The 65,432-nt window shown below is 43.6% G+C and overlaps 1 protein-coding gene and 2 long non-coding RNA genes across 3 annotated transcripts; 1 reads left to right on the forward strand and 2 right to left on the reverse strand.

Moving 5' to 3' along the window:
• Positions 1 to 4,089: 4,089 nt before the first annotated feature.
• Positions 4,090 to 5,168, reverse strand: LOC122696850. The gene is made up of 3 exons (XR_006341863.1): positions 5,055 to 5,168; positions 4,788 to 4,900; positions 4,090 to 4,149 (listed from the first exon to the last, which is right to left on the reverse strand). It is a non-coding gene; the product is annotated as an uncharacterized LOC122696850 (long non-coding RNA).
• Positions 5,169 to 32,598: 27,430 nt separating this feature from the next.
• Positions 32,599 to 38,054, forward strand: PIM1 (Pim-1 proto-oncogene, serine/threonine kinase). Its single transcript, XM_043907338.1, has 6 exons — positions 32,599 to 33,102; positions 33,219 to 33,325; positions 33,436 to 33,486; positions 33,585 to 33,951; positions 35,525 to 35,701; positions 36,483 to 38,054. The coding sequence occupies exons 1-6, from the start codon at positions 33,021 to 33,023 to the stop codon at positions 36,638 to 36,640; spliced, it is 942 nt and encodes a 313-aa protein (XP_043763273.1). The 5' UTR covers positions 32,599 to 33,020; the 3' UTR covers positions 36,641 to 38,054.
• A 6,925-nt stretch (positions 38,055 to 44,979) lies between these two features.
• LOC122697733 lies at positions 44,980 to 58,973 on the reverse strand. Its single transcript, XR_006342160.1, has 3 exons — positions 58,829 to 58,973; positions 56,232 to 56,236; positions 44,980 to 45,037 (listed from the first exon to the last, which is right to left on the reverse strand). It is a non-coding gene; the product is annotated as an uncharacterized LOC122697733 (long non-coding RNA).
• Between the last annotated feature and the right edge of the window lie 6,459 nt (positions 58,974 to 65,432).

The following is a 65,432-nucleotide window of genomic DNA, read 5'->3' on the forward strand; positions in this document are numbered from 1 at the left end:
GGGCTTCCCTTCCAGCAGGCTTCCCGCCAGCCACCCGGGGCCAGCCCCGGGGAAGCCAAGCCGAGGGCTGTTTGCATTTCCAGGGCACGCACAGAGGCAGTGCTAACCCCACTCGCTGCTTCTGCACTTCTCAGACGTTAACCACTTCGTCCTCCCAGCCCTCTCCTGCCACAAGGTTTCTCTGTAGACAGTTTACCTGGTAACCTCAATACAATGCTGTCCCGAGGGTCTTTCCCCGGGATCACTGAAGGGGTAAAACCAAATTGCACAGAGGTTCTTTCGGTATTTCAGCAACTAAATTCAGTGGTCAAAGAGCAAAGACTCAAAGTCCCACGGTGACAACCTTGGTTCCACTGCTTCTTGGCAGTGTGATATTTGCAAGTTATTTAACCTCCTGGAGCCAGCTTCCTGACCTGGAAGATGAGGATGGTAAGAATAATTACCTCGTGGTATTTGAGGATTCAGTATGAAGCATGGTTACAGACCCTGGAGTGTAGTGAGTGCTCAATAAATGTCAGCTTGGAACCAACACTCACAGCTTTAACTGGACACATTACTTAATTTCCTCATTTGTCCAATGGGGATAGGCTGATGTGTGATTGACAGGGTCGCTGTGAGGATTCAGTGAGAACGAATAGAAACCAATTAACACAGCACCTAGCATGGGACAAATAAACGGTGACTGCTGGGACTATTGTCTCCATCAATCAAACTGTGATCTATAGGGAAGGTTCAGCCTGTTCATTAATACAACACCTTCTCGGAGCCTGACACAGTCCTTGCTTCCCAACAACTCATACTCCAGGGTTAAAAGACAAGACATATGAAAAACATGTATGTGATCAAAACATGGACAAAACATTTTTATAAAAATGAGTTTTTCCCTCTTTGGAAGACCATTTTTAATTCCAGCCAAAGTTTCAAAAATAATAATAATGATAATTCCGGCCAAAGTTTCTAGGGAGAAGAGAGAGACGAAAAGGAGAAGTTACCATGGGTTAGAGAGAGGGATTAACTGGGTGATGGCAAGGAGACAGCCGACGGAAAATGAAGTGACAGGAGGAGGAGGCTGAAATAACGGAGTAATAGGATAGCAGTGGATTTCTCTAGAGTTGGGAGGGGCCACAGTCTACCTCAACTGTAAGGAACAGATCTGGAAAGACAATGGTAACCCCGGCCATGGCCTGCTCAGCGAGGCTCACTGTCCCCACCCCCCAGATCCCAGCCGGTGCTCTCGTGGGTCTCCTTCTGGGGCATCCTCAATGCCCCCCAGACTCCTGCATCAATGATTGACTGAAGGCTGTCCCCTAGACCCGTCGGCTGTTGACCCTGCCTCTCCCTCTGCCTTGGCAGCCTGAATCCTCACCTCTCCTGACACAGGGAAGTTCTAGAAGAACTGTAATAATAAAGGCAAACATGGGCTTTGCTTCTGGGCTCCTCTCTCAATGTCCCAAACAGGTGCACTCAAACAGGAAACGCCTCCTTCCCCGCTTTTACCCCTCCTCAGCCTCTTCCCACCAGTTTTTCCTCTTTCCCTTAAGACAAATGTGTTCAAGGCTGTTGGTTTTCTCTCTCCATGGGACATTAATATTTAAATGACAATATCTGAGGAGAGCCAACATAAATATATCCTGTCAACATTTTTTTTCCCTTTATTGTGTAACAAAGCTTTATTCCTTTTTTAAAAAAAAAAAATTATTTTTTTTTTGACTGTGCTTGCTGGGGGGTTCTTTGCTGCCTGCGAACTTTCTCTAGTTGTAGCAAGCAGGGACTACTCTCTTGTTGCAGACCCTGGGCTCTAGGGCACACGAACTTCCGTAGCTGTGGCTCGGGGGCTTAGTTGCTCGGCAGTATGTGGGATCTTTCTGGATTAGGGGTGGAACTCATGTCCCCTGCACAGGTGGATTCGTAACCACTGGACCTCCAGGGAAGTCCGTGTAAACACTTCTTGGATCTATAATCGATTACCAGGCACTGGGAGTTCCCTGGCAGACCAGTGGTTAGGACCAGTGGTTAGACCAGTGGTTAGGTATACTTCCACCACAGGGGGCACGGTTCGATCCTGGTCCGGGAAATGAGATCCTGCGTGCTATGCAGCACAACCCACCCCCCCCACACACACAAAAAAGAAAAATTACCTGACACTATTCTAGGTTCTTCTGCTTCACAACTACCTCATTACTGTGGGTTGAGGCATCAGCTTTGCAGAAGCTTCTGATGAGAAACCTGGAAGAATCACAGTGCATGAGCCTCCCCACCCTCCTGCCCTTCACATCCAGGCAATGACCAAGTGCTGTGAGGTCATGTGTCTCCCGTATCCAGCGGGCACGTCACCTTAGGCCTTCCTTGTCTATCACCCTATCTGTTCACGGACGCCCCTGCCTCCAGCCTTTCCTTCTATTCTGCACGGCCTCCTCACCTTCCTCAGAAGCCCTCCTCGTCACCTTAACCCCCCTCAGCTCCAAACCCTCCGGTGATTTCCCCCCAAATTTCATTCCAGGGCTTCCTAACCCTGCCTCCGCTCTCTGGAGTGGAGAGAGTCCCAGAGCCCTGCCTTACCCATGACAGGGGTTTCAGGGAGGGACAGAGAAGGGTGATGTCAGGGTACCAGTCTAACCAGAGGGGCTGTGTACACAGGAGGGCTGGTGCAATGTGGCTGGGGCGAAAATCTGAATCATAGTCAATGAGGGCAGCCAAATTCCTATCTGGGAAATCAGAGCAGCCTGAAGGGTGAGGCCACGCTGTAAACAGAATGACTAATGAGGTCAGAAGCTGGTGGGGACCAGAGTCATGTCTAGATGCAGTTCAAGGAAACGGAAACGGCAGGGCACTGAAACTGCCAAGTGAATTATAAGAAGATACTGGAGACCTGCTGCGTTGTGCTACGCGGGGATGGGAGGGGTGGGGCAGCCCTTGAACCCTCCCTTCCTTCTGGCTTTGCTCTTTGACTTTTCACGTGTGGAAGGCCCTGTCTTCCCTGCTGCTGGGTCTCACACCCTTCACATGCCACCAGCACTGCCGAAGGACTTGTCCTAGGTTGCAAGCTGATGGTTGTAAAAAAAAAAAGCTCCCACCTAATAGGGGATGTGCTCCAGAGGCAAGCGTCAACTCCTGCTCATTAAGTGGCAGACGGCTTCACGTCTCTGTGCGTCAGATTCCTCATTTGTAAAGTAAGGATAATAATAACACTTTATAATAGCGTTATATAATAATAACACTACTATGAGGATTAGCCGAGCAAATGTTTATAAAACGCTTACAACAGTGCTTGGCACATAGTAAATGCTGCAGAAGTGTTCATTAAATAAAAATAAGGTGCCCAGATGGTAAATAAGGCCAGTACTCAAAGTCAGTTCTAATTTTAACATTCAAGCCCTTAGATCCTCCACCACTAAGGTCAACAGCAGGTTACGATGGACTAAGCTGACTATAGGACTTTCGGAAAATTAATTCTCATTTCAACTAACAATAGAAAAACACGCTGCTGGCTATTGCACTTGGGCACAAAGGAAATATCTCTTGAGTGACTACCCTTACCTGTTCTTAGGAAACCACTAAGAAATCCAGAAGGACCAGTTCAAGTAATAGCACCCATCCCCGATTTAATACACCTTGCAAAAATAAAAAAAAAGTTAGACTTAAAAAATGACTGTGGACATCAGAAAGGAACAGCATGGATTAGGGAAGCTCAGTCACGGCTGCAGCTCATGTTGGAGAGATAGCTGAGAGCAGATAATGCAAAGAAAAAGAAATAGTTTATATTTCTTTTTTTATAAAGTAGCTGAGGGCAGGGTGTTTGGAAAGGAGAGGGAAAATGTGAGTGTATGGTTTGTAAAATGATATTTTTAAGGTGCATTCAGTGTAGTTATAGTTGAAGTGAAGTGAACTCAGTCGTGTCCAACTCTTTGCGACCCCATGGGCTACATACAGTCAATGGAATTCTCCAGGCCAGAATACTGGAGTCAGTGGCTTCTCCCTTCTCCCTCTCCCAACCCAAAGCCGCATTCAAAGAAGAGTGCAAAAGTCCACTCCAGCCATCTATCAACCAGAACTCTTTATTAACTGAGCCTCACAGGAGACTACAGTATTGGCGCTAACAGATGTTTGAAAATGATGACCCCGATAGACTGAAAAATCCCAAACAGCTTTCTGAAACAAGAGAAAAAAAGATTAAATGAAGCTTGGTATGGTTTGTGACAAGCACATTTTATCGTATTCTAATTTTTCCAAAACAAGCAATATTTCTGTCATCTGTGTATGCGGTGATTTATATGCCATCTAATAACTTTCTACCCATCATCCTGTTAGAACAACACATTGCCTGTTAATGGTATCGGGGTTTTAAGAAGCATTCCTTTCTCTGAACGCACTTTCTTTCTGTGTTTCCACCCCCTACACTTTATGCCCATCTCTACCACATCAGGATTTTGTTTTCGGTTCAGACTTGACCCGTTGGTCATCTACTATTTTTACTCTTCCCTAAAAAAATGAAGGGTGTCTCTGGCCTGAGGAACCACTTACCCTCACTTGAATAACTTTCATACTCAGGGTGGAGGTTCTGAGGTGGGTGCTCTCTCATAACAGACAAGAAAGGACAGCGCCTGGGTGGAATTTTTAAAAATAGACTCCTCTCTTGGGAGGTAGGGTCCTCGGAGAGTGCAGCCACGACAGCTGAGTGGTGTGGAACACGTGGCTTGATACAAACAGAAACAGTCCTGGCGGGACCGCCCCGGGGACTCCCCAACAGAGAACTCAGAAGGTGCCCGCAGGTCGCCTGATTCCCTCACCTGCTTTTTCTAATTACCATCCCATTCCTTTCGCTCCCCTTCGCAGCCCGCAGCTCAAGGCTCTGCATACCACAGGGGTCAGACACAAATAAAATCCATACATGGACTCCATCCTGGGGTCACAGAATCTGGTTAACTGCTCAGACTGAAGATGGCCCCGGCTCCCACCTCCCTTTCCCCACCACAAAAATCTCTGCTTGTAAACACCAGTCACTTAGTAACACCCTCAACCCGTTGCCTCTCGGCTATTATTCATCACCGACTAACCTTAAACCAACTTCTCTCTTCACAGGCCTCCCCCTAGAAGAGAGGAAATTCCACAGCTCTGATGTGATGTGAAATATGATCTGCACGCCCAGCACTCTTTCTTTCTCACTCTCCCCGGCCAGTTCCCAAACTGGGTTTCCCTGGTCCCTCTCCCGAGCGGCCTTCTCAGGTCCCCCTCTCCCCCCCTCCCCCGCTTTCCCTCTCCATTTTACACGCCGTAACCTGATAGGCTGAAAACTCAGCTTCTTTCATCTTCCATTTCCCACATCCTGAAAGTCTGTGGAGAAGGAGCCCACCCAGATAAAGGAATTCCAAGTATGTGCATCCCCCTCCCCCTTTAACTCCATTCACAAAGCAGATTACTAATGGCCGGGAGGCTCCAGGGAGGCCCTACCCCCCTCCCCACTCTCGGCCTCCAAAGAGTTTTCTCAGTCCATGTCCTCAACTCCTCGCAGGCACAAAAACCCAAGTCCACAGGCCCAGAACCCCAAATTAACTTTTCCCTGGACTCTGCCCCTAAGGAAAGCTTTCAGACTTCACTCTGAGGGGAGCTGTGAAGGCTAGGAGATTCTGTCTACCACTATTCTGTGCCCTCTTAGGCATTTCTAGATAAGAGGGCTCAGGCAAAATGTGTCATTGGATCAGGGGGAAAAGATAAAAATGTAACATGTGATGTTTCAAGGAGACCAGTGTGTGTCTTTGGGAAAGATCCCAGAGCGTTCTGACCCAGAGACATTCCTTTCTGACAGAAACCGTTCGGAGGCCAGAAGAAAAGATGCTTTATTTGGGGAATTCCCTGGCAGTCCACTGGTTAGGACTTGAGAACTCTGCTTCCCCTGCAAAGGGCTGGGGCTCCAATTTGATCTCGAGTCCTGGTCAGGGGAACTAGGATCGTGCATGCCAAGCAGTTTGATCAAAAAAACCCACAAATCTTTATTTGAGGTGATAGGCAAAGAATTGGGTGGATGGTAGGTGGGTATGTCTGTGGAGGGAGGTGGTTCTGGTAATATTTTTGCTAATAAATTTCTTGAGTTGAAATATCCTATTGTAGCTACTCACTACCTGGAAATTAGCAATTACAAATCATGTCCCCCGGGCCAATTATTTAGTTGACTCCTCCAGAGTTCTATCACTGATAGGGAAAAGAGGGTGGGGCAGCTTCTTTGACTTCAACCTCAAAGGTTAGGAAATTCCCGCAAGCATCCCCTTTCATTAAGGGTAGTAAACTCGCTTCTTATCCATCCTTTAGGGAGGGTGTAAAAGCTCTTTTGAATCTGTACCAGCTCTGGGATAATCAGTTCCCTAAGTTTACTAATCAACGTGTGAAACATGATTTCCTATATTAGGGAGTATATTTAACAGTTTATTAATTCATACCATCTTTGCAATTTGCAGGAGAGTTAGCTAACTTGCTCAATGCACTAGCATTAGACCAAAACTATGCTAATGGCTGGGTCCATTGTGAGGACATTGAGTCATGTATTCAATAGATCTCACGCTTGCCCAGGAAGTCTCCTGGAATCCCAAGAAGACCTGGTAGGTACAATGAGGATGGTAAGAAATAACAGACTGTGGCAGAACGGCCACATGGTAGCTCCTCAGACCATCCCTATGGTGCTGAGGAGAAATCTGTACCATAGCTCAGATCCAGGACTGGCTCATGTTGGTAGTCTGCATGTAAGAGCAGCCTGCTCCCCATATCCAACAGGTAGCAGGCTCCTACATGGGCTCAGCCTTCCAAGACAACAACAACACAAAAAGATGCACTGACAGTTTCCTTGTCCATAAAATACTAATCCTTGCTGATCAAGGGCTTCCCTAGTGGCTAAGACAGTAAAGAATCTGCCTACCATGTAAGAGACCCAAGTTTGATTCTTGGGTTGGGAAGATCCCCTGGAGAAGGGAATAACAACCCACTCCAGTACTCTTGCCTGGAGAATCCCATGGACAGAGGAGCCTGGTGGGCTACAGTCTGGGGGTCGCAAAGAGTCAGACACGAATGAGTGACGAACACTTTCTCTTGCTGATCAAAGTGTGGTCCTTACCTGGAAGCTAGTTAGAAATGTAGGATTCCAGGCCCCATCCTTGAAACCCGCTGCATTTGAACAGAATCCCCAGGTGATCTCTGTGCACATTACAAGTTGAGATGCTTTGGCCTAGACTCAGGATCTCTAAGGTCCTCTTTCTAGTTCTGAAATTGTCTGATCCCATCAAGTGTTTCCCAAGGAAGATTTTCTTCTCTGATAAATGATTTCCCTTCTTGTTTACGTCTCCCCTCCAGGCACTTACTGCCTCCTCTGCCAAGAAACTCGAGTTTCAGTTGTTCAGTGGCTCAGTCGTGTCTGAATCTTTGAGACCCCATGGATGCAGCACGCCAGGCCTCCCTGTCCTTCACTATCTCTTGGAGTTTGCTTGAACTCATGAGATTTGCTTGAGGAGCTTTTTTAAAATGCAGATTCCTGAACCCCCGTGAAATCAAGAAATGCTCTGAGTAGGACTGCAGTGGAGCCAGAAGTTCTGTATTTCAGCCAGCTTTCTCCCAGTAGTTCTACAGTTAATGGTCCCCAGATATTTAAATATTTAAAATTTTCATTATGGAAACTTTTAAACATGTAAACAATAGACTGAATAGTAATAATGCCCAGCAAGTTTCAATACCAGCCTCAACAAAGATCAACTCCAGGTTGACCTTGTTTCATTCAGTTTATGTTTGAAAAACTTTGGCATCTAATTGCCCCCCTCTTCTCCGTTCCCTTGCTTAGCTGCTTCCAGTCTTTTAAGGCTCCGTTTATTCTTCTTAAGGGCAAGTCTTAAGGGCAAGACTTGTGTCATATTGTATTTGAATCTCCAGTACCTAACACCGGGCCTGGTACATGCAGGCACTCAGTAAATGCTTACAGTGATACATGAAAAAGAATTTTAAAGTGAAACATAAGCTGGACGGTTTAAACTGGAGATTATCTGATCTCTCATTTTTTCAATTCTTCTCCCATGATTCCTTTTTCAGTTAGAGAAATGACGGCATCCAAATGCATCCTACCAAGTGAAAGAATCAGGAAAAAGTTTCCACAAGTCCTGGTTCACCTCACATTCCTTCTGGTCTCAACACTTTATTTATTATTATTATTAATAATTTATTTTTTTTGGTCTCAACACTTTAAAAAAGATTGTGTGTGTGTGTGTGTGTGTGTTAAGAGAGAAAGTAGGGAAATACCTCTGGGGAATGAGGAGATTGTCTCACGGCCTTTATTTTACTCTTTAACCTAGTAATAAATCTCTTAAAGCTCCTGTGGTATTCAGAAGATCCTGGACACGGGGAGGTCTTCCCACAGTTGTGAAAGGAATTCGTTTTACTAAGTGGACAGAGCGTCCATATCCAAAGGCAGAGTCCTTGTTTTCACCTATTTGCTAATTATAAAGGCTAGAGCTGAGAACTCAAAGGGGTGAGCTGAAGACCAGGAGGGAGAGTTTGGCAGGACCAAACTGAGGCGAGAACTCTGCAGTTCCCCAAACTCAGCACAACAATCAGGGGATGAAGCGGTAATTAGGCCTGATTATCATGCAAGGCAGCCCGGGTTAAATTGGAATGTAGCCGGAGAGACGAAAGGCTGGATGGAGAGTTTGCTATGCTGGAGACAGGCTTTGATGTCTGCGGAGAAGGTTGTGTTTCATTCAGCCATCCAACCAACCAAAAAAATGTTGCAGGAGCAACATGAAACCTTCTAAAATGCAGCAGACGGCAAGCTGGAGAGGAGAGTGAGTGGCTGGGTGCGAGTTCTTGCATAGTGTGTGTGTGTGTCTGTGTGTCTGTGTCTGTGTATGTGTACTTACATGCCACTTTTCTCAGATTTATCTCTACAGCTTCTTGAATCTGTCAGAAGACAGGAAAAAGCGAGAAGGAGCATACAGTCCGACTGTTAACTCAGTTGCCCTTGGCTTTGCAAGTTCTTAGGACTAGGGGAGAATATATCAGGCTGTCACAGGACAGCCTTGCTACCTGCTGTGGGGAAAAAGCAAAGGAAATAGAGGTAAATTACTCTCTGCATCCTAGAGAGACCTAGAACTATGCTAAGAGATGCAGACGGAGTCATCTGAGGCTGCCAGCTACCACAGCTTTTATACCAACTGATGTAGGAAAAAGAAGAAAATGAGGCAAGAAAGTAGGTTAATCTCCCAGAGAAACACAAAATAGGTAGCAAGTTGGATTTTTACACCTTTCACTCTTTAATGGCGTCAAACCCAGAGCTGTGAAGCACAAGGAATTCCTTCTGTGTCCTTACCTCACCTCACCTTTTAGAGGTGTTCCCTGTTCTAAGACATTGTTTTTGTATCCCAGCTAACTTGTTTCAGTGAGGTGGCATCCCCAAACCAACCAACAACTTTCATTTCATGCAAGGGACTTTCGATGTAACTTGGTACTGGGAGCCGATCACTTTAGTACTAAATCACTGGCAGGCAAACAGGTTTGTAGGCAGATGACATCATGTTATTGTTTAACTTACTCACAGGGTGCTCACCATAGGAAGTCAGATGTGCAGTCTTAGTTCTGCATTAAGAAAATCCATGAAAATACAAAAATCTTACCTGGGAAATGAAATGCAATTTCTATCTCACAGAGATTACCAAAATAAGACCCACAATACCATCCAGACACATGGTTCAGTATGTCTTTTCAAAAGGGATAAAGTAACTTGTTGATCAAGTTGTCTCAAAGGGATTAATAAGGCTTTTTTTTTTTTTTTTTTTTTTTTACCATATCCAACACATCACTTCTTGGGTTTCTGTCAAGCTTTTCCTCTATATTTGTAATGGACCATCCACAGACTGCTATTTTTGCTGTGATTTCTTCTGTTACTCCAGTCTACTCTTAAGACCTGTATAAAATAATAATGACATGAAAAAAAAAAAGCCCATGAAATAACTACAGATGCAAACTTCCCATATTGTATCTATCTCTACTGATATTGGTACTATACTTCAGGAATTGTATAAGTGAAGAATGATGCTTTGATGTAACAGGCTGTTCCTTTTTGTTCTCCAGTTTTGTTTGATTTAGGAGAAACTCTGTTTAATCCCTTCTATAAAATTCCCTGAAATTAGTCTTGCAGTGTGCAGTATGGGTTTAGGATAAATAAATTGCACAATATTGAAAATACCCTTTCATGAAGCTATCGAGTTTTGTATAATATTTGAAAATGAATTGTGGAGTTTAGTTTTTACTCAGCATTTAGAAAAAAATAGATGAGAGAGGGAGGGGGGGAAGAGTCTTAGCAGCTGTGTATTTTGTTAAATAATAAGAAAATAGCATTCCCCAGAATTTCCAGTAAAACCCATAAGATTTAAGCAGTTCATCCTTAAAGTATGTGTGGGATGCTGGGAGCTCCCTGGCTTTTCCAGGCAACCCCACCCCCAAAAAAAAACTCCCCACAAGAAAACAAAAGCAGATGGGCTGCATCTGAACGAATGAAACTCCCTAGGGGCCAGAGCTCTCTGCTCTAAATGCTAATAGAGTGAGTAATCAGAAACCTACATTTGGTAAATTATTTATCTTATCTCTGGAACTCAGCAAAGCATCGAAGGCAGCAACTTCTGTAGAAAGATGTTGTTGGTCAAGCGCTCCAGCTGGAATTTGTACTTTTACTAGAAAAGGGAAAAGTTCAGAGACAAGAGTGGCTCGTGAAGCAATTTTTTTTTTTTTTAATGACCACGGGCAAAGCCAAGGAAAACTGACTTCACAGTTCTGTGGAACAGGTCTGGTTCATGTTTTGTCTAATGGGCCTTACGTTCCATCTGTATTAGGGTAATGGCAAAGGAAACCAATAGATAATAAAGTTCCCTAAAGAATTGGGAATAGGTTCCCGCACTCCTCATCTCCACTCTCCCCTGGCAAAGGGCAGCCAGCCAGAGTGACCGGAAGCTGAGGTTCTGAAACCCAAGCTTCCCGCATCTGAATTGCAAGGAGGGCTTGTTAAAACCCAAATTGCTAGAACTCAACCCCAGAATTTCTCACTGTGTAGGCTTGCTGGGGTGAGGCCTGATGATGTGCATTTCTGCATTTTGAACAAGTGCCCAGATACTGCTGTTGTTGGTTCAGGGACCACACTTGGAGAACCACTGGCCTGTAGGGTGGGATCTTTCTTCAATTTGGTTTGACTTCTGTAGAATTTAAGCATCCTCCCTTCGGATGAGGTATGGCGATTTAGAGGTTTAAGAGCTATGACTGGGATTCTGAAGCTGGGATTAGCCCTAGAAATGAACCTTAGCACAGTCACTTATTTTACAAAACATATTTACTGGATAAGTCAATTCCATTCACGGTTAACAATACAGTTAAGAGTGCATACACTTGTTGTGCATCCCTCACAGTCTCAAGTACTTTGGAGTTCAGTAGAATTAAGCAAATTAAAAAGTAAACATTTCTGGGAATTCCCTGGCAGTGTAGTGGATAGGACTCCTTGCTTTCAATGCCAAGGGTTCAATCCTTGGTCAGGAACTAAGATTCCACAAGCCGGGTGTGGTTCAGCCAAAATAAAAAGGAAGTAAAGGTTTTGCTTGAATAAATATGCTTGTATAATTCACATTCATATTTATAAACACATTAAAAAGTTTGTGTTGTCTCTATCCAACTTCATTAGTTCTTCCACATCATGAACTCAATTTTGACAGGTAAAATTGTGAAATAAGAGAAACCCAAATGACATCTTTCCCTTTGTTTCTTTCCTTCAGATGACAAACATATTTGCAGCACACACTGTATCCATGAGTAGTACGCAGACACAAACACATAAATATAAGACAGGACCTTGGATCTAAGGAGAGATGAGACCGAAAAATACAAGCCATTAAGTTGAGGGAACTCCCCACCAAATGTGGAGGCCAGGCAATGCTTTTACAGAAAGTGGCACTTTCGTTGGATCTGTTCAAAATCCTTTCATGGCTTCCTATCATCCTTCTGATAAAATCAATATTCGACCGGATGGCATATACAGCTCTTTATATATATATATAACATATACAACTTTATTTTATATATATATAAACATTATTTATTTTTTATTTAATTTTTGGTTGTGCTGAGTCTTCACTGTTGCATGGGCTTTTCTCTCGATGCAGAGAATGGGGGCTACCCTCTAGCTGCTGTGCCCAGGCTTCTCATTGCAATGCCTTCTGTTGTTGCAGAGCACGGCCTCTAGGATGCGTGGGCTTCAGCAGTTGCAGCTCTCGGGCTCTAGCGCACAGGCTCAGTAGTTGTGGAGCACTGGTGGTTACTCTCCAGGGATCTTCCCTGTTCAGGGATCGAACTCACATCTGCTGCATTGGCAGGTGGGTTCCTTACCTATGAGCCACCACGGAAGCCCCACACAGCTCTTTATAATCACCTGTGTTTACCTGTCCAGTTGGATTTCTTTGCATTCCTTTTTTCACCACAGGGGCCATACTCAGCAACAAGGTAAACGTCTGTCTGTGATCATGTGAATTTCAGATGTAACTGTAATTGACTATCAATCCTCTACGGAGTACCCTTCCCTTTTCTCAAACAGGGGCAGACTACAGATCTCTGTATTGTGGTGGGCAGCTGGAAAGTGCCTGCCTTATGATCTGTTGGACTTCACTTCAGTGAGCAGTCAGCTGTGTACCTAATGTTTCACTCTCCTTACCTTGTGTGCTTTTTGTGGCAGGACAGATTGAACTGAAAAGCAATGATTTTTCTTTAACCTCACAGAAGTGCAAACTTTCCCTCGATTTTACGCTTACAAAATTTTTGGACCCTGCTTACTACCATATGATGTATTTTTCCTGTCCATGCAAATGCGTGCCTCTGAGTGTTGACATATGCTGTTCCTTCTTGCTGAAATTTGAATTTCCCCATCCTGTCCTTTGACTGGTTGACTCTTTTCTTCCTGTTTATGTTTCAAGACCCTCATCAGTTGCTACCTCCTCTCGAAAGCCTTCCTTGACCCTGAAGTTCAGATTTAGAAGGTGTCATCGCTTTCTTTGCATATGTTGTCCTTACTGTAGTCACTGCTGGGCAAGTGTTGAACCGTGTGAGGTGCTCATCAAATGCTTGTGAAGAAAGAGGCCAGTAATGAATAAGCAAAGAAAGATGGGAAAATACAAGTCTCATTCTGGGGACAAGTTCTATCCTGCCCTGATCCAACCCTCACACTAATGTGGACAGAAAGATATGCAGTTATCAGCAGAAGACCTCAGAATAGCTGAGCCTTAGTTTCCTCATCTCTAAAACTGGGATAATGTCAGTACTTGCCTCGTGGAGGGGTCCCAGGGAAAGTGTATATAAGGAACTTAACACTGGTCTTGGCACATAGAAAGTGAAGGCTAGTGATTATTTGCTATATTAGATTAATTCCACACTTTTATTTGCAGGGGGGTGGGCGGCGGTCACTTGGCTTATGGAGGTGATGTTTCACAGGCACCTGAGTAAATGACTGGGATCAAACCTATTATCCAAATTTAGACCCTGAGTCTCTGAAAGACATAGGTGGCACTTTGGAGCTTTCCTGTGTTACGGATGAGTCTAACAGTTGAGCAGATGAGCAGTAAGAAGTGAGATCTCCTGGGACTGAGACTACCCCAGAGACATGGGAGGGGAAGTAGTGCAGGATCTGTCTCTATATCAGAAGGGCTTCTTGGAGAGAAGTAGCTTTGTATTGAGTTCTCCAAGAGTGCAGATTAAGATCAAAAGAAGGCAAGTTAAAGTTACAAAGAAACAGATTTTAATTTAACATTTAAAAGCTTCCAAACAAGTATAGTTGTATGTAACCAGCTGGCTCTTGAGGCAACAAAATCCTTTTTAGTAGCAGTAATCAGGGTCTAGATAATCAAGAATGATGTATCTAGGATCTCAGCTTTAAGATTCTTGATTCTGAAATATGGAAGGCTATTAAGCTTCTTAATTTTCTTGGGCTCGAAAATCACTGTGGATGGTGACGGCACTTAGGAAATTAAAAGACGCTTGCTCTTTAGAAGAAAAGCTATGACCAATCTCGACAGCATATTAAAAAGCAAAGACATCACTTTGCTGACAAAGGTCCATATAATCAAAGCTATGGTTTTTTCCAGTAGTCATGTATTGCTGTGAGAGCTGGACCATAAAAAAGGCTGAGCATCAAAGAATTGATGCTTTCAGACTGTGGTGTTTGAGAAGACTCTTGAGAGTCCCTTGGACAGCGAGGAGATCAAACCAGTCAATCCTGAAGAAAGTCAACCCTGAATACTCATTGGAAGGATGGATGCTGAGGCTGAAGGTCCAATACTTTGGTCACCTGATGTAAAGAGGCGACTCATTGGAAAAGACCCTGAGGTTGGGAAAGATTGAGGGCAGGAGGAAAAGGGGATGACAGAGGATGAGAGGGTTGGATGGTATCACCAACTCAATGGACGTGAGTTGAAGCAAACTCTGGGAGATGGTGAAGGACAGGGAAGCCTGGTGTACTATAGTCCATGGGGTCGCAAAGAGTCAGACACGACTGAGGAACTGAACAACAATTAAGGTTCTACTGCAACCAAGAACCTGGGAGTTCAAAGACATGGCTTCAAATCCCAGATTTACTCTGAGATAACCATTTAACCTATCTTTGCTTCAGTGTCTTTATCTGGAATGGATAGCAACCCAATTTTCCTCAATATCAGAAGGTTAAATCTTTCAAAATATATAACTACTTTAGCACAGTTAATACAGTTAACACCTGATAAAAGGTAGCTCTTTTTATTATCAGGTTCAATGTTTTCTCATGGGTGTGCTCATGTAAATTCTTACCAATGTCTAGGAACCTTTACACCTATGAAGCTTAATGATATCTTACCAGTCCCTTCTCAGTGTTTCCACATCTGACCTCACTCATTTTGGTTAATCTAGGTACCACTCAGCCATCCCCAGAGATTAGGCAGAGGAGAGTCTACACCTAAGCCCAGGGAATGTGTGCCTTCTGGATAGGTTCCAGAGTAAATGCCCTTTTCCTTTAAGTGACATAAAAAGTCCAGCCACTGTTTCCAAGTTCGGTTAAGAAGAGGAACGGGCCTGTTTCCTCTAGTGTCCCCTGAGTGCTGATAACTGGATGCCAAGGAGTTGGCCAGATCATGTGGGATAGGCAGCTGTCTCCATGGTGTAATTTGAGGGGTTTGAGGAAATCCCCCTGCTTAAAATATCTTCCCCCAATAGCCAGGACACATGCCTGAAATGTATTACTTATTGTTCAGAGTTAAGGTACTGCTGAAATGCAATTGCTATCCAGGAGGGGACTCACACTCAACCATTATCATTCACTAGCACCTCAGTATAAATCAATTTATCATATTCCTTGGTTGAGTAGAGCCCCAAAGATAAGCAGGCAAAAGACAAATAGGTTTTAATGAGGGAAACTGATCCCAAAGCCTCAGAAGTAAGAGGCACTGGGCCACTCAGGTGAGAGGGGCTGTGAAGACGGTCAGAATGGTTTAGGGGAAGCAGGAATTTGCATATTACTACAATTGTAGACATTAAAAGAAAAGAAAAAAAAAAAACACTTGTTTCCCCTTTGGGTTTATTTTCTTAGGTTATTTCCCCAAAGAGGAATTCCCAGATTAAAATTAAAGTTTTGATTCCATGACACCAAAATGCTACAGAGCCACCAGTTCAGCGTAAATGTTCTTGGGTTGAATTATCTTTATATAATTTGTACAACTGTCCTTGCAGAAGGCCACTCATTCTTTTATTCAACCATTAGTTTTTGAGCTTATAGTAAGTGCCAGGTGTCATGTTAGGCTCTGGAAACACCAGACAAAAATCAGCAATTCCTACCTTCATACATTCTAATTATTAATCAGTTTGAGACAATTCAACTGTTCTTGGATATTATCTTTCTGTTGCATTCATGAGATTTTAATTTTTTTATTCCCCTTGACTCAATACATTTCTGCTGAAAAATAATCTGTCATTTCATCCAGACTTTTAAGAAGTCACCATAGTACTATGTTTATTGAACTGATTTGAGCATTCCAGTAAGATTTTGCTGTAATTCCATCTCCCAGAAAAGGCCAGCATGAATAATTTGGTTAATTATCATTTTTAAGTCACCAGATACCGAGTGCCTACGATATACTTGCCAATTATTGAGTTATGTCTAGGAGGGAGCTATTATTAGCCCCAAATTACAGACAAGGAAACTGAGTCTTTAGAGGTCAAGATTACACAACTTCCAAGTGACTGAGTCAGGATTTAAACCCACCTCTGTCTGACTCCAAAATGCATGTTCATATTGAGCATGAAAGAGAAATTTCTTAAACAAACACTTTAATGGTTAACATCTAAAGATGATTATAGAGTCATCTATAAATAATATCGTCTTGTCATAGGCTTGGATGGAAGTTCTGGATTCCAGTGTTTTTTGTAGAAGCTTTTTAACAATTTGTATTCACTGTGCTAGGGCTGTCATAATAAAATACCACAGTCTGGTGGCCTAAGGAATGGAAATCAATTTTTCTCACAATTCTGGAGACTAGAAGTCTGAGATCAAGATGTTGACAGGGTTGGTCTCTTCTGAAGTCCCTCTTCTTGTCTTCCCGTGGTCTTCCCTCCTCTGTGCATCCCTTCTGTGTCCTCATCTTCTCTTCTTATAAGTAGAACCCTCATACTGGATTAGAGGCCACCCATATGACCTGCTTTTACCTTCATTACCTCTTTATTTTATTATTATTATTTTTTTTTTTTTTTGGCCATGCAGCATGTAGGATATTTGCTCCCCAACCAGGGATTGAAGCTGTGCCCCCTGTAGTGGAAGCAAAGAATCTTTTTTTTTTTTTTTAATTTATTTATTTATTTTCATTGGAGGCTAATTATAATATTGTGGTGTGTGGCGGTTTTTGTCATACATTGACATGAATCAGCCACAGGTGTACATGTGCCCCCCATCCTGAACCCCCCCCCACTACCCCCCCCATCCCATTCCTTTGGGTTTTCCCAGTGCACCGGCTTTGAGTGCCCTGTTTCATGCATTGAACTTGGGCTGGTCATCTGTTTTGCATAGGGTAATATACATGTTTCAGTGCTATTCTCTCAAATCATCCCACCCTCGCCTTCTCCCACAGAGTCCAAAAGCCTGTTCCTTATATCTGTGTCTCTTTTGTTTTCTCACATATAGGGTCGTCGTTACGATCTTTCTAAATTCCATATATATGCATTAATATACAGTATTGGTGTTTTTCTTTCTGACTTACTTCACTCTGTATAATAGGTTCCAGTTTCATCCACCTCATTAGAACTGATTCAAATGCATTATTTTTAATAGCTGAGCAATATTCCATTGTATATATGTACCACAACTTTCTTATCCATTCATCTGCCTATGGACATCTAGGTTGCTTCCATGTCCTGGCTGTTGTAAACAGTGTTGCAATGAACACTGGGGTACGTGTGTCTCTTTCAATTCTAGTTTTCTCAGTGTGTATGCCTAGCAGTGGGATTGCTGGGTCGTATGGCAGTTCTGTTTTAAGTTTTTTAAGGAATCTCCACACTGTTCTCCATAGTGGCTGTACTAGTTTGCGTTTCCACCAACAGTGTAAGAGGGTTCCCTTTTCTCTACACCTTCTCCAGCATTTTTTTTTTTCCATTTATTTTTATTAGTTGGAGGCTAATTACTTTACAATACTTCTCCAGCATTTATTGTTTGTAGACTTTTTGATAGCAGTCATTCTGACTGGTGTGAGATGGTACCTCATTGTGGTTTTATTTGCATTTCTCTGATAATGAGTAATGTTGAGCATCTTTTTATGTGTTTGTTAGCCATCTGTATGTCTTCTTTGGAGAAATGTCTGTTTAGTTCTTTGGCCATTTTTTGATTGGGTCTTTTATTTTTCTGATATTGAGCTGCATCAGTTGTTTGTATATTTTTGAGATTAATTCTTTGTCAGTTGCTTTGTTTGCTATTATTTTCTCCCACTCTGAAGGCTGTCTTTCACCTTGCTTATACTTTCCTTCATTGTGCAAAACTTTTTAAGTTTAATTAGGTCCCATTTGTTTATTTTTGCTTTTACTTGCATTACTCTGGGAGGTGGGTCATAGAGGATATTGCTGTAATTTATGTCAGAGTGTTTTGCCTATGTTTTCCTCTAGAAGGTTTTTTTTTTTTCCTTTAGAAGTTTTGTAATTTCTGGTCTTACATTTAGATCTTTAATCCATTTTGAGTTTATTTTTGTGTATGGTTTTCAGTTTATTTTTGTGTATGGTGTTAGAACAAAGCTAGTGGAGGTGATGGAATTCCAGTTGAGCTATTTCAAAGCCTAAAAGATGATGCTGTGAAAGTGCTGGACTCAATATGCCAGCAAATTTGGAAAACTCAGCAGTGGCCACAGGGTGGAAAATTTGGTCAGTTTTCATTCCAATCCCAAAGAAAGACAATGCCAAAGAATGCTCAAACTACTGTACAATTGCCCTCATCTCACACACTAGTAAAGTAATGCTCAAAATTCTCCAAGCCAGGCTTCAACAGTATGTGAACTGTGAACTCCCACATGTTCAAGCTGGATTTAGAAAAGGCAGAGGAGCCAGAGATCAAATTGCCAACATCCGTTGGATCATCAAAAAAGCAAGAGAGTTCCAGAAAAACATCTACTTCTGCTTTTTTGACTATGCCAAAGCCTTTGACTGTGTGGACCACAACAAACTCTGGAAAATTCTTCAAGAGATGGGAATACCAGACCACCTGACCTGCCTCTTGAGAAATCTGTATGCAGGTCAGGAAGCAACAGTTAGAACCGGACATGGAACAACAGACTGGGTGTATATTGTTGTATAAAGGCTGTATATTGTTACCCTGCTTATCTATCTTATATACAGAGTACATCATGAGAAACTCTGGGCTGGATGAAGCACAAGCTGGAATCAAGATTTCTGGGAGAAATATCAATAACCTCAGATATGCAGATGACACCACCCTTATGGCAAAAAATGAAGAAGAACTAAAGAGCTTCTTGATGAAACTGAAAGAGGAGAGTGAAAAAGTTGGCTTAAAGCTCAACATTCAGAAAATTAAGATCATGGCATCTGGTCCCATTACTTCATGGCAAAGAGATGGGGAAACAGTGCAGACAGTGACAGATTTTATAGATTTTATTTTTTGGGGTTCCAAAATCACTGCAGATGGTGACTGTAGCCATAAAATTAAAAGATGCTTGCTCCTTGGAAGAAAAGTTATGACCAACTTAGACAGCATATTAAAAAGCAGAGACTTTACTTTGCCAACAAAGGTCCATCTAGTCAAAGCTGTGGTTTTTCCAGTAGTCATGTATGGATGTGAGAGTTGGACTATAAAGAAAGCTGAGCACCGAAGAATTGATGCTTTTGAACTGTGGTGTTAGAGAAGACTCTTGAGAGTCCCTTGGACTGCAAAGAGATCAAACCAGTCAGTCCTAAAGAAAATCAACCCTGAATACTCATTGGAAGGATGGATGCTGAAGCTGAAACTCCAATACTTTGGCCACCTGATGCAAAGAACTGACTCATTTGAAAAGACTCTGATGCTGGGAAAGATTGAAGGCAGGAGAAGGGGACAACAGAGGATGAGATGGCTGGATGGCATCACCAACTCAATGGACATGAGTCTGAGTAAAGTCTGCAAGTTGGTTATAGACAGGGATGCCTGGCATGCTGCAGTCCATGAGGTTGCAAAGAGTTGGACACAACTGACCGACTGAACTGAACTGAACTGATGGTGTTAGAAAGTGTTCCTGTTTCATTCTTTTACAGGTGGTTGACCAGTTTTCCCAGCACCACTTGTTAAAGAGATCGTCTTTTCTCCACTTATATTTTTGCCTCCTTTGTCAAAGATAAGGTGCCCATAGGTGCATGGATTTATCTCTGGGCTTTTTATTTTGTTCCATTGTTCTGTATTTCTGTCTTTGTGCCAGTACCATACTGTCTTTTTTTTTTTTTTTTTTCTTACCCTCCCTAGGTACAATGCACTAATATTTTCTATTCTACTTTACTTTTTCTTAAATGATGGCCATGATCCACTAAATTGATTTCCAACTAACCAATGGCACAGTTGCAATGGGAATTCAGTTTGAACTGTATGTAAACCTTACCAGTGCCTTCCACAAGCTGCTACTGAGCCCTTGAAAAACCCAGCAGAGAGCAGACACACTAACCAACCACAACCAAATAGGCAGTGCCCATCTTCTGTCCAGCAACCCCACAAGTATCTCCCAACCTTCCAGGTTTTCCCCAGTAACCCAGTGACTCCATCATATGCTGTTTTATTAACCTCTTTATAAATTCAGTCCATGAATCTCTTAAGGTGGCAAAATTCATTTACTGCCCACCATGTAAAGCAGTATTTCCCTTCTGTCCGCAAGCCTGTTCTCAAGCTTGAAGAGAAGAAAGCCTTCCATGAGCCCACAATTAAACGAACAAGTTGGTATTCCGCATGCCTTTGTCGTCTATTTTTTGGGTAACATACAGGAGTTATGCACACGCGCAGACACACACACCCCCACCCCCCTCTCTCTCTCATCTTTCCAGTCTTAATCCCTGGCAGATGCAGCCTCGGGTGAAATGAGAAACCAGGGAACCCCCTGGAGCCGGGGGAGCCACTCATCGGCATGACCGTGAAAGCGGTGGGCTCACTCTCCAAATCAGAGAAGCGCCTGGCAAAAGAGCCACAACGTCATCTCAAGACCCAAGTCGGGAAAGGAAAGGGAGAAGGAGAGAAATAAGACAAACCAGAGGAGCCGCGCCAGACTGATCGGCCTAGGCCACCTCGTGAAGCCTGGCGGCAACCCGCCCCAGCCCTAGAAAAAGCAGGTGAGCGCGGGCCAGGGGCGCGGGGTCTCAGAGGCCCCAGAGAGCGGGGCCGCCCTCGGAGAGTGGGAGAGAGCAGGGTCCGGGTCAGAGGTCTCCCTCCCCGTAGGGACCCTTTGCCCCTGGAAGGCCCACGATCCCCGCACTCCGGCCCTTCCTCACCCACCCCGGGGGAGCGCGCCACGGCTCCAGCCGGGAAGAAAGGAAGACGGGAAGCAGAAAGTCAGGAGCGTGACGTCCCTTCCCCCCAGACACACTCCATACCGCCTTCGCCGCCTAGGAATATCCCGCCGCGGGCCCCACTGGCCCGGCGCCGCCTTCCCCCCCACGTGGCCTCTCGCTCTCTATACTGTCTTGATGACTGTGGCTTTGTAGTATAGTCTGAAGTCAGGCAGGTTGATTCCTCCAGTTCCATTCTTCTTTCTCAAGATGGCTTTGGCTGCCTGAGGTTTCTTTGTAGTTCCATACAAATTTTGAAATTATTTGTTCTAGTTCTGTGAAAAATACCATTGGTAGCTTGATAGGGATTGCATTGAATCTATAGATTGCTTTGGGTAGTATACTCATTTTCACTATATTAATTCTTCTGATCCATGAATATGGTATATTTCTCCATCTCTTTGTGTCATCTTTGATTTCTTTCATCAGTGTTTTATAGTTTTCTATATATAGGTCTTTTGTTTCTTTAGGTAGATTTATTCCTAAGTATTTTATTCTTTTCATCATAGAGGTGATTGTGATTGTTTCCTTAATTTCTCTTTCTCTTTTATCATTTTTAGTGTATAGGAATGCAAAGGATTTCTGTGTATTAATTTTATATCCTGCAACTTTACCATATTCATTGATTAGCTATAGTAATTTTCTGGTGATGTCTTTAGGGTTTTCTATGTAGAAGATCATGTCATCTGCAAACAGTGAGAGTTTTACTTCTTCTTTTCCAATCTGTATTCCTTTTATTTCTTTTTCTTCTCTGATTGCTGTAGCTAAAACTTCCAAAACTATGTTGAATATTAGTGGTGAGAGTGGGCACCCTTGTCTTGTTCCTGACTTTAGCAGCAATGCTTTCAGTATTTTGTCATTGAGGATAATGTTTGCTGTGGGTTTATAATATATGGCTTTTATTATGCTGAGATATGTGCCTTCTATGCCTGCTTTCTGGAGAGTTTTTATCATAAATGGGTACTGAATTTTGTCAAAGGCTTTCTCTGCATCTATTGAGATAATCATATTGTTTTCAACCTTTAATATGATAATGTGCTGTATCACATTGATTGATTTGGAAGCAAAGAATCTTAACCACTGGACCACTAGGGGATTTCCCTCATTGCCTCTTTAGTGGTCCTATCTCCAAATATACATTCCAAGGTACAGAAGGGGGGGCAATTAAGTCATCAACATATGAATTTGGGGGTTGGAGAGACATTAATCAGCTCATAACATAAAGTGAATCAAAAGGTGCTAATCATTACAGGAAGAAAGTTGGATAATGGCATGCTTTGCCTTATCATGTGCACTCTCATAGTTGTTTCAGAAATATTTATAAACATGCACTGTGTTCATATGAACATCCACCAGGGCCATCTTCCCTGGTGACTCAATTAATAAAGAAACCGCCTACAATGCAGAAGACCTAGGTTCAATCCCTGGGTTGGGAAGATCTCCTGGATAAGGGAATGGCAACCCACTCCAGTATTCTTGCATGGGAAATCCCAAGGACAGAGGAGCCTAGTGGGCTACAGTCCATGGGATCACAAGGAGTTGGACGTGACTGAGCGACTAACACTTTCACCTTCACCACTGCATTCAAGGTTTGGTACTGATCTAGGAAAATATAAACTATGGAAGACATGGTCTCTGCTTTCAAGGAGCTCACAAGCTCTCTGAAGAGCCATTTAGAGAGATCAGAGTTTCTCAAGCTCAAAAGCACATCAGTGGGGCTTCCCTGATGGCTCAGTGCTATAGAATCTGCCTGGTAAGGCAGGAGACATGAATTCAATCCTTGATCCAGGAAGATCCCACATGGTGCTGAGCACCTAAGCCCATGAGCCACAACTATTGAGCCTGTGCTCTTGAGCCCCGAAGCCACAACAAGAGAAGCCACCACAATGAGAAGCCAGAGCACCACAACTAGAGAGTAGCCCCCATTCGCCACAACTAGAGAAAAAGTCTGTGCAGCAATGAAGAACACATAGCCAAAAATAAATAAAAATTATATATACATTTTTTTAAAAAAGTGTATCAGTGCAAGCTGATGGCTTGTTAAACCATAAATCACTGAGCCCCACCCCCGGAGTTTCTGATTCAGTGGATCTGGAGTGGGCTCAAGAATTTGCATTTCTAGCAAGTTTCCAGGTGCTGCTCATCTGGAGACCACACACTTTCAGAACTACTGGACTAGATGGGTCAAGATCACGTGTGATGTATATGACTGAGGTGGCACAGGTGCTCTGAGAGCATGCCGGAGGGCCTTTTTCTGTTTTCATGCTAAAGCAGCTGAGGAGACAACTGGGAAAGTCCCTCTGCCCCTGAAAATTCCCCAGAAAAAATTTTAGCATTTAATTGTAAACATATTACGGTAAGAAACAATGCATTGCCTATACCATTCATTTTCTGCTTGGCAAATACTACCTTTCGTTACTAATTACATCTATATAAGAAAATAGAAAGAGCCTGGAGTGGTAATCAAGTCTGGCTTCTACCCTTGCTCTAAAAAGGCTATGGGAACTTTGGCAAGTCACTTCCTGCCTCTGAGATTTGGTTTTGGTCATCTGTAAAACTAGAACAACTAGATGAGAAGCTCTTTATGTTTCCTTCAAGCTCATCTTTATGCTTCAAGCTCAGTCTTCATGATTCTATATGTCTTGCCTTATCAGGATAAAAAGATTCATAAGAAGAAACTAGGACTGTGTCTTTTGCTTCTACCTATCTCCAAGAATACAAGGCACAGTGCCTTGAACATAGTAGCTGTTCAGCAAGTATTTATAGATTAACTGACTGTATCAGTCAATACCCATGCAAGACACAGGAGATACTTGTCTCACAGCCATAGATTATAGCTTTCCCTCACCCTAAGGCTAACCCTTAGCCCCCATGCTTGACTACCAGAAGCTCTCATTTTCAGCTGTCATTCCTCTTTGTCACCATTCACTCACACCGTTAACTTTCAACATTGTTCCAATCCCCATTCATTTCTCTTGGGCACAATATCGAAGGAAATTATCCACCGGCTCTATTGTCTTTCCATTCATTACCTTGTTTCCTGATTTTATTTAATCTGGCTTGTGGCCTTCTGTGCTCTGAGTGTGACCTCTAAAGCACAAAGAGCTACCCCATACGTTGTCTATCTCTTAATCAGCACATGTTCTATGTATCAGGGCTTGTGCCTCTCTCACCTGTGGGCCTTGGGCAAGTTATTTACCTTCCTGGCTATAATAATAACCAAGAGGATTGAAGAAAAAAAAATATATATATATGCCATATGAATATCTATCATATATTAATGTGTGAGTATATATAGTACATAAAATTAATTAGACTAGTGCTTAGCACATAGTTAGTGCTCAACTAATATTAAGTATTATCCCTATAAATTAGACTGTACCTAATTCTCTAAGCTTTGGGTGCTTTTCTGGGCTTCCCTGGTGGTCCAGTGGTTAAGAATACACTTGCCAATGCAAGGGACACAGGCTCAGTCTCTGGTCCAAGAAGATGCCAGGGAGAAACTAAGCTCATGTGTCACAACTACTGAGCCTGTGTACAGCAACTACTGAAGTGGATGAGCCCTAGAGCCTGTGCTCTGCAACAAGCAAAGCCACTATAATGAAAAGCCCGAGCACTGCAACTAGAGAGTAGCCTCCACTTGCCACAACTAGAGAAAGCCCCAGCACAGCTAAAAATAAGAAAAATTTAAGTATTTTTCTAAGAAAGGCAAAAAATTGTTCTGAAGTCTTAATTTTTGAAAGCACAAATAGCCACTTGTTTTGTCGCTATAATATATACAATAAAAATAGCAGAAGCAAAGATTAAGGCAAGGGAAACTCAGGATCTTAAACGTATTCTCTTTGGGGTTTATTTAAATTCCATTAAAAAAAAACAAAAAAACCTATCTGTTTAGTACCTACCAAAGGGAGCTACGTGATCTTGAAAAATTTACAATATAAACTCTGCACTTGAAGAGCTTATGGTCTCATTGGAGAAATATGAATCCTTTCATGGCCAACACTCAGGTAATGCTTGCTACTCTTAAAGATGATGCTATGAAGACAGTGAGCACTTAGATAACAGAAGAGTATGATTGTGGCAAAATACTAGTACACTAATTGCTGTGAGTTTAAAAATTATTGGCTGCAATGATCAGAAAGCTGCAAGAAGTCCAAATGGCTCTGTGTTGGTTTGTAAAGATAGGCCGAACTCAGGGATACATATGTAATTTGGGCTAAAGTATGTAATCTGTGTTGTCTTTACAGCCCTGCACAAGGAGACAGGCACTTTGCCAACATAACTCCCATTCATAAGAGTGACTTCAGAGAAATTCTGATGACTGCCAATGATAAGTTTGATTTTTATCTAGTGAGTGGGTGTCCCTCTAATAATGCAGCATCACTGAACACAGAAACAAGCTTAACCTATCCAGGGAAAAGTAACACTATTTCTGTAAAGAGGACAGCACAACTCACTTGCTCTCTAAACTGAGCCCAAGATCTAACCGAGACATTCAAAGAAATGTTGACATACACTGAAGGCCAAGGCCATAAAAAATGGTTCCGTGTTTACAGTATAGTTTTCTAGTTCTGGCTGTGGTAAGCTGTCCATATTTGTTTTAGCAGAACCTAACCTAAAAAGAGAACTAAAACAAGAGTTGGAAAAGAGGAAGTATATGTTGAAAATGTAAGTTTCTCCAAATTATCAAGTGGATTTCATCCAATCATGTTAATGCGTGTCTTCTTTGTCATTTGAATCTTGAACACCCTACTTGTTAACCACAGTGTAAGCTACTATTCCCAAACCATAAGCTTCAAGAGATGATTTGAATAGAGAATCTTCCTAGTTTCTTCTTCAATAAAGACTGAAATAAAATCTGTCATCTCTTTCATCTCTTTCACATTTTGCCTCATGACGTCAGGAGGTCCCACTGATTTTTCTCTCTGGCTTTCTGCTTTTCATTTATTTAAAGAAACTTTTATTCATTCACTTTCCAAGTATAGGGGAATACAGAGAACATCACACAAAGCATCTTTTGCCCACACCATGCAGCATGCAGGATCTTAGTTCCCCAACCAGGGGTTGAACACATGCCCCTTGCGTTGAGAGCGCACACACACACACACAAACACACTGGACCACCAGGGAAGTCCCCTGTCTCTCCTATCTATTTGCATCTTACTCATCCTTCAAGATTTCACATCAAGTTCTATATCCTTCCTTGACTTCTTCAGCCTCCTCTGAACCCTGCCCTTGTGGATGATATACCCTCAGTTAGAACTTAATCATAACTTACCTTGTTAAATCCCTTAAACTCATCTTGTGTTCTTTGAAAAAGCAGTTTGGCATGATGGGGAGGGGATAGCTCTGCCACTTAGCTATGGCAAATTACGTCTCTCTGTTTACTTACCTATAAGCCAGTGAAGATAGTAAAACTGCCCATGTCACAGGATTTATATAAGGATTCATGTAAAGTGCTTAGAAAAACACCCAGCACATCTTCGTTTTTGCTTTGTTTTTTAAATATTTGCTTTATTAATAGGCTTGGTCATTTACCATAATTGCCTTTTTTTTTTTTTGGCTGTACCACAGGGCATGCGGGAATCCTAGTTCCTGCATTGGAAGCATGGAGTCTTAACCACTGGACCACCAGGGAAGTCCCCTAGCACATCTTTGACGTTCAATTTTGGTTGCTACCACAGTCTCTCTTTTGCCCCTCTCACTTGACCCACTGTCAGCCCTTAGCCTTTATGCTCAATGGAAGAATGGTTTCTGCCCTCAGTACATTTATAATCTAGTTATAGAGACTAAACAAATGCAAAAAAATAAAGCTGTATATTATTAAATGATAAATGAGATATACAATAAACAAATGTTTTTTTTACCATCTTTTTAGTGTTTCGATGTTCCATGAAATCTTTTTGAGTGAATTTTTTTTTCCTTTTACTTAGGTGCACTTTGTGGCTTTTCCAAGTCTTGCATCAATAATTTTATTCTATTTTTTAGAAAATGACAGACGGTCCCCTCATCAGCTTTCATACATGTGAATTTTGTCTCTCTCTCTCACACACAGCCCCTCTACTTTATCAGTTAAACATGCAGAGTTTTGGTGCATTTGCCTGTTTTTGATCTGAAGCATGCATTTTCCTCATCTTCTAATAAGGTATTTCTATAACAGTCTCCAGGCTTCCTGTAGCCTTTGTACATTCTAAGCCGCTCTTTTTTGTTTTTACCTATCCAGTAATACCCAGGAACTATAAAATCTTTGTGTATAGCACGTTCAATTAATTTTACTCAAACTGTCAGTAAAAATAAAAAAATAAACCTAGGTTAGTTTTATTTCTTTAAAAAAATGAATTGGTAATGAATTTACATATACTTTACTGAATAACAAAACCCCTTTCTTTCTCCAACCTTGCTGAGACAATTGGAAGCTGACTAAGGGAGATTTATAAACTTGAAACAAATGTCACATCTTATCAATGACAAGAACCAGTTCTAACTTGACTTCATAGATTTCCTGACTGTTCTGCTGTTGGGACATTCTGGATTTCCTAGCTGTCCACCACTACCACAAGCACTACAACTTAAAAAGGAAACTTCAGTCTTTTTATTTATTTTAAAATTTATTTTATTGAAGTGTAGTTGATTTACAATGTGTTAATTTCTGTTGTACAGCAGAGTAGTTCAGTTATACACACATATATATATACATTTTTTTTTCATATTCTTTTCCATCATGGTTTACCACAGGATATTGAATATAGTTCCCTGTGTTATATACAGTAGGGCCTTGTTGTTGATCCATTCTATATGTAATAGTTTGCATATGCTAATCCCAAACTCGCCATCTATCCGCTCCCCCCACAACCACAAGTCTGTCTGCGAATCTGTTTCTGTTCATAGATAGATTCATTTGTGTCATATTTTAGATTCCACATGTAAGTGATATCATATGGTCTTTGTCTTTCTCTTTCTGACTTACTTCACTTGGTGTGATCATCTCTAGGTCCATCCGTGTTGCTGCAAATGGCGTCATTTCACTCTATTTTATGGCTGAGTATTATAATATATTCTCTTTTAAGGCATATCTTCTTTATCCATTCATCTGTCAATGGACATTTAGGCTATTTCCATGTCTTGGCTATTTTATATAGTGCTGCTATGAACATACGGGTGCATGTATCTTTTTGTATTATAGTTTTGTCCCTATGTATGTCATGAAGTGGGATTGCCGGATCATATAGCAACCCTATTTTTTGTTTTTTGAGGAAGCTCTATACTGTTCTCCATAGTGGCTGCACCAACCTACATTTCCACCAACAGTGTAGGAGGGTTCCCTTTTCTCCACACCCTCTCCAGCAGTTTCCACTTTTAGACTTTTTAATGATGGCCATTCTGACTGGTATAAGGTCATACCTCATGGTAGTTGTTTTTTTTTTTTTGGCCGGGGTGGGTCTTCTTTGTTGTGAGTGCTTTCTCTAGTTGCGGTGTGTGGGCTTCTCTTTGCAGTGACTTCGGTCGTAGAGCACAGGCTCTAGGCTCTCAGGCTTCAATAGCTGCAGCTCGAGGGCTCCAAAGCTCGGCTCAGTAGTTGTGGCATATGGGCTTAGTTGCTCCACGGCACTGGGATCTTCCCAAACCAGGGATCAAATCAGTACCCCCTGCACTGACAGGCAGATCTTAGCCGCTGGGCCACCTGGGAAGTCCTCGTTGTAGTTTTGACTTGCATTTCTCTAATAATTAGAGATGATGGGCATCATTGCATGTGCCTATTGGCCATCAAGGCTTCAGTCTTTGCGGGGGGAGGGGGCATGCCATGTACAGCTCAGGATCTTAGTTCCCTGACCAGGTATCAAAGCCGGGTTCCTGGCAGTGGAAGCACAGTCCTAACCACTGGACAGCCAAGGAATTCCCAGAGGCATCAGTCTTTTTAAATTTAGACTGTTTCATGTCTTAGGATTTGTAGGGAGTTTTCACATATATTCCACACATGTCAAATTTAAATTTTTCTAAATAATCTGACAACTGTTGAGATAATTGGAGACATTTTAAGATATAGAAAGAAGTGTATTGCAGCTGACTTTCTCCCAAATTTTCCTTTCTATTTTACCAAACAAGGAGTAAAATAAAAAATAATGATACATTTTTTCAAAATTAAACTTTAAATTAAAAAATTCAGTAATCCTTCTTTTTAGGAGAGAAATAAGAGATGCAGACCCAAATTATTTCTATTCAATTAATTGACAATAATTTATAGAGAAAAACTGATAGAGACCTAGTTATATAAGTGTATCAAGTAGACTCAGCGGTACTTTAAAGGATAGTGAATAGGCCTCCCTTTCAAACCTCTTCTAAACTGTGATTACAGAAATTGCTGAAGTCATTCTTTTGACAATACCTTGATTAAATCCATTTCAGGTAGAATATGGAAACCATCTAACGATTAATTTGGCTATTGTTCAAATAAACATAAAACAATTCTCTCCTTTCCAGAGAATTGCTAGCATAATTACGGCCTTCATCTTTCCAAAAGCACTTGTCATTTAATTATTAGTGTGATTTTTCTGATTCTTTGTTAGAATCTTTGAGACATCACAGGTTGTGCTTGTTTTTATTATTACAACTACAGGTTGATGAATCAAAACATCAAATTTCCTATCTTTGAAGAGTAACTTTTAACACAAAACATACTTGAATGTTTAATAATTATCTTTAAAAGCGGTTTTAAGTAAATAAAAGCTCTTTTCCAAGCAAGGTCCATGTTTTATAACTTCCAGCTGTGAAGTACCCATCATATGAAGCAGACATATTAGATGTTAATCACTTTAGCTAAAGCTAATTAAAGATTGAGCCCTACAAAGATCTAGAGAAAGTGAATTTGATTGAATGTATACAACTAGTTTGAATCATATTCTCTCCCAAGATGATTAAAATATAACTAGCTAGCAGTTTATCTTTGAAACTTCCAAGGTGCAAGACCATCCCCAAATTCTTCCTTTTCATCATCGTTATAATCATAATCAGCATCATTGCCATCATAGCTAATATTTATTGGAAGTTTACTTCATGCCAGTCTACGAGCTTTATACGTAGAATTTCATTTGCTCCTTACAACAGTCCTATGAAGGAGGTGCCATTATCTCCATTCAGAGTCTAAAGCAATTTGAGGAAAGATCAAGCTGATGAAAGGTTAAGCAACTTCATGAATGTCACACAAGTAGTATGTGCCAGATCCCAGATCTGAAAGCAGGCTAACCCAGTTTAAAGATTATTCCTAACTTTTATTTTACTTTGCCTAAGCCCACTTAATTCACTTAAATTTGGTATAAAACGACTTTAATCATGACCTTTTTGTTGGGACCCATTTTGGTTTTTCCCTTCATCAATGAATATTGGATAAAGTATTCATTCAAGGAATAGGAAGACAAGGTATAAATAACTGAAAAGTTAATAGAGTTAAAAAAGCAACAACAAACCAAGAAACAAATACATGATTAAGTGGTGTAGACAGTTTGCCTAGCAATCTGGGGTGGAACTATTTTAATTGTGTCCTGAAGTCTGGAAAGACTTTAAATGAAATTGTAGAGGAGGGGGCATTCTCAGAACAAGTTGACTACCTCTACAAAGGCAGAAAGTCCAACTCTACAAAGGCTAGACAAATGGAAACAAGTGAGAATACTCCAGTAGGGCTTATGAGAGGAAAGGAAGAGGGGACAGAGGTGGGGGTCACATACATTGACTGATACTTGATGTCTTACTCAGTACCAAGGACAGTTTTAGAGCCCAACAAGAGGAAAAGTTTGGATAGTCAATTGAATTTGTGTTGTTTTATCTCTTTCTCGCTTAGCTGTTGTATGACCCTGTGTCATTTTATTTATGTTTCATTTTCCTATCTGTAAAAAAGGAATAATTCTTGTTCCCTTGGGCTTTTTCCTAGTCATCAAAAATGAATGAGTTAGGCCACAGTACACAAACTAAAAGAAAATATATAATATTTCATAAGATAATAAAAGTTGTGAAATATCTGAGCATCTTTATATAACAGCAGTGTAGAAAACTTTTAATGAAACATTTAAATTAATTAATGAGTGCAGCTATACAGTTCCTCAGACCTCATTTTTTCTTTAAGTGGCAGAAACTTGAAAAAAAAATAAAAAGAGGGTGTAGTTAGCTTTCAGTTACTTAGGACCTGACAACTCAATTTACGGATTACAAAGAATTTTAATTTACTCATTTCACACGTCGTTATCAACTCTACAAGAAGTTTAAAAGGACAAAGGATGAAAGTCGAATTGGTCAGTTTCCGTGTTATTTCCAAGGGGGCATGGAGCGGGGGTGAGGGGGGAATTTCCTTTGAGTCAAGACTGGGGGCAGCCAATAATTGCTAATATTGCCTGACTGGTAATAACAGGCTGATGAGGTGAATACAACATGAAAACTCTGATTACATCTAGCGCGCCTTCCCACCCTCGCTTTTAGATGAGGCATTTTCTTCTCTCTCCCGCCCTCACAGAAGGGGCTGAGACAGCATCTGGCATCACAATACTAACATTTGTTTCGTGATTTCCTCTTTACTGAGCACTCTGACACACATCACTTCTTGGGCATCAGGATTCACTGGAACCTTTCTGCGTTTTTTAAAAAATAAAAATCTGCCAGGGGGCTCTGGGGGCCGATCTTTTCACCGGCTGTGACAATCGCGATCTGGACCCCTCCCCCGAGCGAGCGGAGCTCTCCGGGTTTTATTCCAGGCCTGTGACACCTCCGTGAAGCCGCCGTTGTGACTCACATCTTGCAGATTCTGCGCCCCCAACATCCAAACCCCAGAGAATCCAGCCCGAGCCCACAGCGCGTGGTCAACCCGCCCAAGCCGACTTGGAGGTCTCGCTTCTGAGTCACACATAAAGACCACCCTCGTCGGCATCCTCCCCCTGCCCCCCACACACAGTCGCCCACACCCCGGCGCGCCGGCCGCCCGGCCTCGGGGACTGACACACCAACGCCTGTCTTCTCTGCGCAACTTGTTATGCTCCAGCTCTTAGCCCTTGACCCAAAAACCCCGAGAAATGGAGAGCCGCAGAGCCGGCCTCGGGCGGCCTTTGATAGCTTTGTTATTGTTTGGGTTTGAATCGATACGCCCCTCCCCATCCTTCCTCCCTCGCGGCTCAACACCCGGCTCCCGCCTCCTCGCACGCCCCGCGCCCCTCCCCCTCCATTTTGGCGCCTTTTCCTTCCCGCCACGTCGTGGCGGCGTAGAGACCATTCTGACCGCGAGAGCGGGGGCGGGGCGGGGGCGTGGCGCGCCTCGCGTTATGCAGATGAGCCGGCCTCTGGTTGGCTGGAGGCGCGCCGGCGGGGGCGGGGCCGGGGCGCGGCGACGGCGCGCAGGGCGGGGGGGTGCAGAGGGGAGTCACCCCGTCCCGCCGCTCCCCCACCCGCTCTCCTCCCTCCGCCTGCCCGGGCGCCCGGCTTCCCCCGCCTAGGCCTCCCGGAGAGGCCCCGCCCCATCCCCGCCCGCCCGCGCGCCCCCTCCCCGCCGGCGCGCTCCGCCCCTTTTACTCCTGGCGGCAGGGCGAGCCGGGCGTCTGCTGCAGCGGCCGCGGTGGCGGAGGAGGCCGGAGAGGACTTGGCGGCGGCGGCGGTGGCGGGACCGGCAACAGCAGCAGCAGCAGCAGCTACAGCTACACACTCTGTGTGCCGCAGCGCTGCCACACCAGCCCCTCGAGCCGCCCACCCTGCCGCCCGCCGCGCTGCCTGACCCTGCCGGCGTGTCCGTCAGCCGCCAGCCCCGGCAGCGCCCCCAGTCGTCCTCCGACTCGCCCTCGGCCTTCCGCGCCAGCCGCAGCCGCAACCGCAACGCCACCCGCAGCCTTAGCCCCGGCCTTAGGCACAGCCGCCGGCGCAGCCCTAGCCCCTACTGCAGTAGCTCCTCCAGACACAGCCTCTGCGCCGACACCCTGGAGGTGGGGATGCTCTTGTCCAAAATCAACTCGCTTGCCCACCTGTGCGCCGCGCCCTGCAGCGACCTGCACGCCAGCAAGCTGGCGCCGGGTAAGTGCCTCTCTCCCCCCAACCCCGGATGGAGGTGGGGGGCGGCTGGACCTGGAGGGTGGGAGCTGGGGGCTCGCGGGCCGTCACTAATTCTCCCGGGACTCTCCCTTTCCTAGGCAAGGAGAAGGAACCCCTGGAGTCGCAGTACCAGGTGGGCCCGCTCCTGGGCAGCGGCGGCTTCGGCTCGGTGTACTCAGGCATCCGTGTCGCCGACAACTTGCCGGTGAGTGGGCGCCCGGCTTGCGGGGAGGGCGCGCCGCCGGGGGGCACGCCGGTGTGTTTGGCCCCCAGCGAGGGAATCTTAACAGAGACTCTATGGGGGGGGCTTTCCAGGTGGCCATCAAGCACGTGGAGAAGGACCGGATTTCCGACTGGGGAGAGCTGGTGAGTATCCTGGAGGGAGCTACCCCCCGGGATGGCTGGAGTGGGGTACCCTGTGACCCGCCCGCGCCCTAACTGCAGCCCCCCTCGCCCCTCTGCAGCCTAATGGCACCCGAGTGCCCATGGAAGTGGTTCTGCTGAAGAAGGTGAGCTCAGGCTTCTCCGGCGTCATTAGGCTCCTGGACTGGTTCGAGAGGCCCGACAGTTTCGTCCTGATCCTGGAGAGGCCGGAGCCGGTGCAAGACCTCTTCGACTTTATCACGGAAAGGGGGGCCCTGCAGGAGGAGCTGGCCCGCAGCTTCTTCTGGCAGGTGCTGGAGGCGGTGCGACACTGCCACGACTGCGGGGTGCTTCACCGCGACATCAAGGACGAGAACATCCTTATCGACCTCAATCGCGGCGAGCTCAAGCTCATCGACTTCGGGTCGGGGGCGCTGCTCAAGGACACCGTCTACACGGACTTCGATGGTGAGTCAGGCCTGAGGGGGAGCTTCCCGGGAGGGGAACTACCCAGGTGACTCGGCCTGGCCTGGAGGCCTCGGCAGGCTTCCCTCCCCGGCCTTTTGTAAAGGTCATCGGGCCGCCTGGCTCGATGCTAGCAGGGGTGGGGCGAAGGAGGGCTTCCCAGGGTAGGAAAGCTGGGAATTTCGAGCCAGCTGAACCTGTAATGTCTCTGGCATGATTTTATTTTTTAAGTGGAATTCAGTAGGTTCCAAGCTTTCCCCATGAATAAGAGGTTGTGGGCAACCGGCCGTAGCCCAGATTTCTGAAGTCTGACCCAGTTTCCCCGCCAGTAGAAGGATGGGAGGGAGGGGGACAGGGGGAGGAGAGAGCGGGAGAGATGAAAATTGATTGCCGGTTTTGTCATTTTTGTTTTGATTTATAAGGGAGTTTTCGGTGAGGTAGTTTTTAGAGCTGCGGTGTTTTGTTTTGTTTTTTTTTTTCCCCTCCCCTTTGATCTGGGGACGAATAAGGAAGAGAAGAGTAGTTTCACTAAATAATTCATTTTGTTGATTTGGCTTTTTTTTTTTTTTTTGATGGTGATGTGGAGTGAGGGAGTCGGGAATGAATGTTGTGAAATAGGATCTCTTGCTGGTTTGAAAATTAGTTGGGTGTCTCCACAGAGAGGATGAAAACCTATCGTAGGGAGGGGCTTGGAGCGGGTTCTTTCAGAAAAGATGGAATGGAGAGCACGGAGATCAAAGCAGAGGAGGGTGGGTCATCATCTGAGCGGCTTAACCTAACAAACGACAGCCTTTCAAAACTTGTGACTGGGGCTTGTGGTTTCTGTTTATTTGCCCTTGGAGGACGCTGGGTTGGGCTGCATTTTTTTTTGTATTTAACAGTTAATGGCTGGCCGGGTCCTCCCATGTTTTTTCCTTCCAGTCTTTGCTGCCCCCTGGTGAGCGCCCGCGGGATGGCCCCACTTTTTTTTTTTTTTTTACAACTCAAAGTTTGTAAACAGGAATCACGTGGTCTGAAGCCAGCCCTGCAGCTCTACCTCTCCTGTGGATGGAGGAAGGGGTGTGGGTGTCTGCCCTTGCATTCAGAGGGTGGAGAGGAAGGCCTCTTAAAGGGCACCCTGACTTAGGATATTGTGCAAGTGTCCTTGCCTGGATCATATCTGAGGTGGCACTCTGACCCGCTCCTGGGCAAGGACCTTTAATGCAATTTCAGGATAGTCTGTGGGGATACCTCCCTTGATTATGCATGTGTTCATCACCTCCTCCAGTCGTGGGTGGTCCTACCACATACCTGTCTGGTGCTTGGGTCTGTGGCTGGCCCTGTTTGTTTCTTGGAGCTGTTTGTTTATGGTCTGGGCTGATAGAGAAGTCAGTCATGCTTTGGGTTGGAGAGTTGCCATAAGCTGCTCATCCACTCCTGTTAGCCCTGGGGAGGGGGGATTGGAGTTCACTCAGCTGTTGACAAAAGTAGGGTGGTGCCTTTTTTTTTTTTTAAAGTTACTCAGCATACCTCTCAGTTGCTTTGAGTTTTATTTTTGCTAAAAGCGTGTTTTCTCTCCTATTCCCCTGACTCACAGGGACCCGAGTGTATAGTCCTCCAGAGTGGATCCGCTACCATCGCTACCACGGCAGGTCGGCAGCCGTCTGGTCTCTTGGGATCCTGCTGTATGACATGGTCTGTGGAGATATTCCCTTTGAGCACGATGAGGAGATCGTCAGGGGCCAAGTTTTCTTCAGGCAGCGGGTCTCCTCAGGTAACTTATGGGAAGCCCCTTATTGAAGAGAGGCTGGAATCACGAGGCTGATAGTCCTCGACAAGCTTGGAGAGCTTTACTCCCCAGGAAAGGCTGTGACCCTTGACTTAGCAGAATTCTTGGCCAGTGATTCATGCTTGAGAGCCAGTCTGCAGGAATCAAATGATATGCATTTGTGGGTGCTTTTGTGGGGGGTGGGCGGTGTCAGAGGAAGAGCACCTGTGAGAATATTAGGAAGAAAAAGACCGTTTAGTATCACTGGAAGATTTTGTTTGTTTTTGAGTACCCAAAAATCCTGATCCCTTAACTCATGGCTGTTTTGCCCGGGAGTAAGAAGTTGAGGGCTTTTTGAGCCTTCTCCCTTAAGGCAGGCCCTCTAAATACTGCGGTTCCAGTGACCTCATCGTGGGTGGTGTTCATATTTGTAAGTCTTGTAGGTGAATTGAATCACCTCATCATGCTTAGTGATGTCTCATCAAAATCCCTTGTCATCATCCTTCCTATTTCTGGTGAGTGGGCGTCGTGGGAAAGGTCCCAGCTATTGAAGTTTGAAAACCACAGGTTTAAGAGGGGAGCTTTTTTTTTCTTTTTTTAGCTGAAAGCAAACTGGAGGATCTAGATGTTAGTTTATACCTTCTCATTGAAGAAGCAGCCTTCTAGAAAGGGCCTGGTCTCTTGGTTGGATCCCTGACCTGTGGGCCCCTGGGAAGCAACGTGGGAAGACCTTTATATTGCAAAAGCAAGTTGAGTCATTCATAACCTCTTGTCTTTCTTTCTCCAGAGTGTCAACATCTCATTAGATGGTGCTTGGCCTTGAGACCATCAGATCGGCCAACCTTTGAAGAAATCCAGAACCATCCGTGGATGCAAGATGTCCTCCTGCCCCAGGAAACTGCTGAGATCCATCTCCACAGCCTGTCGCCAGGGCCCAGCAAATAGCTTCTCCCACAGGTTCTTCCCTCCCTGTCAGATGCTCAAGGGAGGGGAAGTGTCTTGTCTCCAGCTTCCCGAGTACCAGTGACACTTATCTCCAAGCAGGACAGTGCTTGATACAGGAACTCATTTACAACTCATTCCAGACCCGAGGCTCCTGGAGGCTGCCTCCCAAACAGGAGGAAGAGACTCCACTCCAGGCGTCCTAGGCCCCCACTCCTCCCGTAGAAGCTCTCCTTCTCACCGGTGTCCAGCATTGCTGGACTCTGCAAAATCCCAGGGGTGGGCGGCGGTGGGGCGGGGGTGGGGCGCGGTGGGAGTAGGTCAGGATCCTGCCATGGAACTGTTCCCTTCATCAAGAGTTCTGCTGAATGCCGTGACGGGTCGGGCGGGGTGGGGGGAATGCGGGTTGGGGTGGGTTAGGACTAGCACCATTTTAAGTCCCTGTCACCTCTTCCGACTTTCTGAGTGCCTTCTGTGGGGACTCCGGCTGTGCTGGGAGAAATACTTGAACTTGCCTCTTTTACCTGCTGCTTTTCCAAAAATCTGCCTGGGTTTGGTTCCCTCTCTTTCTCCCTTCCCCTTACCCCCCATCCTTCATATGAAAGGTGCCATGGAAGAGGCTACAGGGCCAAACGCTGAGCCACCTGCCCTTTTTCCACCTTTAGTAAAACTCCCAAGTGAACTGGTCTTCCTTTTTGGTTTTTACTTAACTGTTTCTAAGCCAAGACCTCACACATACACACACACATACACAAACACACACACACAAACACAAACAAATGCACAAACAATGCAAATCAACAGAAAAACTGTAAATGTATGTACAGTTGGCATGGTAGTGTATAAAAGGATTGTAGTTGATCTAATTCTTTTTTAATTTTGCCTTTTAAGTTATTTTACCTATTTTGTTTTGGGTTTTTTTTTCCTTGGAAAGATGATGTGCGTTCTAACCTGGAGGTCAATGTTATGTATTTATTTATTTATTTATTTGGTTCCCTTCCTGCTCCAAGCTTCCACGGCTGCCGCCATAGTCTTTTCTCTCCTTTCCTCCTCTGACTTGGGGACCTTCTGGGGAGGGCTGCAATGCTTGCTCTGTTGGTTTGTAGGGTGACGGGACTCAGGCGGGACAGCCGCCGCAGCTCCCTGACTGCTGCGGGGGCCCCCTCGCCGGCTTACCCAAGTGGGCGTGGGGTCCGGGGGTGATGGGGGAGGGGTGTTGCTGACTTGTGTATATAGGATAGATATATGAAAAGCAGTTCTGGATGGTGTGCCTTCCGGATCCTCTCTGGGGCTGTGTTCTGAGCAGCATGTAGCCTGCTGGTTTTATCTGAGTGAAATACTGTACAGGGGAATAAAAGAGATCTTATTTTTTTTTTTTATACTTGGCGTTTTTTGAATAAAATACTTTTTGTCTTAACTTGTGGCTTAAGTGTTATCCATGCAGAGGCACGCTAATGTGCACTTGGTAAGTGCCAAAATCTATCCTGGGAAGGAAAGAGGGAGTTGTCTGCCTAAATCTGGTTGCTTGCCATAGGGCTTCTGGGATAAACACTTTTCTGAAATGAATGTATGGCCAAAGAGTAGATGGGACAATTCTTTTGTGGACAAGATTTGGCTGGAGGGGCCCAATGAAGTCCCAACCTCTGTTCCCAATATGAAGTATATTAGGGCTGGGCTAAAACAGCACTAGTCAGATTTCATGAAAGGCCACATGGAAGTTCTGTAGCTATGGAAGTTCTGTAGGCGTGGAACTGTAGAGCATTTCTATCTGCTGGAAAGTTCCACTGGACAAGGCAGACCTAGAGATGCCAAAATCTTGCTAAGCTACCAGTTGAGGCTTTTTGCCATTGTCTCTCCTGCTAGTAAAACATTTTGAGCATGTGCCCTTGATACATGTTGAGTTTACTGGAATACTATATACTTGTGCTATTCTGAGTTCTGAATCAAGTTCCTTTCACCTTTAGTGTGGGGTTTAGTCATTGACAATAGTCAATAAGCAAGAGTTTTCCTCCAGTAGTTGCTCAGTCGTGTCCAACTCTGCGACCCCCAAGGACTGTAGCCTGCCAGGCCCCACTGCCTGTGGAATTCTCCAGGCAGGGATGTTGGAGTGGGTAGCTGTTCCCTTCAGGGAATCTTCCTGACCCAGGGATTGAACCCATATCTCATGTCTCCTGTATTGGCAGGTGGATTTAGCATCTGAGCCACCAGGGAAACCCATTCCTTTCCAATGTGCTTGACAAAAAGTTTTGTAATGAGATGTGGGTTTGATCCCTGGGCTGGGAACCTAAGCACACGTGCTCTAAAGCCCCTGCGCTGCAATGAAGACCCAGCACAGCCAAAAAAAAAAAAAAAAACTTATAATGGGAGTGGCTGAAATGTTAGCTCTGCCATTTTCTTACTGCTTATGCTGGGATAATTAGCATTTTCAGTCCAAGCCTTGTTTGCAGGGATCTGTTTAAGCCCCTTGTTCATTATGTGAGAGTTTAAGTGGTAGAACCCATGAATGCACTTGGTGCATGTGGCCTGACTACCACCTGATATGCTAAAAGTACACTGCAGTACCACTGTCAATGTGCGTGTCGAGTATTTGTGAAATACTGGTTTCTCGTTTCTTTAGAAGCCATCAGTAGCAGACTTCCCCTTGGGTCATCTTGCTCCCTACCACTGGTACATACACACACCCTCTGACCACTGGCCTAGATGCTGTCTTGTCAGGTTGAGGGTCCAGGCCACAAATACTGCTACTCCTCATGTCTACCCGTAAGCTTGGACTAGATCCCAAACCCTGCCTCAGACCCCATGTGGCCATTGGAGAGGAAGGATTTCTTGGTTCTAGGGGGCTAATTTTCTTCAGTTCCCCTTTTCTCTGTCCCCCCTGCTCCACCACCCCCCCCACCCACACCAAACACATGCAAAAACTCCAATCTCTTGGAGTATGAGGGTTACATACCTCATCCTTTCCAGTAAAGTTGACACTTGGCCTAAAAGTTGCTCCAAACTTATAACGAAATCAAAGCCCCACCCGTTTTTCCCCTGAAGTTTCTGGCAGTTTCCCCATTCTCTATGGAGACTGCCAGGGATGATGATAGGAGATAGTGTCTCCTTGAAGAAAAGTACAAGAGAGTAGGTGCAAGATATTAGGGGTTGTATAGGTAGGATGAAAGATCAGTCTCTTTTCAGAGAAGTTTAAAATCTAGTGTGTAGAGGGGATTGGGTGTAGCCCCAGCAATATAGAGGGGAGCAATACTTAAAGCTGACTTGGAAGTCAACCCTGGATGTTGATACTATCATCATTTCTTACTGGATGCCTCAGGGCCCTTTTACACCCTCTGAGACTAATCTCTGAATACAGTAGAGATATTCTTTGATTGGATTATTAAAAAATCCAATTAAATAAAGGGTGTACCTACATGCAAAGAAATATTACCTCCTGATTAAGAATGCTTCTATATTTAGTTAAAGTACTAAGGAAGTGTGAAAGTATTCCTCACCTAGTCTGACTCTTTGTGACCCCCAAGGACTGGAGCCCACCAGCCTCCAATGTCCATGGAATTCTCCAGGCAAAAATACTGGAGTGGAGCTATTTCCAATACTGGAGCCATTTCCTTCTCCAGGGGATCTTCCCCACCCAGGGATTGAACCCCGGTCTCCCGCATTGCAGGCAGATTCTTAACTGTTTCAGCCACCAGGGAAGCCCACTAAGAAGTACCTGGTAATAAATTCCCAGAGTCAGGATGGTGGTTCTTTTCTCTGGGGTAGAGATGGGGTGATTGTAACTTGGGGAGGGGTATCTGTATGGGGGTCTTCAACTGTTTGGGCAATGCTTTATTTCATAAATCAGATAATGAAGAAGTATTTGCACTCCTCACGGCTTGCAGGATATTAGTTCCCTGACTAGGGATCTAATCTGTACCCCCTGAAGGAGTCTTGGAGTCTTGACCACTGGGCCAGCAGGGAAGTCCTGGTATTATATTTTAAAGTTTTTGGTTTCATGATAATATTTTAAAAGTAATGAAATAAATGTGTGCTTATCACGAAGGTGGCAGCAGATGGAGTTATTACTGCCCTTGGCTGAAGTGACCTGGGAAGGTTTCCAAGAGGCAGCCTTTCAACTGGACTTTGAAGAATGAGCCTCAGTTTGTTCACCTGTAAAGCAAGTCACAGAACATACAGGTAAAACAAAGCAATCCAGAGGGGCTAATGTTTTTCCCCCATTAGACCAGGGATGGCAAACCACAGCTCGCAAGTCTGCCACACTACCTGGTTTTATATGGCCTGTAAGCTAAGACTGGGTTTTACATTTCTAAAGGGCTAAAAAAAGACTGAATGAGGAATAACATTTCATAACAGGTAAAGATTATGTGAAATTCAATTGTCAGCATTAATGAATAAAGCTCATCCATTTACGAATTGTCTATGACTCCGTTCCTGGCAGAGTTGAGTCGTTGTGACAAAGACCTTATGGCCAGCAAAGCCAAAAGTATATTTACTATCTGGCCCTTTACAGAAGAAAGTTTGCAAACTCCTGTCCTAGACCATGGTCTCATTGATTCATCTGTATCCTTCATAACACTTAGAGACAATAGCTAACACTCATTCAGTACCTACTAAGTGCCCAGCACTGTCTTGCATGCTTTGCATGTCTTAGTCTTACAACTCTCCATGAGTGAGATGTTATTATTCATCCCCATTTTGCAGATGGGGAAAACTGAGGTGCAGGCTTCTAAGTGTAGTATCAAAAGTCACATACCTAAGAAGTGGCCAGGTGAATTTGGACCCAGGTGGTTAATGCTCACTATTACTCTGCTGCTACTTAATAAGTGTTTGTGTGGATTAGTCCTCTCAAGTTTCCTTCAGGGCCCAGAATCTGAATGGAGGTCAGGGCAGTTCTTCCCCAGATTCCAGAAAGTCGGGTAAGCAGTTCTGGTTCTATGGAAATATTCATTATTGGCTCTTGTGAGTTCCCCTTCACTTGGGCCTGAGTGGGGAGGAAGAGCTGGAGGCGGTAAGGGGTGGAGAGAGGGGATGGGGCGGGGTGGTGAGGGGGTGGGGCAGGGGCACATTTCTTGTAAATGTTACTCAGCTCCCTCAACTGCTCTGCTGGTTCTTGGAAACCCTTACCACAAAGGACCCATCGAGAACAGTGTTAAAGCAGATATGGCCTCATCCCCCAGTTCATTTCCTGCCCAGCCTTGCGCTAGTAACCCCGATTGCCAAGAACAAGGTTGCAGTGACCCCTCAGCATTGCTGTGGGAGGAAGTACAAAAATAAGCAGAACTAGGGTCAAGCTGAGAGGACAGTCTTTATTTTTATTTACTGTAACAGGACATCCGATGTACAGAATTAGATTAATCTTAATCCTTGGTTCATGATATATTCTCATCGTTGGTCCAAGGATGACCTGTTATTAATATTATATTATATTGGGTGCTGCAGTCCATGGGGTCGCAAAGAGTCGGACACGGCTGAGCGACTGATCTGAGCTGATATTGGGTGGTGAATCCAGCTTGCAGTTCAAGAAGCAGACATTCACAATGACACTCATCTATCTACATGATCCTTTCTTAGTCCCATCCTTTCTTCTGCCACATGTAATGTGCTGTCCTAGACTTTGTTTAGCATTCTTTTACATTTCTTAAAAAATTTTTTTTTTCAAAAAAGAACAAGCGTTTTATTTATTTATTTCACTTTTGGCTGCGCTGGGTCTTCATTGTGGGGCATGGGCTTTCTCTGGTTTCTGTGAGCGGGGGGCTACTCTCTAGTTGCTGTGTGTAGGCTTCTCACTGTGGTAGCTTCTCTTGTTGAGAAGCACACGGGCTTAGTTGCCCCATGACATGTGGAATGTCCTGGACCAGGGAATGACCTCATGTCCCCTGCATTGGCAAGTGGATTCTTGACCACTGAGCCACCAGGGAAGTCCTTAAAAAAAAAGTTTTAATTTTATAGGAATGTGTTCCTAAATTATGCAGTGTTTCGTTTCTGTTGTTCTTGAACGTTGATTATCAGGCATGTGTGTAGTGATCTGCCCCTTGCTCTTTTTACTCAATATTATGTTATAAAGATTCATGGATATTGTAGTGCGTGGTTTATTTTCACTCTGGAATATTCCATCGGATGGACAGGCATTTGGGTTGTGGCCATTGGAGGCCAGTCTTTAGGGCCCCCCTGGGTTAAATCATTTAGGAGGTCAGAGCATACAGCCAGGTGTAGGCTTTGCCCAGTTCTCCCACAGCGGAGAGCCAGGGACCACGGGGCCATTCCAGGTTTATCCACAGAGTGCCTACTGTCCCCCAGGTACCACACCGTAAACACTGAGAACTCCTCCTTTTTCAAGCATGGATAGACCGAAGCAGGTTTTTCTCAGGGTTTAACGAGAGTGCCAGCAAATAGACAAGGGTCACAGCAAACCAAAGATCCGATGTTGCGTGGGCGCCAGTGAGATCTATGGATCTGGCAGCTACTGTTGTATTTATGGGGTGGGGTGGTGGAGGGATAATGAGGTGGTGAGGTGTTTGTGCTAGCATGTGTGTCTTCGGTGTGTGTGGTAAAAAGCATGGTGGTGTAGATATATTCATGTGTGTGTGTTGGTGTGAGTGTATAGTAGTGTGTGCAGGTGTGGGTGTTGGGTATTTGTAGGTATGTGTTGTACCTCGGTACACACACACTTGTTCTTGGAGTTATTACCTGCTTCCTCACCTGGACTAAAGAGTCAGATTTCTTCGCCCCGTGGCCAGGCTGCCTCCTCCTCCTCCCCCCTTCGCCCTGGTTCTCTCTCTCCTCTGCTCCCACCCCTTTCTCTCACCTCTCTTCATCTCTTATCTTCTGTTCCGTCTCCAACTCAGATCCCTCCTCCCAGAACCACCCACCCAATTCTCTTCCCAGCTCCTCCTCCAGATGGCCAATCGCAATATACCTTTGAGATCTCATCCTTATTTAACCTCCTTGCAACTTCATAAAACTGTTGGCCACTCCCCTGATTTCATAACCCCTGGTTTGCCTTGAACTCCTCTGTTGATTAGGGTCCCATGTCCTCTCCCACTCCTTGCCCTTTAAACTTGGGTGTTCTTTCCTGTCCTCACCCCGGAGCCCTCTGTGTTGGCCAGGATCCTGGCAGGAAACAGATGGCACACTCAGATTGGGTAATGGAGGGCAAGTGTGAAAAAAGAGCTATTTACAAAGGTGTGGGGCAGGTGCTGGGAAACCAGGGGCAGTCCTGGGCCCTGGGGCTGGCAGTCGTGGGCACACTTCCTCACTCGGGCCTGGAGGAGAAGCCAGCCTGATAAGAGCTGAACCTCCATTTGGGAGAAACAGTCAGCCTGTGTTAGCCCTGCATGGAAGGAGCCAGAGGCAGAAATACCCCCGCTTCTCTCTTCCCATCCTCTGATCTCCTACCAGGGTCTCCTGTGCACTGAACCCAGTTGAAAGCCAGAAGGCAGGGATCTGGTGTGACACAGTTCACACAGGTCAACTTTTCCAGGCACGGAGTGGCTCTGGAGGCCGAGGGAAGACGCCCAGGGTGGTTCTGCTCTATTGCACCTCCTCGCCCAGCTTTACACACCATCTTCTCCGTGGTGATTCCCACCACTTCAGCAGAGACCTTTTTCCTGAGTTTAGGCGTGGGGATCAATAGCCGCCTGGACACCACTGTCCAGGGGCTCCCAGGAAACCAGCAACAGAACATCACTTGTGTGGAAAATGATGGAGAACTTCCCCAGCCCTTAATCCCTGCCACTGCTCGCTTCTCATCTCTGCTCATGAAGTTCCTAAGAGACACAGATGCCCACGTATTTTCGAAGTGAAAAGATATTTTTTTGCTTATAAAAATGATACATTCTTTTTAGTAAAAGTAATGGTATAAAATGAATTAAAGTTATATGATGTAATTCTACCACCCAGAGAGAAATATTTTTAGCACATCCATATTTATATACATACACATGTGATCTATATATAATTTTATAGAACAGAGCTCATATTTTTGGTAACCTGTTTTTCTCCCACTTAACAATTACTATTGAAATGCTTCCATTTCAAGAACTGGGCAAAGAGAATCATTTTGATATGGCCATAGTATGGATGTGCTTTATTAATTTTGGTAATTTCTAATTTTCCACCATTATATATGAAATATTGTTAGTAGATATGGCTTTGGGCAGAGATGAATCATTGCCTATGTTAACATCTACTTTTTTCTTCCTTAGTCATAGGACCTCTGATTTTTAGCTAGTCATTTGGCTTTCTTTTGGGGCTTCCCTTGTGACTCAATGGTAAAGAACCTGTCTGCCAATGCAGGAGGTGTGGGTTTGATCCCAGGATCAGGAAGACCCCCTGGAGAAGGAAATGGCAACCCACTCTACTATCCTTGCCTGGGAAATCCCATTGACAGAGGAGCCTGGTGGGCTACAGTCCATGGAATCACAGAAGAGTCAGATACCACTTAACCAACTAAATAAGAATAAAGATTAAATCTCTCAGGTTCTCTTGCAGCTAGCTGTGGACATGTCCAGCCTTGTCACTGGACATGACAAAGTTATGCCCAGTGAAAAGGAAGCAAAAGTGTCTGGGAGCAGATTCCAAGGAAATTCCTCGAAAGGTATCTGGTATGCACCCTTTCCCTTTGGAAGGAAAGAGGTACCGTTATGGGAAGAGGGTGGTAGTCGTGGGGTGGGATCATGCTGAGTAAGTATAAGTAAAAAGCTCCCCCAGGTCACTCCATTCATCCAAACTCTCTCATTATCATTTATTTTATGGCAAGCTTTTACTATTTCACCAGAAATATTTTCCTTAAGATAGTGATTTGTTTTTAAATTGTTTATTTATTCATTTTTGGCTGCACTGGGTCTTCATTGCTGCGCACAGGCTTTCTCTAGTTGCGGCGAGCGGGGACTAGTCTCTAGTTGTGGTGCGTGGGCTTCTCACTGAGGTGGATTCTCCTGTTGCAGAGCACTGCCTCAGTAGTTGTGGCACACAGGCTTAGTTGCTTGTGGCATCTGAAACCTTCCTGGACCAGGGATTGAACAGATGTCTCCTGCATTGGTAGGCAGATTCTTAGCCACTGGACCATGAGGCAAGTCAAAGATAGTGATTTGTTTAACAACTGTATGGTCTTTAAGTATACTTTCTTTCGTTTGTTTAGTTTTGTTTTTGTTTGTTTGTTTGTATTTTGGCAGCACCATGCGGCATGTGGAATCTTAATTCCCCCACCTGTGCCCCCTGCATTGGAAGAGCAGAGTCTTAATCACTGGACCACCGGGGAAGTTCTAAATGTACTTTCATGACGAGAGTCTGCCCTCTCACGCTCGTTATGACACATCTCTCCACTTTTATAAGTCAGTTGAAAAGTGGAATTTGATATCAAGCCAAGTCACATTTATTTACATGAATCCATGGGGGAAATTATACAGTAATATGAATAATCTAAAATTAAAAATAAAGTGCGTATTTGGCTCTGAAATGTGTGTCTTAATCTAACACATTTTCATTGATGGAGAGAGGAAGGGAATGAATGTTATTTTTAAAACCAACTGTATCGAGGGATCATTTACATACACTAACTAGCACCTATTTTAAGTGCATGGTTTGATGTGTTTCAACAAATGTGCATGCCCATGTAACCACTACCACAATCAAGATAGAATATTTCCACCCCCCCAAAAGTTTCCTTGGCCTTTTGCAGTTGATTACCCATCCCACCCCCACCAGCCCCAGGCAACCACTGATCTAATTTCTGTCACTCTAGATTAGTTTTGCCTGTTCTAGAATTTCATTTCAGTGGTATCATACAGACATCATTTGTGACAATGACCATTTATTGGATGCCTGGCATGTGACAGACCATTTACTAGTATATAATCATTTCCCTTTTAGAGTTAAGAAAACCAAAACTCAGAAGTTAAATAATTTAACAAGGTCCCATGGCTAGTATAGTTAGCCCTTGGTACGGGGCCAGGGGATTAGTTTCAGGACACCCCTCAGATACCAAAATTCACAGATGTTCAAGACCCTTAGGTAAAACAGCATAGTATTTGCACTTAACCTACTCACATTTTCCCATATACTTTTGATCATCTCTAGATTACTTATAATACTTCAGTCAGTTGCTTTAGTCGATCAGCCCTGTCCAACTCTTTGTGACCCATGAACTGCAGCACACCAGGCTTCCCTGTCCATCACCAACTCCCAGAGCTTCTCAAACTTGTGTCCATCGAGTCGGTGATGCCATCCAACTATCTCATCCTCTGTTGTCCCCTTCTCCTCCCGCCTTCAATCTTTCCCAGTATCAGGGTCTTTTCCAAGGAGTCAGTTACTCGCATCAGGTGGCCAAAGTATTGGAGTTTCAGCTTCAGCATCAGTCCTTCCAAACAATATTCAGTACTGATTTCCTTTAGGACTGACTGGTTTGATCTCCTTGCTGTCCAAGGGATTCTCAAGAGTCTTCTCTAACACCACAGTTCAAAAGAATCAATTCTTTGGCACTCACCTTTACAGTCCAACTCTCCCATCCATACCTGACTACTGGAAAAACCATGGCTTTGACTCCACAGACCTTTGTCAGCAAAGTAATGTCTCTGCTTTTTCTTTTTTTTCTTTTTTCTCCCATTTATTTTTATTAGTTGGAGGCTAATTACTTTACAGTATTGTGGCGGTTTTTGTCATACATTGACATGAATCAGCCATGGATTTACATGTATTCCCCATCCCGATCCCCCCTCCCACCTCCCTCTCCACCCGATTCCTTTGGGTCTTCCCAGTGCACCAGGCCCGAGCACTTGTTTCATGCATCTAGCCTGGGCTAGTGATCTGTTTCACCCTAAATAATATACGTGTTTTGATGCTGTTCTCTCGAAACATCCCACCCTTGCCTTCTCCCACAGAGTCCAAAAGTCTGTTCTGTATATCTGTGTCTCTTTTTCTGTTTTGTATATAGGGTTATCGTTACAATCTTTCTAAATTCCATATATATGCATTAGTATACTGTATTGGTCTTTATCTTTCTGGCTTACATCACTCTGTATAATGGGCTCCAGTTTCATCCATCTCATCAGAACTGATTCAAATGAATTCTTTTTAATGGCTGAGTAATATTCCATGGTGTATATGTACCACAGCTTCCTTATCCATTCGTCTGCTGATGGGCATCTAGGTTGCTTCCATGTCCTGGCTATTATAAACAGTGCTGCGATGAACATTGGGGTGCACGTGTCTCTTTCAGATCTGGTTTCCTCAGTGTGTATGCCCAGAAGTGGGATTGCTGGGTCATATGGCAGTTCTAATTCCAGTTTTTTAAGAAATCTCCACATTGTTCTCCATAGCGGCTGTACTAGTTTGCATTCCCACCAACAGTGTAAGAGGGTTCCCTTTTCTCCACACCCTCTCCAGCATTTATTGCTTGTAGACTTCTGGATAGCAGCCACCCTGACTGGCGTGTAATGGTACCTCATTGTGGTTTTGATTTGCATTTCTCTGATAATGAGTGATGTTGAGCATCTTTTCATGTGTTTGTTAGCCATCTGTATGTCTTCTTTGGAGAAATGTCTGTTTAGTTCTTTGGCCCATTTTTTGATTGGGTCATTTGCTTTTCTGGAATTGAGCTGCAGGAGTTGCTTGTATATTTTTGAGATTAATCCTTTGTCTGTTGCTTCGTTTGCTATTATTTTTTCCCAATCTGAGGGCTGTCTTTTCACCTTGCTTATAGTTTCCTTTGTTGTGCAAAAGCTTTTAAGTTTCATTAGGTCCCATTTGTTTCTTTTTGCTTTTATTTCCAATATTCTGGGAGGTGGGTCATAGAGGATCCTGCTGTGATTTATGTCGGAGAGTGTTTTGCCTATGTTCTCCTCTAGGAGTTTGATAGTTTCTGGTCTTACATTTAGATCTTTAATCCATTTTGAGTTTATTTTTGTGTATGGTGTTAGAAAGTGTTCTAATTTCATTCTTTTACAAGTGGTTGACCAGTTTTCCCAGCACCACTTGTTAAAGAGGTTGTCTTTTTTCCATTGTATATTCTTGCCTCCTTTGTCGAAGATAAGGTGTCCATAGGTTCGTGGATTTATCTCTGGGCTTTCTATTCTGTTCCATTGATCTATATTTCTGTCTTTGTGCCAGTACCATACTGTCTTGATGACTGTGGCTTTGTGGTATAGTCTGAAGTCAGGCAGGTTCCATTCTTCTTTCTCAAGATTACTTTGGCTATTCAAGGTTTTTTGTATTTCCATACAAATTGTGAAATTATTTGTTCTAGATCTGTGAAAAATACGGTTGGTAGCTTGATAGAGATTGCATTGAATCTATAGATTGCTTTGGGTAGTATAGCCATTTTGACAATATTGGTTCTTCCAATCCATGAACATGGTATATTTCTCCATCTGTTTGTGTCCTTTTTGATTTCTTTCATCAGTGTTTTATAGTTTTCTATGTATAGGTCTTTTGTTTCTTTAGGTAGATATACTCCTAAGTATTTTATTCTTTTTGTTGCAATGGTGAATGGTATTGTTTCCTTAATTTCTTTCTGTTTTCTCATTGTTAGTGTATAGGAATGCAAGGGATTTCTCTGTGTTAATTTTATATCCTGCAACTTTACTATATTCATTGATTAGCTCTAGTAATTTTCTGGTAGAGTCTTTTGTCTCTGCTTTTTAATATGCTGTCTAGGTTGGTCATAACTTTTCTTCCAAGGAGCAAGTGTCTTTTAATTTCATGGCTGCAGTCACCATCTGCAGTGATTTTGGAGCCCCCCAAAATAAAGTCTGTCACTGTTTCCATTGTTTCCCCATCTATTTGCCATGAAGTGACAGGACCGGATGCCATGATCTTCGTTTTTTGAATGTTGAGTTTTAAGCCAGTTTTTTCACTCTCCTCTTTCATTTTCATCAAGTGGCTCTTTAGTTCCTCTTCACTTTCTTCCATAAGGGTGGTCATCTGTGTATCTGAGGTTATTGATATTTCTCCCGGCAATCTTGATTCCAGTTTGTCCTTCATCCAGCCTGGCATTTCGCATGATGTACTCTGCATTTAAGTTAAATAAGCAGGGTGACAATAGACAGCCTTGACATACTCCTTTCCCATTTGGAACTAGTCTGTTGTACTTATAATATTTAATATGACGCAAATGCTGTGTAAATAGTTGTAAATGCAGTGTGTGTGTGTTAGTTGCTCAGTTGTGTCTAATTCTTTGCAACCCCATGGATTGTAGCCCACCAGGCTTCTCTGTCCATGAAATTCTCCAGGCAAGAATACTGGAATGGGTTGCCATTCCCTTCTCTAGGGAATCTTCCTGACCCTGCAGGGATTGAACCTGCATCTCATTATGTCTCCTGCACTGGCAGGCAGGTTTTTTGTTGTTGTTTTTTGTTTTTGTTTTTTTTTTTTTTTACCACTAATGCTACCTGGGAAGCCCAAATACAGTATGAATGCTATATGAATAGTTGCCAGTGTGGGAGGGAAATTCAAGATTTGCTTTTTGGTAATCTATGTAATTTCTTTTTTCAGAATATTTTCTTTTCTTTTTTTTTAATATTTATTTGGCTGTGCCGGGTCTTAGTTGTGGCATATGGGATCTTAGTTCACTGACCAGGGATCAAACCTGGGCCCCCTGCTTTGGAAGCATGGAGTCTTAGCCATTGGACCACCAGGGAAGTCCCTTCTGAATATTTTCAATCTGTAGTTGGTTGGTTTCAATCTGCAAATGTGGATTCGGAGGGTCAGTTTTAAATGAGTAGAACCCTAAGTTTATCTGTCTCCAAGTTTATAGTCCTTCTTACACATCACACTGCCCCTGCCCTTGGCTTTACAGAGGTGCTAAATGATGACTATATTAGGGGCAGATGTAAGGTTGAGGTTTACAATCTTATGAAAAGGTGAGAGTCACATGGGACAGCTGGAGAACTGACAAGAAAATACATAATAAAATGTTAAAATATATTGTAACCAAGCACCAAAAGTATGTTGTCTACTTGTTGTTCAGTCGCTCAGTCATGTCCACTTCTTTGCGACCCCATGGACTACAGCACGCCAGGCCTCCCTGCCCCTCACCATCTCCCAGATATTACCCAAGTTTGTATTAATTCCATTGGTAATGTCATCCAGCCATCTCATCCTCTGACACCCTCTCCTCCTTCTGCCCTCAGTCTTTCCCAGCATCTGGGATTTTTCCAATGAGTCGTCTGTTCTCATCAGATGACCGAAATACTGGAGCTTCAGCATCAGTCCTTCCAGTGAATATACAGAGTTGATCTCCCTTAAAACTGACTGGTTTGATCTCCTTGCTGTCCAAGGGACTTTCAGGAGTCTTCTTATTCAGATACAAATAGCCACTGGAGGCCTAAGAAGAGAATGGTGGCTGAAGACATCACTGGCACATTCCTAGTGGAGCAGGATTATCTGCCACCCTAGGCATTTACTTCAGACAAAATCATGGAGCCGAGCTGGGAGAATATAACTCAGAGGGGCCAGATCTCAGGTCCTATTTGTTCCTGTCTGGTCAAATCCCTGTTGGGATCTGAAGTTTAGAAAACCATCATAAGGCGAACACGGAGTCCCCCAATCCCAGAAGAGTAGCACTAGGAGGGCAGTTGGGATGCTTCAAAGAGTTCAAGGACAAGTCAAAAGAACAGACAGTTCTCCGGCTTCTATAGGGTCATGATTCAAAGGTTTGTTTGTGTATCATTTGTTTGAAATTCAACACACCTTTCCAGAGAAGCTGCATTACAAATAGAGGTTGGGCTCTCAAGCATGCCCGCAAATGCTGAGATAACACATGGAGTGGCTGAAACACCATACGACTGCTATGTAAACCATCCTGTGGCAGTTCTACGGCTCAGACACAACAGTGGATTGTGGACTCGTGGACAACTTGACCTGTTGTCTAGACCTCCTTCCCACCCAGAGCAGGGATCAGCTCCCCCACATCCCTGTCTGCAGTCATTCTACCTTAGCTGAGTCCATCCTCTCTCCAAGAGAGAAAATTCTTCCCTGTTTCAAGCTTTTAAGTTTGTCTTCTGCTCCGTTTCCTTCCTTACTCCAAGCTCCACTCTGACTCTATGAAACTGATCACCCTCCCACGTGACAAGTCTTCAAAGGGTTTATGGGTGTTCATTTTACTATTTTTTCAACTTTTGAAGTTTATTCCAATAAGAAGTCACAGGAAATTTTTGAGAAAAAAGTTCGTGTCTCTCACCTCTGTAAATATTTTCTCTCTCTGAAATTGGTAAGAACTGAATATAGTAATCAAGAAAAATTATTGGGGGATTTCTCTGGTGGGCCAGTGGCTAAGATTCCATGTTCCCAATGCAGGGTGCCTGGGTTTGATCCCTGGTCAGGGAACTAGATCCTGCATGCTACAACTAAGACCTGGCACAGCCAAATTAATAAATAAAAATAAATATTTAAAAAATAAATTAAAAAAGAAATATTATTGATCTACTTGGAAGAAAAAAATGTGACTACAGAGTACCCAGTTAATCAGACATCTGTCAGGGGTTAGAAAATGATAGAGGAGCCAGCCAACTTCAGCATTTAGATGACTGGTAGAAGCCTAAGACAAAAACTTTTTTCTAGATATTGTCAGGAATATTTGAGATCATGTCAAAGAAAGTATAGGGTGGGCCAGGTATGTAGAAGGTGCTACTAAATGCTGTCAAATTTTGTCATTCACAATAGCTGTGTTCTGTTAAGTTGCTGCAAACATTGAATTAGTGAATAGTGAACAACTGCTTGGAGGGGAAATACAAGGTTAGGTTCCTATGAGCCTCTGGGCACAAACATTTCATGTGCGCCTCAGCTTATTTAATATATATTATTGACTCATTCACATCAAACTCATGGCCAGCAGTCCTGTAACTCGTGCCTGGGAGAAGCTTATCTAGCACACGGTGGGGGGAGTGTGCAGTTTTAAAAAGCAAAGTCACCAACAATAAGCACAAAAATGCAAAAAACATGGCACTAAATTTACCGCAGACGGACGCTTGTTTACTATATGACTGCTGAAACAAGAAGGCAGTGTCACCTTGCCCCACCTTAGCTGGCAATGTTAGGCGAGTCATGCATGATGGGTGACAAATTTGTTTTGTTTTGCTTTAATGGATTATTTTTTGCTGTGCTGGGTCTTCGTTGCTGCTCAAGGGCTTTCTCTTGTTGTGGTGAATGGGGGCTACTCTCTAGCTGTGGTGCACGGGCTTCTCATGTTGTGGACCACAGACTCTAGAGCATGTGGGCGCAGTAGTTGTGGCTCCAGGGCTTAGTTGCTCCGTGGCATGTGGGAACTTCCCGGATCAGGGATCAAACCCGTGTCCCCTGCATTGGCAGGTGGATTCTTAACCACTAGACCAAGAAGGAAGCACCTCCCATCCTTCTCTGAGCACTTTTTTACTTCCTCTCACTGCAAGATGCTGCAGGCTCATGTTGTGTTTTGCCTCCCCCGCCCGGAATCAACCACTTCTGTAAGGAACCCTAAGAATTATACTTAAAAACCAAACCTGGGTTCTAGATGTACACAATTGCTCCTCAGGTGTCACTGCTTCACCCTCTCTCTAAGGTCAGAGTGTGTATGTATAGATACCCATCCATGCCTAAATATAGATCTATTTATGTATCTATTTATATACCAGTTAAGAAACTTTTTAATTAAAAAGTTAATTAATTTTTAATTTTTATTTATTTTGGCTGCACTGGGTGTCTGTTGTGGCACATGGGCTTCTCTTGTTGCAATAGACATGCTCTAGAGCCTGTGGGCTAAGGGATTTTTTTTTTAATTTATTTTTAATTGGAGGATAATTGCTTTACAATACTGTGTTGGTTTCTGCCATGTATCAACATGAATCAGCCATAGATATGTGTATGTCCCCTTCCTCTTGAACCTCCTCCCCAGAATTTTCTGTGAAGCTCTTTCCTATGTCTTTACAACTTAGTATGTAATAGGTTTACAATCAATGTTTGCTGAATTGAATCGAATTAATTAGAAAACTAGGGCAACAATGTGATGCAGAGGAACATTTGAAGATTAGGAGAGCAAGATAAACAAATCTTTGTCAACTGGTGACGTGGCAGGGGCCCAGTCTGTATCAGAGGTCAAGGGTCAAGGACAAGCTCTTGCTACTTAGGACTTTGAATCAGTTACCTAACCTCTATGGACCTCAGTTTCCCATCTATAAGAAAGACTAAATGGTCTAAGTGAGCCATAAGATTCCTTCCAGCTTGGGAACACAAATCTGATCACCTTGCTCACTTACTTAAAGCATACTTTAAGGGCAGGCAGTTTCTCTGTTTTATTTATTTACTGGCTTTCTCTAGTTGCAGTGGGGGGAGCTACTCTCTGGTTGCTGTGCGCAGGCTCCTCATCGAGGTGGCTTCTCCTGTTGCAGAGCACGTGTCTAGGGCGTGTGGGCTTTGGGAGTTGCGGCCCTTAGTTGGTGGGCTTAGTTGCTCAGTGGCATGTGGCACCCTCTGTGGGTTAACATGTGGGATCAAACCCATGTCCCCTGCCCTGGCAGGTGGATTCTTAATCCCTGGACCATCAGGGAAGCCCCAGTTTCTCTATTTTTTTAAAATCACGATCCTTATATAGTTTATATATGGCCTGAGGGGTGTGTATGTATAAACACATGTTCATATATGAGCACACACATATTTACATATTGATACGTACATACACACATGCCTGGATTGGTTTGCGATAACGTAACAGAAATGTGAGTATGCCTCAACTAAGTTAGAAATTAATCTTTTGCATAACTTGACTTCTCTTTTATAGTCTGGGGGTATGCTTTTCAAGGCTTTAACACTCGAACCACAGCTTCAAACTCTGGGCCCAAGGTGACTGTTGTAGTTCCTACCATCAAGTCTGTATCCCAGCCAGTGGGAAAAGACACAAAAGCATGTATATAATTTCTTCAGGAGCAGGACCCAGAAGTGACACACCACCACGGCTCACACTGTATTGGCCAGAACTTAGGCACATGGCCACACCTGTCTGAAAAAGAGGCTGGAGAACGTAGTCTTCTGCTGTGGCCACATGCCAGCACTTGGGGATCTGAATATTAACATGAAAAAGAGGAGGATGTATTGATGGAAAATTTGTAGTATCTGCCACAACATACAAAGCTCAAGCAACATTTTCACATAGTGAAATGTTATTTCACTTATTACAAAAAGGATTATGTTTTATTCTAGTCTATTCCATTTTATTTCTTTTTTATTTTTAAAAACACTCGTCTTGACCTACTAAATTGACTTCCACTGACACCATACTTGAATGTGTTACAACCCTCAGTTTGAAAAACACATCCCCAGGGGACTTCCCTGGTGGTCCAGGGGCTAAGGCTCCTTGCTCCCAATGCAGGGGGACCAGGTTCAATCCCTGGTCGGGGGACTAGATCCCACAAACCGAAACTCGAGGTTCACACGCCACAACTAAGACCCAGTGCAGCCAAATAAAATAAAAATAAATTATTTTAAAAAACACACCCACAGAGCCAAGTGCAAACTCCTTGCCACAGTATGGTGGCCTCTTTAAGACATGGCAGTCGCTCACTTTGCAGTCTCGCTTCTGACGGCTGCCCACCTGTGCCGTGGCAACACAGCTCAGTTCCCACCTCCTCAGACACACCACTGTGTGTGTCCCCCACCTCCTTGTCTTTGCACTTGCTGGTCCCTCTTTCTGGGATGCCTTCTGCCCTTCCTCCATCCTCACCTTCCACCAACCCCCCAAACTATCACTATCTTCATTGTTCAAAGCCAAACTTGTGAGTCCCTTCCCCTAGGGAGTCTTTTCTTTCTTTCTCTTTTTTTGACTACACCACAAGGCATGCAGGATTTTAATTCCCTGACCAGGGATTGAACCCCTGCTCCCTGCAGTGGAAGTATGGAGTCTCAACCACTGGACCACGAGGGAAACCCGAAGAAGTGTTTTCTTACCCATGAGTTACCTGCAGAGCTGATCGCCACCTTGGTACTATCTCTGAATTCCTTATTATTCCATATTGTAATTAATGGTTTTTCAGGGGAGAGGGGAGGGAGGATTTTTATTATGATATTAGGTAAATTGCACTTTTAAAAGGGACAGAGATATTTACTTTTAAGAATTTAATTGCAAGCTTTTAGTTTTCTCACCCTGTCCATGGACAGTCCTGAGTGTGGACTTCAGATATGCTAATTGACAGCTGCACTGACTTGTTACTTAGCTTCACTGGGACGGGTAGGAGGAGGCAGGAGTAACCAGCTCTAATAGCTTTCTTTTTTTTTTTTTAAGTTGAAATAAAGTTGAGGTGCAATATTATGATGGCTTCAGGTGTACTACGTGATTTGACAATAGCATACTTTATGAAATGATCACCACAATTAGTCTATTTACCATCTGTCTCCATACAAAGTTATTGTAATATTTTTGATCACATATCTTATGTTGTCTGTTATACCTCTGTGACTTATTCATTATGTAATGGGAGATTTATTTATTTATTTATTTCCACATGACTGTGGATCTTAGTTCCCTGATCAGGGATCAAACCTTGCAGTGGAAGCAAGGAGTCTCAACCACTGGAATATCAAGGAACTCCCCTGGTGATTTATACCTCTTAATCTCCTTCTCCTGTTTCACTCACACCTCTGCTGGCCTCCTTTCTGGCAGCCACCTCTTTGTTCTCTGTGTCTGTGAGTTTGTTTTTCATTTATTTATTTAAATTAAAAAAATTTGCTTGGCTGTGCTGGGTCTTAGTTGTGGCACGTGGGATCTTCATTGTGATATGCGAACTCTTTTAGTTACGGTTATGCAGGATCTGTTTCCCTGACAAGAGATTGAACCCAGGCTCCCTGCACTGAGAGCATGGAGTCTTAGCCACTGGACTGCCAGGGTAGTCCCTGTTTTGTTTTTCAGATTACACATATAAGTGAGATTAAGTAGTGTTTGTTTTACTCTGATTTATTTCACTTTAGCAGGGCTTCCCAGGTGGTTCAAGTGGTAAAGAATCCACCTGCCAAGGCAGAAGATACAGGCAGGAGAAGTGGGCTTGATCCCTGGGTCAGGATGATCCCCTGGAGAAGGAAATGGCAACTCACTCCAGTTTTCTTGCCTGGGAAATTCCATGGATAGAGGAGCCTAGCGGGCTACAGTGCATGAGGCTGCTAAGAGTCAGACCCAATGTAGTAACTGAGCACACACATACACACATTTCACTTAGTATAATACCCTATAGATCCATTCATGTTGTTGCAAATGACAATACTTCTTTTTATGGCTAAATAATATTCCATTATATATACACTACACCCTACTCATATGACTGACCTTCCTACATACTTGCCCCTGCCCCAGCTAGTGGTCGTTCTGACCTTTAAATCAGAACATCTCCACAATGATAGCTTGCCAAAGGGGCAGCGAGGGACATGCTCCTCTGTTAGTTTCCCTGGCAACTGATGAGCCAACCTGACATCAATTTCCCCCACAGCCAGGAACCTCTCCCTCCCCATCCTGGGAGCAAAGATGGCCGCCATGTCCTGGCTGCCTGCCGTCTGCTGCATGTGGTGGGGAGTTGCTCCAGGACCTTGCTTTGGATATATAAGCTCCCCTCATCCATTAAACCATTGATGGCTCTGCCACTGACTCTAGACTCTATCTTTGGTCTTGAATCTGGGCAAGTATAGGCTTTGCAGGCCTGTGGGGTGCAGCCCAACAATTGCTCAAGTAGCCAAGAGGCCAAGGAAACGCCTGTGAGCCCGAGACGTTGGGAAATAAGGACGGGGAATGGAAAGTTCTGGAGACCACCCAGCAGCATGTGGAACCCCAAAGTTACAGGTGGAATCCTGGGGTGGCTGTCCACTAGTATGGGCCCTGGGGTGGTGTCCTTGATGAATGAGAGCTGCCAGAGAACTCGGACATCCCTAAGGCTGTTGCAGAGATACTGACCGCCATTAAAGTGGGAAAAAAGAAGCGAAACAGTAAGGCAGTGGCCACAGCTGTGGGCTGGCTGTTGCTTTTTGTTAAGAAAGGCTGCAGGTGCTGAGCTAACAAGTGAGGTGAAGGTTGACTACAGCGCTGATTCTCGTTCCTCTGAAAATGAGGCTTGTGAAATGTGATTGAATGATAATATGTATTATTGTCTATTACTGTCATTTGTTTAAACTGAATTGGCTATTTAGAAACTGGAAAAAAAAAATCCCTGAAGATAGCCAAAATGGGAATTTTTTGCTGTTCTAAAACTAGTTTTTGAATATGCCATTAGAGAAAGTTAGCTTTCTAGAAGGAATTAGCATTTCTCTTTCTGTGCCTTTGAGATGTGAACTGTGCTCTCAGAAACTTTAATATAGTCATATTCACTCTCTAACAGTGAAGGGGGAAAAAAGGCCTTTTACACTCTAGCAGGAAAACTGAGATGCCTGGGTCATTTCAAATAGGAAATGGAACATTTAATAATGGAACATTAATTGCTGGTTTGGTCTTTGCCTTTTACAGAAGGAAAACTAAAGCATAAGTTTTTCCAATAAGGAAATGCTAGTATGACAGAGTTCGCAAAAATTTGTTTGTTGGTTTTTGTGAGATTAAGGTTTTTAAGAGTTAAGATTATTATCAGCCATTATTCTAGTTACTAGAACCAAGTTCTTCCTTGATTACACTGTAATCAGCTGTTTGTGCCTTTTTAAGTCTTTTGTCATTTATAGACATCTACTGTACTCTGATGATGTTGCACAGTGCTTAAACTTTTTAAAAATTTAATTATTATTGAAGTATACTTGATTTACAATGTTAATTTCTGCTGTACTGCAGTGATTCAGTTATATATATGTGCACATTCTTTTTAAAATATTCTTTTCCATTATGGTTTGCCATAGGATATTGACTATAGTTCTCTGTGCTATATAGTAGGACTTTGTTGTTTATCCATCCCATATATAATAGCTTGCATTGGCTAACCCCAACTTTTCACTCCATTCCTCCCCCAACCCCTTCCCCCCGGCCACCACAAGTCTGTTCCCTATGTCTGTGAGCCTGTTTCTGCTTTGTAGTTAGGTTCATTTGTGTCATATTTTAGATTCTACATATAAGTGGTATCATGTGGTATTTGTCTTTCCCTTTCTGACTTACTTCACTTAATATGATCATCTCTAGCTGCATTCCTGTTGCTATATACTATTATTTCAATCTTTTTTTATGGCTGAGTAGTATTCCATTGTGCTGGGAAATCCCACGGATGGAGGAGCCTGGACCTCCATGGGGTCGTGACGAATCGGGCACGACTGAGCGACTTCACTTTCACTTTTCACTTTCATGCACTGGAGAAGGAATGGCAACCCACTCTAGTGTTCTTGCCTGGAGAATCCCAGGGACGGGAGCCTGGTGGGCTACCGTCTATGGGGTCGCACAGAGTCGGACACGGCTGACGTGACTTAGCAGCAGCAGTATTCCATTGTATGTATGTACCAAAATCTGTGAATGGACATTTAGGTTTTTTCCAAGTCTTGGCTATTGCTAATAGTGCTGCTATAAACACAGGAATGTATGTATCTTTTCAAACTATGATTTTCTCTGGATACATGCCCAGGAGTGGGATTGCTGGGTCATATGGTAATTCTGTTTTCAGTTCTCTGAGGAACTTCTGCACTGTTTTCCACAGTGGCTGTACCAACTTACATTCCCACCAACAGTGTAGGAGGGTTCCCTTTCCTCCACATCCTCTCCAGGATTTGTTATTTATAGAGTTTCTAATGTGCTTCCCTGATGGTTCAGATGGTAAAGAATCTGCCTGCCATGCAGGAGACCCAGGCTCAATCCCTGGGTCGGGAAGATCCCCTGGAGAAGGGGATGGAGAGTTTTTAATGATGGTCATTCTGACCAGTGTGAGTTGGTACCTCATTCTAGTTTTTTATTTGAAAAGTGCTTCACCTTTAAGAAGATTTATAGGAAAGACCTTTTTACAAGTACAGGTCTCAGATAAATTTCAGATCATTCTGCTGAACTGGGTAAGAAATTAAAGAATCCTGATGGAAGAGCTGAATGCATCATAAAAAATTACCAAAAAGATTGGTCAGTGAGTGAACTGGTGGATATGGTTTAAAAAAATTATATGGTTTTTATCTGGAATGTTACTGGCTTTTGTTTGGGGTTTTTATTTTTTGGCTGTGCCTGGTCTTAGTTGTGGCATATGGGATCTTATTTGTTTATTTATTTTTCTTTTAAATTATTTTTCTTGGGATTTTTTTTCAAGTTGTGGCATGTGGGATCTATTTCCCTGACTAGATATTGAATCTGTTGTTCAGTTGCTCAGTTGTGTCTGACTCTTTGTAACCCCATGGACTGCAGCATGCCCGGCTTCCCTGTCCTTCACCATCTTCTGGAGCCTGCTCAAACTCATGTCCATTGAGTTGGTGATGCCATGCAACCATCTGATCCTCTGTTGTCCCCTTCTCCTCCTGCCCTCAATCTTTCCCAGCATCAGGGTTTTCCAATGAGTTGGCTCTTCACATCAGGTGGCCAAAGTATTGGAGCTTCAGCTTCAGCATCAGTACTTCCAATGAATATTTGGAGTTGATATACTTTAGTATTGACTGGTTGGATCTCCTTGATTGAACCTGGGCCCCCTGCATTGGGATCTCAGGGTCTTAGCCACTGGACCACCAGGGAAGTCTCATGGAATCATACTGGTTTTGATCTATGTTTCCCAGATATAGGGAAGTCCTTTCCCTCAAGTTAGTTATGACTTAACAGCAATTTTGTAAACTATACCTATGGGTAAAATTGAAACATTCTTATCTTCTCTCTGCCTGGTCCCCCCAGAAATTGGAGACTCTTGGATTCCTAGCAGCCTTGTCAAGTAACTGGGAAAGACTCTTCAGGCAGGTGCAGGAATCTTGATATTTTGAAGACCTCTAGAAGATAGAAATCTGCCACAGCAATGCTTTATGGCAGGTTTCTGGCCTGATGTGATCATTATTATTAATGTTTCTTCTCTTTTACTAACTTTGGGTGTTATTTGCTCTTCTTTTTCTAGTCCCTTTAAGTGTGAGATTAGATTGTGTTTGGTTTTTGTTTTGGGTCTGCTCTTTTTTTTTTTTTGAGGTTTATCTTGTTTCCTGAGGTGGACTTGTATTACTATAAACTTCCTTCTTAGAATGGGTTTTGCTGCATCTCATAGGTTTTAGATCATTGTGATTCCATTTTCGCTTATCTCTAGGTATTTTTTTGATGTCCTCTTTGATTTCTTCAGTCACGCATTGGTTAATAGCATACTGTTAGCCTCCACATTTGTGTTTTTCAATTTTTTTCTTGTAGTTGATTTCTAGTCTCATATCATTGTGATGGGGGAAGATGCTTGATATGATTTAAATCTTACATTTATTGTGACTTGTTTTGTGGCCCACTGTGTATCAATTCTGTATAGATGTATCTATTGATGTAAGTGGGGTGTTAAAGTCCCCTATAATTACTATACTGTCAATTACTGTATAATTGTCAATTACTGTGTAACTGTCAATTTCTCCTTTTGTTTATTAATATTTGCTTTACATATTTAGGTATTCCTATGTTTGGTTCATGTATATTTATAATTGTTACATCTTTTTCTTGGATTGATCTCTGTCATTATGTAATGTCTTTCTCTATCTCTTGCTACAGTCTTCTTTTTATTAAGTCAACTTTTTCTGATATAAGTATTGCTACCCCAGCTTTCTCTTCATTTCCTTTTGAAAGGAATACCATTTTCCATACTCTCGCTTTTTGTTTGCTTGTTTATAATTTATTTATTTTTGTTTGTGCTGGGTCTTCATTGCTGCACGTGGACTTTCTCTAGTTGCAGCAAGCAGGACCTGCTCTTCATTGCAGTGCATGGGCTTCTCATTGTGGTGGCTTCTCATTTGTTGCAGAGCACAGACTCCAGGCACACAGGCTTCAGTAGTTGCGGCATGTGAGCCCTAGAGCTTGGGCTTAATAGTTGTGGACCACGGGCTTAGTTGTTCCTCGACATGTGGAGTCCTCCCGGACCAGGGATCAACCCACGTCCCCTGCCTCGGCAGGCAGGTTTGTATCCACTGTACCACCAGGGAAGTCCCATCCTCTCACTTTTAGCCTGTGTGTTGTTAGATCTGAAGTGAGCCTCTTATAGGCAGCACATATATGGGTCTTTTCCTTTTAATCCATTCAGCCACTCTACGTCTTTTGATTGGAGCGTTTAGTTGATTTATATTTAAAGTAATTATTGATATGTATGTGCTTACCGCCATTTTGTGTTTTCTGGTTGTTTTTGTAACTCTTTTTGGTTCCTTTCTTCTTGTTTTGTTCTCTTCCCTTGTGATTTGATGACTATCTTTAGTGTTATGTTTGGTTCCCTTTCTCTTTTTGTATGTATGTGTCTTTTCTGGTTTGTGGTTACCACAAGCTTTGTATACAACAACATATATCTATATATATATATATACACATAAGATTACTTAAAGTTTATGATCTCGTAAGTTCAAATGCATTCTAACAATGCTGTATTTTTACTCCTCCTCACTCACTTTTAAATTTTTTGACCTCATATTTTACATCATTTTGTTTCATGTGCTCTTAACTACTTATTGTGGATAAAGATAATTTTACTACTTTTGTCATTGAACCTTTCTAGTGCCTTCATAAGTGGTTGATCTACTGCCTTTACTGTATGTTTGCCTTTACCAATAAAACTTTTCCTACTGTAATTTTCATATTTCTGGTTGTGGTCTTTTCTGCTTAGAGAAGTCCTTTTAACATTTTTTATAAAGTTGGTTTAGTGGTGCTGAACCCTTTTAGCTTTAGCTTGTCTGCAAAACTCTTTCTCCTTCAAATCCAAATGACAGCCTTGCTGGGTAGAGTATTCTTGGTGGTAGATTTTTTCCTCTCATCACTTTGAATATATTGTGCTGCTTCTTTCTGGCCTGCAAAGTTTCTGCTGAAAAGTTAGCTGATAGTTTTATGAGAGTTCCATTGTATGTAGCTAATTGTTTTTTCCTTGCTGCTGTAAGTTTCTCTCCTTAATTTTAACTTTTGCCATTTTATTTTATTTTGCCTTTTTAATTACAGTGTGTCTTGGCATGCACATCTTTGGGTTCATCTTGTTTAGGACTCTATTTGCTGGAATAGGATGCCTGTTTCCTTCCCCAGGTTAGGACAGTTTTAGCTATTATCTCTTCAGATTTCTCAGTCCCTCAAATTGAGAGAGTAGCATGGAAACGTACACATTACCATATGTAAAATAGATAGCCAGTGGGGATTTGTATGATGCAGGGAGCTCAAACCAGCGCTCCGTGATAACCTAGAGGGCTAGGATGGAGTGGGAGGTGGAGGGAGTTTCTTTCCTGTCTGAGCTACCAGGGAAGCCCGAGGTGGAGGGAGTTTCATGAGGGAGGGGACATATGTATACTTATGGCTGATTCATGTTGACGTATGGCAGAAACCAACACAATATTGTAAAGCAATTATCCTCCAATCAAAAATAAGTAATTTTTTAAAAAGTTCTGTCCCTTTCTCACTTTCTTTTTCCTCCTGGGATCCCTATATTTCAAATTTTAGTATGCTTGCTGTTATCTCAAGTCCCTTAAGTCTCTTAAGCAATCTTTGCTTTTTAATTCTTTTTTTTTTCCATTCAGTTTGGGTGATTTCTACTTCGCCGTCTCCCGCCTTGCTGATCTATTTCTCTGTATCATCTAATCTACTGTTGATTCCTCCCAGTGTTTGTTTAATTTCAGTTATTGTATTCAGCTCTCTTTGGTTCTTCTTTGTATTTCTAACTCTTTGTTAAAATCCTCACTGTGTTTATCCATTCTTCTCCTAAATTCATTGTGCATCTTTATGGTCATTCCTTTGAACTCTCGATCAGGTAGATTGCTTATCTCCACTTTTTTCAGTTCTTTTTTTTTCTGAGATTTTTGTCTTGTTTGAAACATATTTCCTCTGTCTCCTCATTTTGCCTGATTCTCTGTGCCTAGTTTCTATGTGTTGGGGCTGTTAACGTTTCCTGATCTTGGAGAAGTGGCCTTACGTTGGAGATGTCCTGTGGGTCCCAGCTGCACACTCCCCTCTGCTCATCAAACCTGTATGCTCTGGGGGTGCCCCTTATGTGGGCGGCACGTGTCCCCCTCTCGCGGTGGGACTGAGCCTTGCTGGCATGCTGGCAGTGGGGGCTGGCTCCTGGCCTGGTTGGCTGCCAGGCCCTGGCTCATGCGGCGGCTGCTGGCCTGCTGGTTGTGGGGGAGGGGGTTAGATCCCAGGGCAGCTGAGTGCATGGCTTGGAAGGTCTCAGAGCTGGTGCTGCCCGCCCCCTGCCCCACCACCCGGTGCTAGTAGATGAGAGAGAGGACAAGGTGGTGTTTGCCAAGCACCCGTGTGCTTGTGGTGGAACAGTCCCCCTGAAATGCCTTCCACCAGTGTCTGTATACCCAGGGGGAGTCCCAGCTGCCTCTTGCCTCTCTCAGGGGCTCTCAGGGTCAGCAGGTGGGTCTGACGCGGGCTCCTTTCACATTACTGCCTGTGCCCGGGAATGCACAGTGAGATGTCACACACGACCTGTAAGAGCAGAGTCTCCATTTCCTACATCCCTCCAGCTCTCCTGGAAGTAAGCCTGGCTGTCCTTTAAAGTCACATGTCCTGAAAACAAATAAAAATAAACAAAACATCAGACACTCTGGTGGCTCATCTTCCCACTGCAGGAACCCTGGAGTGGGAACCCCATGTGAGGCTTGGACCCTCACTTCTTGGAAAGAACCACTGCTCGTCCTTCTGTTTGTGGCTTGCCTACCCAGGGGAGCAGGTCCTAACCACACAGCATCTCTGCCTCTTCTACCCGTCTCACGGTGCTTACTTCTCTATGTCTTTATTTGTAAACGGTCTTTTCTGTTAGTCTTCAGGTTGTTCTCACACTCTACAGAAAATCACTCTGTAAATAGTTGTGATTTTGGTGTGTGTGTGGGAGGAGGCAAGCTCAGGGTCTTCCTACGCTGTCATCGCGGCCGGCTCTCTCACAATTACTGTTCTTAGCGGTTGGCTTCTCCCCCTACCTTGTGAGCCCTCAAGGGCAGGAAAGCAGGTCTCATTCATCTTGACATCACCAGCACCTTTCTCAAGACCCAGCACAAAGTCCAGGTCCAATGCATGTTTGCTGAACTTGACCATAAATGGGAGATTTCTTTTGGGGGGTGATGAAATCTGCCTGGGTTCCCTTAGATTGAATTATTTCGAACTCTGCTTCCCTCCCCTCCCCCAATGCTTTCCCTGACCCTACACAGTAGTTGGAATTAACTGCAGATGTCTGGAGCCAGGTTGCCTGGTTAAACTCCCAGCAGTGCCACTTTGTGTATGATTCTCGGAGAGTGACATAACCTGCCTGGACTTCAGTTTCCTCATCTGTAAAATGGGGAAAACAGTACACTTAGTCCACAGCATTGTTGTGAGAATCAAATCAGCATGAGTTATTATGATCTATCTATTTCTCTCTACTAGACTGTCTGCACCTGAAGGGAAGCTCTTTTTCTAAATTTTTATGTCATTTATTTATTTTATTTTTCAGTTGTGCTGGGTCTTTGTGGCTACACATGGGCTTTCTCTGCTTGCGGTGAGTGGAGGCTGCTCTGTGTTGAGGAGCCTGGAGGGCTTCTCATTGCAGTGGCTTCTCTTGTTGTGGAGCACAAACTCTAGGGCTCGGGCTTCAGTAGTTGTGGCCTGCTGGGTTCCGTAGCTGCGGCTCAATGGCTTTAGAGCGCAGGGCTCAGTAGTTGTGGCACGTGGACTTCATTGCTCTGTGGCATGTGGAAGCTTCCCAGATCAGGAATCGAACATGTGTCCCCTGCATTGGCAGGCGAGTTC

Source organism: Cervus elaphus, chromosome 7, assembly GCF_910594005.1.
Source record: "Cervus elaphus chromosome 7, mCerEla1.1, whole genome shotgun sequence".
Classification (NCBI taxonomy): Eukaryota; Metazoa; Chordata; class Mammalia; order Artiodactyla; family Cervidae; genus Cervus; species Cervus elaphus.

Excerpts from the sequence above, each read along its gene's own strand:
- PIM1 (XM_043907338.1), top strand. The coding sequence starts at position 33,021 with ATGCTCTTGTCCAAAATCAACTCGCTTGCCCACCTGTGCGCCGCGCCC. Across the intron at positions 33,103-33,218 it reads CGCCAGCAAGCTGGCGCCGG|GCAAGGAGAAGGAACCCCTG; the intron begins GTAAGTGCCTCT and ends TCCCTTTCCTAG. Across the intron at positions 33,487-33,584 it reads TTTCCGACTGGGGAGAGCTG|CCTAATGGCACCCGAGTGCC; the intron begins GTGAGTATCCTG and ends GCCCCTCTGCAG.